This window comes from Choloepus didactylus, chromosome 11 (assembly GCF_015220235.1).
Source record: "Choloepus didactylus isolate mChoDid1 chromosome 11, mChoDid1.pri, whole genome shotgun sequence".
Taxonomy (NCBI): domain Eukaryota; kingdom Metazoa; phylum Chordata; class Mammalia; order Pilosa; family Megalonychidae; genus Choloepus; species Choloepus didactylus.
Window position 1 is genome coordinate 68,487,799 of NC_051317.1, and position 66,794 is coordinate 68,554,592.

A 66,794-nucleotide genomic window follows, 5' to 3' on the forward strand; every position below is an offset into this window, starting at 1 on the left:
GCATGAGAGTTCCCGTTGTTCTGCATCTTTTTCAATAATTTTTGTCAGTCTTTTTAGTTTCAGCCATTCTAATACGTGTGAGGTAGTGATTTTTGGAATTTGCATTTCTCTAATGAATGATCAGGAGTATAAGATGCCAGCAATATTTAATGTGCTAAGAAAGAAAAAATGCTTCCTATTAAATAGACACAATGCTTTCTTATCACTTAGAATTTTATTGTATAGTTATTTTCGAAGAGCTGTCTTAGACTTCTTTAATCATAGATTTTTTAGCAGATATCCTCACCTATGAATAAAAAGCAAAATTAATTGGCAAAGAAATCCCCAAAACTTCTCAAATTTGAAGCCCAATGCTTCTAAATAATCTTTTGGCTCAAATTTAGGGTTTTCCACATAACACTGATTTCTATGCCAATAATGGTACTGAAAATGCAGCTTTTTTTTTAAAGCATGCACCACTGTTGCTTCAGAGATTTTTTCCACCACTGACAACATTCTGCAAACTTTGATGCTGACAATTATTTGATCTTACCCAAAAGTATTGAGTTCCTTAGAAAAGATTCATATTCCTTCTTCAGTTGGCTTATAGATCAAAATGATGAAAGGTTTCAGTTGTCCAGTCATGCAAGCAGGAATGACAACCGAGACTGAACATACATTGACTACTCCTAATTACAGCTAAATCATGAGAGCTAAAGCATGACAGCTGCTGAAAGTAAATTATCCTCAATTGTAAGATTCATCCCAATTCCAAAGTGGTAAAAATCTGAAAACTTGCATCTTAGAAACATGATATATAGTAAAAAAAGTAAACATTATTTTAAAATTCTCTTCTTTGTCTTATATCTGTGTATTTCAATACAGAAAAACAAACTGATAAAAGCATTCTTAAACTGCATCATATAGTTTAGCAACTAATGAATCACAATCTTAAAATACACCCCAATGGTTTGTAAGTTAATTCCCTCTGCAAGTAGTTTACAAATTCCTTCTGTTCAGGAACTTTCTTTTGACTCCACTCATATCACTTACCACATTGTTTTTCAAATTTTGTGTAATTAACCTTTTGAGATTCATGAAATCAACTTAGTGGGTTATGAACAGCACTTTTTTTTTAAAATAAAATAGAATATAGTAAAAATATAAGTGCAATATATATTAGGTGCCACTTAATAATACTTTTGCTTTTATTAATTATACATCTTTACATATATTTGTACTGGTCACGATATAAAATGCGGTTCCTACAGTGTGTGTTCTGGTTTGCTAGTGCTGCCATTTTGCAAAATGCCAGAAATGGATTGGCTTTTATAAAGGGGGTTTATTTGGTTACAAAGTTACAGTTCTAAGACCATTAAAGTGTCCAAACTAAGGCATCAACAATAGGGTACCTTCACTAAAGAAATGTCGATGACAACCGGAAAACCTCTGTTAGCTGGGAAGGCACATGGCTGGCGCCTACTGATCCTTTACTCCGGGGTTCTGGTTTCAAAACGGCTGCCTCCAAAATGTCTCTGGGCTAGCATCTCCAAATGCCTCCAAGCATCTCTAAGTGTCAGCAAGCATCTTTCCCAAAGTCTCCTTCAGCTGCTCTTGGTGCAAAATCTGGGCTACCATCTCAAAGCGTCAGCCAGCATCTGGGTCTCCTGGCTTAGCATATCCCAGGGTGTCTTCATCTCTCTGCTCTCTGTGTGAGCTCCCTTTAAAGGACTCCAGTAAACTAATCCAGACCTACCCTGAATGGGTGGGATCAAACCTTCACAGAAACATTCAATCAAGAGGTCACACCTGAATCAAAAAAGATTGGTAACTCTGCCCCACAAGAGTGCATTAAAGAACATGGCTTTTGGGGAGACATAATATATCCAAACCGGCACGGCGTGTCATAGTAAAAAGTGTTTGGAAAAAGGGTTAAATGATTTTTTCAGATTGATGCCAATTTTAGATTTTTTTAAGTGGTCCAAAATTTTGGTCCAATTTTTAAAAATTTATTATCAAGCTGGTATTACAGCTTTCACCTTCTTGTGAGGATAATATTGGGAAAACCCTTGCAATCTCTCACTTCATCTATATGATTACAACATCAAAATCGAACATAATTCTGTTATTTTACATCATGGTTTCTAAAGACTGGAGTCTCAACTCCTGACTCTCAAATGAGAATATCAGGTTCCATAATCTGGACTGGACCAAGACTTTTGAGTCCTGGGGAGGCTAATTATTTAGCACCCTTTCAAACTGAGGTTCTGAAAACACTTATCCAACCTTTATTTGAAAGAAAGCCCTCTCATCAGCTTTTCAAACAATATGTCTGGCCCTAAATCTGCATACCCTACTCAGTGACACAGAGACCCTGGAGGTAGCCAGAGCAGCCCTCCTTTGAAAGCAGTTTCCGGTCTATGCAGTTTCTCAAGTATACTTTTGGAGGAGACCTCACCTCTCATGCACAATTTATCAAAATATTTCTTCAAGCCAAATTTGCTAGTCTTGCAGGGACTGGTACATATGATTTCTTCCATCTCTGTTTCTTTTTCAGTAATAGTCAGTTGCCTCAAACTGGCTGCCTCCAGAGCTGCTTGGCTAACCTACCCCTTAAGTGTGGCCTTTATCCAGCTCTGCCTATAGTAGGAAAACCTGCCCCAGAGCAGGGATAGTTGAAGGCCTGTCCTGGGCATATCACATACACTCACTGTTCCATTTTCTTCATCTATAAACAAAATGATCTCTGCCTTTTTGTGCTCAAACATTTTTTCTAGCTCTATGAATCTATATCCTTGATGAAAAGTTTTCGTGTCTTCTCCAAGGGAGGTTCTGAGAGGTTCGGAAAGGTTATGAGAGGTGGGGAAATGGGCCTCAAGACCATGGCCCACCTTTTAGCAATAGAAGTTCTGCCAAGATCAGTTCTGTTAGATCTAAGTGTACTTTCATTCATTTGAATAAAGGATTCTTTGGGAGAAAGAAAGGTTGGGGGATGGAGGGAGGAAGGAAAAGAGAGAAAGAAAGAAAGAGAGAGAGGAAAAAAGAGAGAGAGAGAGAAATTGTAGGTCATTTATTCATTTCAAATATTTGTTGAGTCCACCCCTTGTGCCAAACATGGTTCTAGGTCCTGGGGTTTCTCTGGGGAACAAGACAGAGAAGACCCCTGCTCTGGTGGATACTCAAGTGAATAATAATGTGAAAGGACTTTGTAAACTTGAAAGCATTTTCCAAGGTAGTATGTGTACTTACATTAAGTGGGTAAGATTTTTTTTGTAAAGCAAAACTTTTATTTTACTATTAAAATATTTCTATCAGATCTATTGTTAGAGTTCATAAGACGAATATAGCTGAAAACATCTATATAATCAACTAAAAAGTAAAACATTTTATAAAGAGAGCTAAGTTTCTGTAAAATATTTCTCACTGGCTGAGGTTAACAAAGACATTACAGCATTTCCTTTCAAATAAGGAAGTGCTGATAATCTGTCAGATTAAACTCATGGGAGCAGAGAAAAATAAATAAAAACATACCAATATGAATCTAAATCTTAGTAATAGCCATCTCTTTCAAAACACTGTAAACTCCTAGAGGCCAGGAGACCAAAGTCTACTGTGTATCTATTTCTCTGACAGCATCTACAATAGGATTTTATTACATATTTGCTTGGTGAATAAAATGTGCTAAGCACTCAACTTAGAGATAAGATCCCACTGCCACCACGATTGTAAGTAACAATATGGCCCTGGGTTATCAAGGACAGTCCCTGCTTAAGCCTGTTGTGCTGTATTAAAAGCAAACCCTTCCACATGCAGAAGTGTCAAGTTTTGAAAGATAAATCATATACTTGCCCTAATCATAAACCTCAGTCACATCCATCTTGCTTTTCAGTTGCTTAAAGGAATTCTAGAACATTCTGGCTTAGCTTCTTAATTTTATTGTACTCCATGAGCAAGAAGAGTAAGTGTAGGGCTGGGAACTCTAATCCTTTTCTACTCTCATTCCAGGCCCTACTGAGAAGGACAATCCCAGAGGGGTAAAGATGTCTTCATGAAACAGCTAAACCACAAGCACACCGTGACCCACAAAGACAAGGCCCCCCAGAACTTGATTGAAAGACAAGCGGTCTCAAGTTTCCACCACAGGTAAAGATATGACCCAGAGGGAACCTTCCACCTGGATCCTGGTGATTCTAAATTGCTACTGGGCAGATAACCCTGTTGCTAGCTACATCCAGGGATGTCGGAAAGATAATTGTATCACATCTGTTAATCACTTTGAGTTCCATGGAAATGGATGCCAGAGAATTTCCTGGCATTGTTAGAGGAATGTTACAAGAGCCAAATTCTAAGAGAATGTCTCATTCATTAAAGCACCAGGGAAATTATCCCATACTAGACTCCTGCCTCCATCAGACATGAGCAATAATAATAAAAGTTCAGTGCACCCATTGGACTCCTACCCATCTGCTCTCTCACAACAACCCTGTGAAAATGGATGGGGAGTGACACCTCGGGAAATAGAGGCACACTACTTTTATGTGAGGGAAATGCCAGCATGAGATGGCCAAATGTTGAACATAGAGAATAACCTTGAAGAGAAATAAAGCAAAAGCACCCCACATCTTGGGATGTATACTAATGCCGTTCGGATCCAAGGCACCGAGCCACGGACTTCGATTTCTAATCCTCCCTCTGTTCTGAGTCTGGCAGTGATACAGACAGTCATGCGGCAGCACCAACAAGGTACCTACAAATGCACTGAGGAGAAGGTTCCAGAAAAGGATATTCCACCTCCCTTCCTCCCAAGCTGGAATAAATTCCTGCCCAGTACTAGAAGTCCGAAATTAGATAAAAGGGTTCTGGAGGAATTAGCTTGTCCCTAGGAAAAGCGTGAAACTCTATGTCCACTCAGGCACTCTCAGGGATAGGTCTATGTCACCTAGGACCGTTTAAGATAGGACAAATATTCCCAATTTAATTCTGGTAACAGGTTTTCATACTTACCTTTCTTTCTTCCTTAACTACCTAATTTTCTTCCCCAAAAGTGACACAAAGAAGATAAGGAACATAGCTCATGGTTTGCAACCACCATCTTCTGATTTCCCTGAAATAACATAGTGGTTTGTGTCCCAACTCTTCCACTAATAAACTGTGTAGCTTCAGGCAACATTTTAACCTGTTTCTTAATTTCTTCGTTGGAAAAATTTGTAGGGCAGTGGGGAGAAGGAATAAGGACAATATTTAGGTAACACCTGCCCCCGAGTTTCAGAGAAGCCCCATATTTTTTCATGAACTATAGGCATAGCTACCGTCTCCCCACTCCAAACATTCTGTCAAGGTCCGAGGACCAGAAGTAAAAAGAACCTAAGCCGCCAATATCAAAGGCAAGCTGATTCTGTTGCTACAACAAAGGATGTTTGTGGTATAATCAGAGCCATAGAAAGTTCCATAAAATACTTCAATTACCCACAATCCTCATTGCAGTATTTCTCTGACAGCATCTACAACAGGACTTTATTACATATTTGTTTGGTGAATAAAATGTGCTAAGCACTCAACTTAGAGATAAGATCCCACTGCCACCACGATTGTAAGTAACAATATGGCCCTGGGTTATCAAGGACAGTCCCTGCTTAAGCCTGTTGTGCTGTATTAAAAGCAAACCCTTCCACATGCAGAAGTGTCAAGTTTTGAAAGATAAATCATATACTTGCCCTAATCATAAACCTCAGTCACATCCATCTTGCTTTTCAGTTGCTTAAAGGAATTCTAGAACATTCTGGCTTAGCTTCTTAATTTTATTGTACTCCATAAGCAAGAAGAATAAGTGTAGGGCTGGGAACTCTAATCCTGTTCTACTCTCATTCCAGGCCCTACTGAGAAGGACAATCCCAGAGGGGTAAAGATGTCTTCATGAAACAGCTAAACCACAAGCACACCTTGTCCCACAAAGACAAGGCCCTCCTTCTAGCTTCTTTCCCTCCATCTTCAACTCTGGGCTGTGGAGGTTGAAGAGACTTGCCCACTCATATACCCCAAATAACTTGCCCCCATCTGTCCTGCTTATTATCTTGCATAGTACAGCAGAAAATGCACAGACCAGAAGTTGGGAGTCTGAGATGTAGCCAACTAGCAAATAATAACAAAATATGTGACCTGTGACCTTAGCACAGTCAGTCATTTGACCACTCTGAACTAATTTTCTTCAGCTGCGCAATGAAGGGTTTGTTCTCCATTAACTTTAAAATCCTTTCCACTGAAACATCTCCAATTTCCTAAAACTCATCACTTTCTTTTGCATTACCTCCCTTCTGTCTCCTTACAGTTGTGCTTGTCCTCCCAAGCTCCTACGTATTTAATCATCTAACAGAGGCAGAAAAGCCCAGAGGTTTAAAAGCATGGTATTTAGCATCTGAGAAACTTGAAGTCAGGGTCCAGTTCTGCTACATACCAGCTGTGTAATTTCAGCTAAGTTATCATGACTTATCTGTAAGATGAGATTAATAATACCATCTCCTTCATATTATTGTTGTCAAGAATAAATAAGATAACTGCATGCAAAATACTTGACACATATTCATCCTGTTATCCAAGCACCTACTAGGTAACTGGCATAGTGCTGGACCCTGGGAGCATAGCACTAAGCAAAACAGTCAACATGGAGTTTACCATCTGGTGGGACAAAGAGCTTTTGAACAAATCATTGTTAAGCTGCAAGAGTGAAATGTGCTCTAAAGGAACCATCCAGGGACAGGATGCTAGGCAATGTAACAGGGAAGCAAACTTGGGGATGGGGTGGTGGCAAGGCATCGCCAGAAAATCTTTCTTAAGAAAACCTTAAGTCTAAGTTAGGATGGGGTCAAGGAAAGAGTAGGGACAAGGCCCCAAGTAAGGTTGGGGAAGAACGTGTGCAAATTCCCTAGAAGCTAGAAAGAACATCTGTGGCAAGAGACTCTAGGTGCAGAAGGGGCTGGAGAAGTAGGCAGGGGTTCCCTCATGTAGGCTGAATAGGCACACAAATGTTAGCTGTTGTCAGTATTACTGTCCACACAAATTTAACATTTCCAAAATGAAACCTATCTTTTCCCCTAAAGCAACTCCTCCCTCTTGCCTTTCTGCATTTCTTGTCATGGTAATATTATTTTGCTGACCCTCATATTTTGAAGTCCGCTATATCACATTTCTCCTCTTATCCCCTTCCATGCATTCATTCCATAAGCATCAAGTGCCTACGGTGCTCAAGACACAAACTCTGGCATTTCAACTTTTGAAGAGATTTCTTGACAAGGCCTGTGTCCTTGTTTCTAACCCACAGCTCCTACCCAAGACCTTATGATCACATGCCTGAGTTATTACAGTAGCCTCTTAATAGATGACCTTATCTCCATTCTCTGTCAACTCTAACAAATGCTGCCCACAGACTAAATGCCAAAAAAATTTCATGTTCATTGCTGCTCAAAATAAAACCAGTGCCTCCCATCAGCCTTCAGATAAGCACAGAGTTTCAAGAGTTCTGCAAGACCTTCCTGGCCTATTCATGAGCTGCTCTACAGGGAGCCACCTTCACTCTTTCCAAACTGATCTCTTCCTGTCCTCCAAACACATATGGCTCATTCCAGACTCTAAGCCAGTGATTCCCAACTCACAGCATCCACTGTAATCACATACTGCCCCTCACCCCACTCCACCCCAGAGAGTCTGGTGGGGAGCTCAGTCATCAGTATTTCATGAAAGCAGAACAAGTGATGCAAATGTGCAGTCAGGATTGAGAACCACTGCTGTGTGCATTCTGCCCTGATGCTTCCCTGTCTAGGACACTCACTCTACCCTATCTTCTCTGTTCTTGCAGGTTCAGCAGTTCTGACTATCCTGTCTACTCCTCACCACTCAGATTCCACCTTTCTCAAGACTCTTAGAGTATTAGCAGTATGAATTACTTGTTCTGAAAACTCCATCTTAGGAAAAAATTGTTTTCCAAAAGTTTCTGTTAAGTAGAAGTTCTAGAACTTAGGACCACGGGTATATTATAAAATTAAAAGATTGTATCTATGAAAAAGCAATTCTGCTCTTATTAAAGAACCTAATGACCTTTAGGAAAACATGCAGATTTCTGTTTTGGCCCACCAGGAACACATCTCCACCTGTTCTTACTGCCCAAGAAATTCCATTCCCTCAAAATCTCACATGTGGTGGACAAAGGACAAAGTTTCAAGGCTATGCGGTTGGTTCCCATATCCTAGGACACCTACTAGAGTGCCTACCACTTTGCTAAGTATATAGTACATGTGCCACACAAATATGCTGATTTTCTCTCTTTGTCTTAGAATGAAGTATTTATTATAAATGGATTTTCCAAATAACCTGAGTTTACCTCCTTGAATACACACATTTTTTGTCTTAACCATTTTGACAAACATCTAGTTGAACATTAAATGCTTTTTTGCTCTACTGAACAGAGTAAATGGATTGAAATCATTTCTTGACCACTCAGAACCATTATTATGAGCCAGCAGGAAAAGTATGTAACATCAGAGATCCCTGAGAGGGTTTTTAAAGTATCTAAGCCTCCCATATATATTTAATTATCCCATACATAAAGATTTGACATGAATTATTGGGGGAGGGAGGGTTTGAAGACTGACAAAATAGTGGCCATCTGCCTTATGTCTGAAACTTGCTGTCCATGCTCCCTTTGACCATGTGCCTCAACCTTATGGTACACATTCCTCATGTTATGGATGAAGGTGCCTCCTCTTCTGACCTCCAATAACATACTCAGATTCAACAATAGATATTTTTCTCACTGTTTACAGAAAATAAAGTGAATGTGCAGTAGGGACTCATTTGTAGGGTAACAGTTATTTGGTGTTGATTATGCTTGTGATTCTGGTCTTTTGGTGTGAAGAATGCAATCAACAATGACCTATAAGTGAGTATGGAAGCTTACATCTACATTCCCACATCATCAGCCACAAAGCATAAAACTCTTATGAGCCTTTATATCACACTAAATATCTGTTTGGAATTACAGAGAGTCCCAGGCTTTGACTATTTCCTAAAAATATGCTTGGGGCCAAAATTCATAGCTAAGTCATTAAATGTACCCCTTCCATGACCTCCAGGCAATAAAGGTTCACAATTCCCTGGGCATTACCTTCTATATAAGCTCTTGGAGCCTTTTCAAAATATACGCCATGTCTCAAAATGAGACATGTTTTAGATTTAGGCCAAAATATGCAAACTTATCTAACAGGTTATCAGCAGCAACAGTCATAAGATTTATTTGCCCAGTTTGATAATTTTTCTGATTGTGGAGCCTGTGGAATTTTTAATATTTTCTTCCTACTTGGAGCTATTGTTCTTTCTCAAAGAAAAGTAAAAACAAAAGCCAATTCTGTGTCTACAACATTGTCACAGCATCATTACATCTACAAGTAAAACCTCACTTGTGTGTTTGGCTGGTGGTTTTCATGGCTCGCTCTCTCCTTTTTAATTGTCGGTAATTTGAAATGAAAGTGAATCAGCAACAATGACTGTTGCACTTAAGGAAATGTATGATCTAGTTTATAATTTATGCATTGGGTTCTGGAGAAGCTTAAGTACTTAACTCCCAATTATGACGAATGTATGAGTAATGGCATCTCTCAATTTGTATTTGATTTGACCTGCTCATTTTATCCAAATATAATGTCAAGATTTATCTCTCATTCAACTTTTATTTCACCAGCATATTAATCCCTAAGTGTGGAGCTGCGATAAAATATTTGTATTTATTCTAAAGGCCTTATTTCTAGTCTTAAGACAACATATAGTATCATTGATGGTCTAAGAAATAGTACTGCCCTACCTGATAGGAAACAGCATTAGCCAAAGGATTTATTTTTCAGGGAGCTACAGGGGGAAAGGAAGGAAAAGGAGAAGAAGAAGGCCATCATGCAAGAGAAGAATTTTTTAATCTAACTAGTCATTTATTGTATAAATATTTGCAAAACTTTTCCAGGATCATTTTATTCAAGTCTCTCCCATCACATATCAAATTCAAACTTCTTGGTCTTTCCAGATTTGGCACTATCCTTCCCATTTAACTATGTCCTTCACTTCTCCCCAACAAAAAGTACTAGCTGCCCTAGGCCCCACACACATTCTGCTCACTACACCTCTGTGACCATGTGACTTGACACCGGCTAAGAGGTGCATGCATATTGGAAAGCACGTTAGACAAGGAGATGGGAAGCCTGCGCTTTCTTCTCTTCTTCCTAATGAACTGGGTGACTTGGCTATGTTACTTAACTCCTCTGAGCCTCAGCTTCCTCATTTATAAATAAAATGTGGTATATACACACGATGGAATACTACGCGGCAGTAAGAAGGAACGATCTCGTGAAACATATGACAACATGGATGAACCTTGAAGACATAATGCTGAGCGAAATAAGCCAGGCACAAAAAGAGAAATATTATATGCTACCACTAATGTGAACTTTGAAAAATGTAAAACAAATGGTTTATAATGTAGAATGTAGGGGAACTAGCAATAGAGAGCAATTAAGGAAGGGGGAACAATAATCCAAGAAGAACAGATTAGCTATCATGGGTAAATTTAACGTTCTGGGAATGCCCAGGAATGACTATGGTCTGTTAATTTCTGATGGGTATAGTAGGAACAAGTTCACAGAAGTGTTGCTGTATTAGGTAACTTTCTTGGGGTAGAGTAGGATCATGTTGGAAGTAAAGTAGTTAGGTTAGTTGTCTTTTTCTTACTCCCTTGTTATGGTCTCTTTGAAATGTTCTTTTACTGTATTTTCTTAATTATTATTTTTTATTTTTTATTTTTCATACAGTTGATTTTTAAAAAAAGTTAAAAAAAAATACGTAGAGCCCCCTTGAGGAGACTGTGGAGAATGCAGGGGTATTCGCCTACCCCACCTCCATGGTTGCTAACATGACCACAGACATAGGGGACTGGTGGTTTGATGGGTTGGGCCCTCTACCACAGGTTTTACCCTTGGGAAGACTGTTGCTGCAAAGGAGAGGCTAGGCCTCCCTATAATTGTGCCTAAGAGCCTCCTCCCGAATGCCCTCTCTCTCTACCTAAGCCAACTTGAAAGATGAAATCACTGCCCTCCTCCTACGTGGGATCAGACACCCAAGGGAGTGAATCTCCCTGGCAATGTGGAATATGACTCCCGGGGAGGAATGTAGACCCAGCATCGTGGGACGGAGAACATCTTCTTGACCAAAAGGGGGTTGTGAAAGGAAATGAAATAAGCTTCAGTGGCAGAGAGATTCCAAAAGGAGCTGAGAGGTCACTCTGGTGGGCACTCTTACACACAATTTAGACAACCCTTTTTAGGTTCTAAAGAATTGGGGTATCTGGTGGTAGATACCTGAAACTATCAAACTACAACCCAGAACCCATGAATCTCGAAGACAATTGTATAAAAATGTAGCTTATGAGGGGTGACAATGGGATTGGGAAAGCCATAAGGACCACACTCCCCTTTGTCTAGTTTATGGATGGATGAGTAGAAAAATAGGGGAAGGAAACAAACAAACAAACAGACAAAGGTACCCAGTGTTCTTTTTTACTTTAATTGCTCTTTTTCACTTTAATTATTATTCTTGGTATTTTTGTGTGTGTACTAATGAAGGTGTCAGGGATTGAGTTAGGTGATGAATGTACAACTATGTAATGGTACTGTGAACAATCAAATGTACGATTTGTTTTGTATGACTGCATGGTGTGTGAATATATCTCAATAAAATGAAGAGTTAAAAAAAGGGGAAAAAAAAGAGGGAAGGGGTTGAACTTGATGCCATCTGATTATATCATTTCTTAGAGCACTCCCTATGCCTACATCACTAATTTAAATATTCTTGTCATTCCCTAGTTCTTATCACCATTTGATGTAACTGTATGGTTTAATTTTTTTTTATTACTCCCTCCATTAGAATGCAAACTCTATTTGGGCAAAGATTTCTTCCTGTTTTTTCATTGCTGTTTTCCCAGCCCTTAGAAAAGTTCAGTCCATCATAGCCAGAAAATAAATATCTTTGAATGGATTAATGAATTAAAGAATTATAAATATAATTCTTCCTTGAAGATGCTCTGCAGGTCAAATCTCCTCCTTCAAACTCTGCTCACTACTCCAAACCCAAACTTCTCCCTTCTCTGCACTTCTAATGCAATTACAATTAGTCCCATGCAGATTGGCATTTAAGAAATATCTGAATATTTCAGATATACCAGCACTTACTTCCTTTGTTAGAGAATATATTTCATAAGGCCAAGTTCTATGCATTATCCCCAATCTGCCATTTATTTGTCAGGTATTTGGTAAATTAAATTTATGGAAATTTTCAGCTGTGTGTTAGGCAACTAACTGAGGTTTCAGTCTTCTGCACATCTTATCATCTAACCTCTATGTGTGTTCTCTGCCAGGGATCAGTGTGATGAAACCACCAGTTCAGTTCTCCCCAAGCAGCACAAGAGACAGGGAGTCAGTATTTCCTTTGCAGGTATGAAAGCATATGCACAAACTATAACACATAGTCCTTTCCTTTGCTAATCACTATATATGAAAGCAGTTCAGAGAATATCGTTCATGGGGCAGAACTGCTAAAGATCTTTTAAATAAGAGAAAGAGGAAGTGGATGGCTTGGCTTTAAATAGAATTTTATAGAGAAAAAAACTATCTTAGACATTGCCTCTTCTCCTATCCTGTATTTGTCTGAGGGAATTAAAGGATTAGAGAAGTGAAGTGACTTTTCTAAAGGCACACAGATTATTCGTGAGAGTACAATGAAAGATGCTTCATCAAACTCTTCTGGTAAATTGAATTCTCCCATTAAAGTTTTACAGGAAATCCATTTGATTTGTAGCCATTATCAAAAAGCTTTCCAAAATACATCAATAAAAGCATAAAATATGTTGGGACATTTTACTTCTAAGTATAGACTAGTTAAAGTAATTTAATCTATCTTTGATATTTTAGCCACATTTTACTGAACATCAATTAATATCCTAGCACAGGAAAGATGTGAAAATTATAGGAGATAGAACTGAAATTGTACTAGGCCATGAAAGTGGATTTGGGGGTATTTTCAAAATAATAATTTGTTTTCTTTGGATTTGCTTTTCTGCTAAAATTCAAATGCTAAAATAACCCATCAGATTGTAAGTCCAAATTAGCTGATTTGTGGTTCTTATTTTTTAATCACAAAACAGGTTTTTTTTGCAGAAACTCTGACTTCACTTTCATGAAAAAATGTTAGGATGTCAATCAAATACATCTTTATTGATTATGCTTCCATTTCCATTGCAGAATCATAGACTTTTAGAGTTGGAAGAGAGTTTAAAGAACACCTTGCCCTCTCTCCTCACTTACCCATGAAGGAACTGAGGTCCAAAGAGGTTAAGTGACAAGCACAAAGTCACACAGCCAGCTGATGTTAGGACTTTTACTAAAATCCCAATGGTTAACTTCAGGACTATAACCGAAGATAAACTTGTTACTAAGTGAGGCAACCTTCCACAGCTACCATGCCTCTCTGTTGCTGTAAAGCGAGACCCACATACACAGCTTCTTTGGAGTTCCATAGACCTGTCTGTGGAGAATATAATTCTTCATTGCTGGACATTGCCTCCTTGACCCCAAAAGGGCTGCCAGGTGACTGCCTGTGATGTCCTACAGTCCAAGTTCAGTACTTTCCATTAAGTAACTCACAGCACCAAACCCCTAACTGTGGAGTTCTAAGAAAAGCTTATTCTGTGCTAATCAGATTTTCTGAAAGGATTCTTTTCTAGGGAACTAAGAATAATCCCTGTCTGGACTTCACTTTAATGGGCTCATTTTTGAGCATTTATTAACTCATATTACTCACCATAAAAGATCTGAAGAAGCCACAATCTCGGAAGGATGTCGTGGTTGCTCAGCCAGTAAAGTCTCTCAGATTTGGCCTGGGAGCCAAATCCTCATTTCCTAGGTCAAAACTTAACTTTGTGGAGTGCCATTTATCAATGAAGTCGTTTTGTTGTTTTTGTTAATTTGTTTGAGTAACATTACAAGTGAAGAAGACAGATAAATTAGCGGGGTCTGGGGTGGGAGGGGGTCTACACCTATTTCATGGACTGACATGAACACCTGAAGAAGCAGACACTTATAGCATTCATGATCTTCCCATTTTATAGATGGGAAAACTGAACCACAGCTAGATGATGTAATTTGCTGAGTGTCACATAGCTAGCAAGTGTTGAGGCTAGGATTTTAAACCCAAGTGGTTAATGTTCTTGCCACCATGCTATACCTATCACAGGTAATTTGAGAACTGGAACTTTTAAGAAAACTTTTAGCCTCCGTTTTCTAAACATTTCAGGTTCAAATATTTGGAGGTCTGAGATAATTATTTGGACACTGACCCAATAGCTAGACACACTCATGCAATCAGCTGACAATTTTCATCATCATTCTATATATGAAGTCACAGTTTTACAAAATAGAGTGAAAGATATGAGAAAATGTCTACCCTATTTGACCTTGATAAGTACAATATTTCACTAGCTACCTACTACGTGCCAGGCTCTGGGGCAATCACCATGAACTAGACATGGCCCTGCTCTTCAAGATGCTCAGTATCTGGTTGATAGATAGAGACACGATCTGAATACAGAAAGTATATACTAGTTTAGGCGATGCATGGCATGTTTCAAACTGGTAGGCTGACAGTAGGTGTAAGAAAAATTTCTTCTAGAAATAATTTGAACATTCAGTATTCCAAATACTAAAGAATATAAAAACCTCTTGGAATAACTCAAAGTTAAAACATAGTGAAGGTTTTGGATTTTCAATTATAATTATGATACTAATACTTATCAAATCTTGGTATAATCAAATAAACATTTTACTAAATATTTACTCTAATTAAAACACTTTGATTACTCCTTCAAAAGGATTTTAAATCAGATACCAGGTTAATAGTTCCCTTCTTACTGAATAATAACATCTATTAAAGCTTCTGTGTGTTTAATATTATTATTTTCCTTCTGTGTCTGCTTTTCTTTAAAAAATTATAAAGGAAGTAGGGTAAGTCATTTGACTATCATAGTAGCAAGATTTCAAAATAAGCCACACTAACATCAGATATGCAAGCATTTTTAACTAATTTCCCTCCACTGTAGATATGCAATTTTTAATTATTCCTCATGCATTAAATGGGTGGCATAAATTTTCTCACATTTCAAGCTCATTTACATTATTCTGCACAATATGTTAGTGATTATCTGCTATTCTTCAGTACAATGTAATTCATAATTCTTTTCATTCTCAACACATTCTCACTGAAATCTTTAAGCATAATAAAAAGCTCTATAAGAATTTCCCCTATGGAGAGGCTTGCTTTCTTCTCCCACAAAACTAACTCCTTAGAGGTGGTGATTCAGGAATTCTGGTTTATCTATGTTATCTCATTTTCTGCCTTCCACTCCATGTCATATTTCTTTTCCTCTTCTCTACATGCCTACAATACAAGCCATAGTCTAGTAAGAGCATCATTTCTGAAACAGTGGTAGAAATTCTGACAACTTTTGTTCATTTTAGTGAGGACACTAACTTAGGGTAAGAGTTCCTCTCCAAAACTGAAAGCATTTGAAAGCCTCTGAATTTTTTCTTTATCATATTTATGACAAATGTAATATATCAATTATTTTTAATAAATCAAATAATACAGGCGTGCATAAAACAAAAATGGAAGATCTCCCTACTTCCCCAGCACCCACCAAATCCTTCTCCCAAGAAATAGCCAATGTTGGTTTTGGTGTGTAAAATCCTTGCTTTAAATGTAAAACCTCTTTTTAAATATATTTGCATTCATCTGTAGGCTGTCTCCAAACTCTGTAAGCTCTCCTCTGGCAAATGACTCACTTCCTGGGAGAAAAGATACCTCCTTCCTCTCTGGAGCTGGAGACCCAGACACAGCTCCCTAACTTGGGAATCTGCCAGCCAGAACCTAATGTCAGCCTTTGCAGACAGTCTTCCAAAAAGTCCTAATAAAGAAACTCAGAACTGCTTAAACATTAGATGACTGACTGTTCAGATTTATTTGTCCCTGACACAATATGCCAGCCTTTGCAATTGAAAATTAAATGATAATATACTTCCCCCTCTGCTCCACAAAGCAATAACCTGTTCCCCTGGTGGATAATCAGAGGCCAAAGGGTGGGTAATTTATCACAGAGGACAAATGGGAGGATTGCCAAGAGTAACAAAGGGGCAATGATAGGCTTGCTCCTGTTGTATGGCACTGGTTTAATTAAGGCAAAGCTAATAAAACTCACTCTTGATTCCCAGCACTGTAAGGTCAAGTTCAGTCTTTTCCTTTAAGCCAGCCAGATCACAGAAAATATCTGGAAGTGATAGACACCATGTTAATCACCTTTTTATGACCAAGAGCTATATTCCTAGGAATCAAAAGACTGCTGTTATAAATCTAGTTGGTTTCTTTAAGGAACTCTGATCATATGTTATTTGGTCATGCAAATTAATATAGACCATTCTACCAGGAACTAAAAGAAATCATGACAGACCTCAGGGAAAACAAACAAAAGCATTAAAATAATTAAGTTCTGTCTTTTTAAAAAAAAATTAGAGGTTATTTTTCATGAAAATTGTGTGTGTGTGCACGTCTTAAGCCTCTGCAGTCATCCTCATAATCATGTAATATAATGAGCCTATTTAACAAATTGCTGGAAATGACAGTGAGGAAATAGAATGTAGTACTAACAAACAGACGAGCGGTTAATGCAAATTTTGTGGACTGCTGAAAATTTTTGCAAGTTCAAATCTATTTACTTGGGAAGGGTGACTGTAGCTATAGACACAAAGTGAAAGAGAATTCAGAGTCAGTGCTTGGATAATTGAAGTCAAAAATCTATGTGATGATACATACATAAAGTAGCTATCAAGTTAATTACATGTCTCATGGAAAGTAGAGAGGGCACACCATTTTTAAAGAAAAGAGAACCAAGCACAAATACTCATTGAGTGTTTACCGTTTGCCAGGCATTACTGAGCACTTTACACGTATTAAATCATTTAACACCCCCACAACTCTGTGAGGTAGGTTCTATTATTGTCCCCATTTTGCAGATGAGAAAGCCGAGGTCCAGAAATGTCCCAAATTGCATCATTAATTGATGTTAGTGCAGTTTGGTGGAGTTGGCTACCTGGTCCCAATGCCTACGTTTATCCTGCCTCAAGGCATTTTCATGTAGGGATTTTCAGTCTTAGCAGTTTATGTGTGTTTATATATAGACACATATCTGATAATTCAGACTAAAATAATCACTTTGGGTCATAGAATCCCCAAATTGGAAAACATCTTAAAGGTAAGGTCACCTATTACAATACCCCACCAATCACTTGATGGGGAAGTCCTCCAGCCTCCCCCTGGATATATCTTCAGAGAAAGAACACTCACCAAAAAAAGCCTCTTTGGTTACCAGAAACCTCTTCCTTCTAAATTAAGTTAAACACATTTTCTCCATAACTTTCACTTATGCATAACTTTCACTTACGCACACATAGTCGGAGCCTAGCTAATCCCTCCATTCATGTGATAGTCTTTGAATGCTTGCGGAAGATTTTTACATCACCTCCAAAACTTCTCTTTACTATATAATCAGTGATTTTCCCCTATGAACAAACCAGATCACATCACATCCCTATTTGAAACCTCTGTTGACTCCTCTTTTTCTGTAAGATATTGCCAAATTCCTTTGCACGGCATGCATTTGCCATGGCTCAAACCCAATAGAAGTTTATTCCTTGCTTATGTTAAATTCAAAATTGTGGTTCCTCATCAGTGGGCACCCATGCTCCAAATGGTGATACAAGAACCCAGACTTTGTCCATCTTGTGGCTTCCCCATCTTCAATAAGTGGCTTCTAAGGTTGCCCTGCATATCTGTGTCAAGCTGGCACAGAGATGGAGATTAGCATGGGGGAGATTTTTATGGGCGAGACCCTAGACTGGTGCAGATCACTTCCAAACACACGGCCTCAACCAACTGCAAGGAAGGCTGAGAAATTGGTGTTCCAGGGAAGAGGAGGAAACAGCTTTGGAAGCAGTTACTCTCAAGTCAGACCTTACCTTCTGTTTTCTGCCTCATGCTCTATTACTTTCCCTTAAGCAACTATACTCAAGTCTGACCAAATTCCCATTACTCCAAACCATGTCGAATCCTCACTTTCATTTATACATCCTGTTTGCTATACTAAATGTAGAGCTGAATGTCCTTTAGTTCCCTTCTTTATTATGTGAACTCCTATTCATGCTTCAAGTCCCACCCTCAAATGTCATTTCCACCCTACTCCACCTTCACCTCTTGCTGTCTTTTTTTTGTGTGTGTGTCATTAGGGTTTGTGTATTTTATATCATGTAGGAAGTAAATAGAGGAGTTACAAATCAAAAAATATTGACTGCTATTTGTATTCCATTGTGGTCAGAGAATGTGCTTTGAATATATTCAATTGTTTATTTGTTTTTGTTTTTTAATTTATTGAGGCTTGTTTTATGTCCCAGCATATGGTCTATTCTGGAGAAAGATCTGTGCTCACTAGAGAAAAATGTATGTCCTGGTGATTTGGGATGTAAGGTGCTATATATGTCCATTAAAATTCTCTGTATCTCTCTCTCCTTTCTTTGTTTCTCTGTCAGTAGGGCTCTCTTTAGTATCTGAAGTAGGGCGGGTCTTTTATTGGCAAAATCTCTCAGCATTTGTTTGTATGTGAAAAATTTAAGGTCTCCCTCAAATTTGAAGGAGAGTTTTGCTGGATAAAGTATTCTTGGTTGGAAATTTTTCTCTCTCAGAATTTTAAATATGCCATGCCACTGCCTTCTCGCATCCATGGTGGCCGCTGAGTAGTCACTACTTAGTCTTATGTTGTTTCCTTTGTATATGGTGAATTGCTTTTCTCTTGCTGCTTTCAGAACTTGCTCCTTCTCTTCAGTATTTGACAATCTGATCAGAATATGTCTTGGAGTGGGTTTATTTGGATTTATTCTATTTGGAGTTTGCTGGGCATTTATGCTTTGTGTATTTATATTGTGTAGAAGGTTTGGGAAGTTTTCCCCAACAATTTCTTTGAATACTCTTTCTAGACCTTTACCCTCCCCTTCTGGGACACCAATGAGTCTTAAATTTGGATGTTTTATTTTATCTATCATATCCCTGAGATCCATTTTGACTTTTTTTGGTTTTTTTCTCCATTCTTTCTTTTGTTCTTTCATTTTCTGTTCTGTGGTCCTCTAGGACACTGAGTCATTGTTCAACTTCCTCTAATCTTGTATTATGAGTATCCAGAGTCTTTTTAATTTGGCGAACAGTTTCTTTTATTTCCATAAGATCTTCTATTTTTCTATTTACTCTTGAAATTTCTTCTTTATGCTCTTCTAGGGTCTTCTTTATGTCCTTTATATCCTGTGCCATGCTCTCGTTCTTTGATTGTAGTCCTTTGATTAATTGCACCAAGTACTGTGTCTCTTCTGATATTTTGATTTGGGTTTTTGGGATTGGGTTCTCCATATTGTCTGGTTTTACCATATGCTTTAAGATTTTCTGTTGTTTTTGGCCTCTTGGCATTTGCTTTGCTTGATAGGGTTCTTTCAAGTTGTAAAAAATACCAATCTAATTTTTCAGATCTACAACTTGGTGGCGTACACTTTCTCTAACTAACCAGCAGATGGCGTCTGCGAGTCACCTATTCCCCTCAAGTCAGTTCTCCTCAACTTCGTCTTTGTGGTGTGTGGGGAAATGATTCTTGTGGGGTTCAATTGGTGCACTAAGTTTAAGTTTGGATGTGTTGTTGGTGCTGTCCACCCTGAATGTGGGGCATGTGTCTGGGTGGTTAGGGAGGCAGGGCAGCTTTAATAATCAAACCTCCCAGGTGTTACCGGAGATTCAAGGCTGTTGCAAGAGTCCAAGCCTTCATGTCAGTTTTGCCCTAGATTTTCTCTGCCACTGACCCACAAGTTGCTGGCTTTGACGTAGCATCCCTGGGTTTTCCGAGTGGGCCCCCCTTCTCAGCTGTGATCTTCTGGGACCTCTGCTGAGGGAAGGCTGTGCTACATCACAAGTGCATGCCATCCCTCAAGGGAAGCCCCGGGCCGCCAGGTCATGCAGGGGCACTCCCAGCCTGATGCAAAGATGGTTGAATGGGGCGTCTCAACCCCCCCCCACCCTTTTCGCACAGCTCCGCCTTCCCAGCTCCAGGACAACTAGCTGTGTATGCACCCAAGGCCACTGTCCATGGCTGATACTGTGGCGTGTGCATGGTGCTGTGGGATACACTCCCCATCACACTGGGTTTCCTGGTGTGGCTCTGGGCTGTGGGTATGGCCCCAGGCAGGAGTGTCTCCAGCCTGCCAGAGAGCTGGCTGCAAGCAGCGTGGTTTCTTTCTCCTTTTGGCTCTCCCCTCTGCCCCCCTGACCCTGAGGGAATCAGCAGCGGGCTATCCTCCACCCCAGATACTGAGAGGTTGGCACAGCCCGCTCCTGCCATGCTTCACTGCACGGTTCTCACCGTCATAACTACAGCTGCTCCTGGGTTTTGTTTTGTTTTTCTTTTAAAAGAACTAGTCTGTCTCCAAATGCCACAGGACTTTCAGCTGGCTTACTCACTCATTTCAGAATGCAGACTCCTGGTTTCACCAAGTGCACAGTCCCTGTGGTTTTAGCAGACCTTGTCCAGCTGGTGCATCGCTGAAACTGGTGTTCTGGGTCACTTTCTGGTTTTTATCTAGTATTTTTCACAGAGGTGTTTTTTTGCCCTGTCTCACCTAGCCACCATCTTAGGTTCTCCCACCTCTTGCTTTCTTGACTGCTGGTGTTATGTTTTCCCTCTACTGTGTTCCCACAAAGCCTTTACACATTTGTGCACTGTAGATTTTACATATTTATAAGATATACAAATACATAAAAACTACATTGTACCATAAATATTTTGTTTATGCTTTTTATTATCTTCATAACTCTTCAATTTTCTTTCTCTCTTTACCTCCACAAACCTTCATATATCTTACCCAGACCATAGCAAAAGCCTCCATATGGATGTCCCTTTCTGTCCATCTTGCCACCCTCCAGAGTAGTTTATATAAAATGCAAATCTTCCTGTGGTACCCATATCCTACTGAAAATCTGCTAAGACCCCTGACCTAGGGAAGCTGATCTTAAAACATAGGGATCCTGAGTACTTCCTCTGGAGAGTCTCATTTAGTAGGTCTAGAATAGGGCCCAGGAAGCTGCAATTCTACTAAGTACCCAAATGTGGGAGGTTGGTCAACCATATTTTGAAAAATATTGAGTTACAGGATAAAATCCAAAAGTCTTGGCTTGCCATATCACATCTTTTATCAGGTAGCCCCTGCTTATCTTACTGTCCTCATCTCCTATGTCTTCCTGGAAATATGTCACTTGTATATTTTATTCTTTGAGTTCTTTCTACCTTCGTACATGCTATGCCCTCTGCTTAGATTGCTCTTTTCTATGCAGTCTTTCTGCTAGATTTCTATTCACTCTTAAAAATGTCACTTAGACATCATCTTTTAATCACATTGGAGTTTTCTCAGAAACTTCTCCCTTGCCAACAGAAGAATTAATCTCCTCCTTCATATAATTTCTATATAAAGTAATTTTTATAAATACTTCCATTTTTACATATATCACATTGGCAGAAACACCACCAGCTTGGACTGAGAGGGAAAGAGAAAGTAAAAAATGAAAAAAGGGCTTTGGAACCCCAAATTTCTCCAAGCAGGAAAATAGCTGAGAAACTACTCAACTGCAAACATATGCTATCTTTCATGAAAAAAGAGAAAATAGTTCAGAGGGCATAAGAAGGGCAGAATGTGGAGTCAAGAACCATGGAGAATTATTCCCAGGCCATGATTCCTAATCAAAATATGCTCAACTGGATTTTAGAATTGCTGTGGACCAGTGACTTCTCTATATCTCCCATTTTCTCTCTTTGTGAATATAAGTGTTTATAGTGGTTACGTTAGGCCCATCTCACCATTGTAGTTTGGATGTGCGTGTGTTGGCATGGGGTGGGGGGCAAGATAACTAATGTGATGGTTTGGAGCTGTATGTACCCCAGAAAAACATATTCTTAAACTTAATTCATTCATGTGAGTGTGAACCCATTGTAAGTAGGACCTTTTGACGAGGTTGCTTCAGTCAATGTATGGCCTACCTCAATCAGGACAGGTCTTAATCAAATTACTGGAGTCCTTTATAAGAGAATGAAATTCAGACAGAGAGGGAGAAAAGCTCTGGAAAACAAGAAACTGAAGGTCAGCAGAATCCAGAAGAGAATGAAGAGGCCAGGAGAGGCCATGATGTGCATTGCTATGTGACGGCAGAGACCAGGACCGAGGACCACCAGCAGCCAGCCCCAGAACGCCAATTGTCAGGATGACTGAAGATGATGCCTTGATGATGCTTTGATTGGGACATTCTTTAGCTTCAAAACTGCGAGCTAATAAAGTCCTATTGTTTAAGCTGATCCATTGCATGGTGTTTGCTTGAGCAGCCCAGGAAACTAAAACAACTATAGTCTTCAGTTCATAGGTCTTTAAATTGTGAGGAATGATATTAAAGGAACTGTACTTAAGGGTCTATAGTGAGGTGTCTCATCCTACTTGAACCTGGTTTTTATGCTTACATCCTAGATTTTGAGCTGATCATGTAAAGGGATGAGACTTGGGGGTTAGAGGACTTGTGGGGAAAAGGTTAGTGTATTTTGCATATATAGGCAATGTAAATAATTGGGGGCAAGAGGAAGAATTGTGCTGGTTTTAGAAAATGTCCACAAATTGTTTGATTCTTCTCCCTTCAAAATGTGGAGGCTATATTATCTCCCTAAAAATATGGTTATTTGCTTCTAACAAATAGGGTATGGTAAAACTGACAATGTGTAATATTCAAAATAAGGGCCTAAAAGACTTTGTCCTCCTTGCTCTCTCTCTCTTTCATGGATCACTTGCTCTGGGGGAAGCCAGCTGCCATGTCATGAAGTCACTCAAGCAACCCTGTGGGGCCCATGTGGCTCAGAACTCAGTCCTCCTGCTAGCAGCTATGTGAGTGAGCCATCTTGGAAACAGATCCCATTCAAGTCCTCATATGACTACAACCCTGGCTGAACATCTAGACTGCAACCTCATGGGAGATCCTGAACCAGAACCAGTTAGACAAGCCACTCCCAAATTCTTGACCCACCAAAACTGTGAGATAAAAATATTTGTTGTCTCAAGCAAATATTTTAAGTAAATATCTAAGTTTGCATTAATTTGTTACACAGTTGCAGATAACTAATACATGGTATGATTACAAGTCTCTATTTTACTTGATTCAGTACCAACAAATCTTCATTTTAATTCATTCCGTGCTGTGCTAGACATTGGAGTTAGAGTGATGAACAGAGTAGCTATAATCTTTTCTCTCAAAATAGACTGACAGGAAAGGCAGACCTTAAATGAACAAACACATAAATCTATGTTTACAGATTGTGACAAGTGCTAAAAGAAAATAATATTTCATGAAAAAAAAAAACAGGATAGACACAATTTAGATTTGAAAGACCTCTCTAAGGATGTGACATTTGAGTATAGGTCTAAAAGAGGGACACAATTTAGACAGGTGATATTGTGGAAAGAGAATTCCAAGCAGAAGGAGCAGCCTTTGCAATGGCCCTGAAATATGGAAGGGTTTGAATGGGTTCAAGAACCAAAGCAGGACCAGTGTTAACTTGAGCATAATGAGAAAGAGGGAGATGGAGTAGAGTTGAGGTTGGAAGGGGAGGACAGAGCAGATGGTGCAGGAATTTGTGGGCTATGTTGAGGACATTTTAGCTGAAGAATGGGAAGCCTCTGAAGGACTTAAAGCAGAAGAATGACATGATTCAATTCATTTTATTAAAAAGATCACTCTGAGAGTCATATGGAGGACTTAGAGGGGGCAAGAGTAGAAGAGGGGAAATTAGTTAGGAGTCTCTGGCTATAGACCAGGAGCTAGAAGAAAGTGAATTAGACCAAGGTGATGGTGGAGATGGAGAGAGCTATATGGATTCAAGCAACACTGAAGGAGTAAAATCAATAAGACTTTAATCTTTCAAGCCTAACAGAAAAAGTTAAACCTCTAATTACAATAATTCAAAGCTAAAGCCAGACCCCATAAAAAAACAACTATGGGTTATTAACTAACATTTGACTGTTTAGTCAAACACTGCTTTTTCTAAAATGGCACTCCAAAAGCATATGAAATTGAGTGTTACCAATGTCTAGACAAAGTAAACAAAGGGATATGTTTTTGAACTTTTCTTTTGGCTATAAATGTGAATTAACCCTTTAAAAATTATCCCAGCACCAAAGAGATGGACCCAGGTTAAATGGAATGCTATTTGGGGAGGAGGAAAGCAGTTGTTGCTGGTTTCCATTTTATTGCTACTTCATAGAAATGTAAAATCATAAGTGATAGTGTTTTACCTGGCTACCACAATAATACAGATAACATACCCCTAAGATTGCCAAGATAAATAAGCTAAGGGTGATTCTTTGAAAGGCTAGAACATTTGTACCGATCAGTTTCAAAGATGATGCAATCAAGGGGTGTATTTTGAACTAGACATTTCCTGTTCAGGTTATACGAACTATACCGCCCCAATGTTAAATACCATGTGTCCAGGTCTAAGTAGTAAAGCCTAGAAAGGAATAAAGGAGCAAAATGTATACTCTTTGAGTGCATATTTCTAAAATTGAGGTCATGCCATGTGGATGGGTTTTCTTAGGTAACTGCTTCAATTACCAACTTTTTTAGAATGCCTTTCTTTGAGAAGACATTTGTCCTCTGGTGCAGCATCCTTTTAAATGTGGTCCACAGATCTTTTGCAAGCATCAGCATCACTCAAGGTGCTTACTAAAATGCAAATAATGACTCATAGGTCTTACCTGGGACCCTTGAATCTGTGTTTCAAATAAGCATCTGCATAATCTCTATTGCTGTTCAGTGAATTTAAGTATCTGTACACAGAAATGTACTATTATCACTTGCATGAAAACTATGATTAAACGTAAAGTTGTCTGACTGGATAGTCAGATAACATCAAATTATTTTGAAAGATTTTTTACCTGGTTTATAAATTCACTAGTTTACATTGTAAGGAGAATAACAGCCTTAAGCATATGTAAACCTTTCCAAGTCTTCCATCCTTTATAGTAAGAAAACTTGTTGCTAGCTGTCAAAATTAAATTGGCCAAGTAAAGTCAATTATTTCCTTTCTTCAGATATTTTACATAAAATTAAAGACAGTCTTTAAACTGGAAGGAAACGCAAGGACAGCTTCTGGAGTGCAGATCTGTTTCCTTATCTAGGTATTAGTTGGAAATTCTCTTTGTGAGAATTCATTAAGCCAAACACTTATGACGTGTGAGCATTTCTGTATGTAGAGTAGCCTTCTAATTCTTAAATGGTCTTTTAAAAATTTCAACCTCATAAGGAGTTATATTAATACATTTTAACATATATCTTGCCTTTCAAGTTAATAACACTCAGTGTTGGTGACAATTGAACTGAAATAGGCATTCTCATATTCATGACTTTTTGAAAATATAAACTGATATCAGCCTTTTGGAAAGCAATTTGACAATTGGTATTTGTCCAAAGCTTTTAAAACAGCCACACATTTGGCCTAGCAATTTCACTTCTCAGAATCTAGTCCAAGGAAAGAATCTTCAATATGAAAAAAGTTCTATTCCAAAGATATTTGTTGCATTTTTCCTTTAAACAACAAAAAATATAAACCCACTTAAATGAGAACCATAGGGAAATTATTAAGTAAATTATGTTAGGTAAAACAAACAACATACTTATACATATCTATTAATCCAAATCATCCAAGAGACAGAATTATCTAAAAGGTCAGTTTCAATTACGGATCTGGCTGAAACAAACCTTTCTCCCTTAGGATTTATACACCTGTGGTAAAACTAAAAAGAAAATCAAGGATATGATTGATACAAAATTCAGGATGCAACTGAAGAAGAGCACAAGATACTCATAAGCATCTACTAATCTTCCATTTAAAATGAATGGTGCGTACATGGGTATTCCTATTATTATCGTTATTTAAACTACACACATGTATTTAATATATGTATATGTTTGTATTGTAATATTCTATAATATACAGTTTTAAATATGCAATACAGAGCAAATAATGCCTTAAAAAAGATTATTAACATGAAAAATGCTGATGTCATAATGGTGAGTTAAGAAAAGGATAGAAAATTATTTATAAATTTTGGTATATTGATCATATATACCACATGTTTGGAATATGGGAGGTTGGAATAGTCAGTACAAAGACACAGACACTCAGTATCTCAACTACTATTTGACATTATGCTGAAGACCTCAGTCAAGAATTCCTCTCACAAAAAAAAGGAACAAAGGAAGGAAGGATGGATGGAAGGAAGGAAGGAAGGAAGGAAAAGAGGGAGGGAGGGATCTGAGAGTGAGAAAGAGGAAAAGAAAGTACTTAAACTAAACTGATATTCTTTTTATCGTATGATATGATTGTTTATTCAGAGATTTCAAGACAATTAACTGAAAAAAAAGAGCCAACACTAACAAGAGTTCAGTATTGTGACCAATAATTGTCCTAGACACCATCAGAAATATCAGCTATCTGTTTTTGACAGCTTACAATGTACCAGGTACTGTGCTAAGTAATTAAGTCTTAACTTGTTTAATGCTGATGGAGGTTACTACTATTACCCTAATTTTAAAGAGGAAAAAACTAAGGTACATAAAATTAAAGTAACTTGTGTAAGGTCACACATCTAGTAAGTGACAGAGCCTGGCCGAGTTTGTACACATAACCATTATTTTATATTGTCCCTGACAATAAGCTATTAGGTCACAGGATCCCATTCACAATATTACCAAAAACCATTTCTAAAAAAACCTAGGTTTAAATCTAACAAGAAAAAAGTCAAAATTTTAAACAGTTCAAATCAAGAACAGATTGGAAGATTCAATATGATGTTGATGTCAATTCTCCATTTGTAGATTCAATGCAGTCCCAATCAAAAGTAAAACAGGAAATTTACAGAACATAAAAGATTATTCTAAAGTTTGTATGGAAGAGAAACCATGTAAGAATAGCTCTCCTCCCTACCCACAAAAAAAAAAAAAAAAAAAAAAAAAAAAAAAAAAAACTTTTGGGGGCAGAGATGGATAAGTATTGCTCTCCAAATAGCTACTACACTCTAAAACTGACAATTAAAATAGTATGGCAGTCAATTATCAATTGATTCCCATTGTTTAACTGAATATGAAGTATTTTTGCTTGCACCAAATACATTATGCCAACAATCTAAGATTTTAAAAAAATTAATGTGGGACTGGGTGGCCCCAGAAGAGAGGATCAAAATAGAGGCCAGAAACAGAACCAGATATATATAGGAATTTAGTTAATGCAAAAGATTTCATTTCAAACCAGGGTGTAAAAGAAGAATCATTTAGGCAATGCTGATGGCACTAGTGATTAGCCCTAAAAGAAAAGAAAAAAGTAAACCCCCATATCATGCCGTACTACCTGGTCATGCAAGAAGCACATCTTTGTGGACCCAGGTACCTGCTTGAAGAAGAATTGAAGAAAGTAATACAATCTCAAAGACTGAGAATTTATCCAAATCATCCAAGTAGAGATGGGACTACATAAAGATGCTATTTGGATTGTGAATCTGGCTAAAATAAATCTTTCTTTCTTCCTAGGAAGATTGGAGCAATTGTACAAACTAAAGAAACTGCATTTTCTTTGCATTTCTGAGTACAGTGAGAGATATTTGGAATGCCATTATATAAAGAAAGAAAACAAAAAGGAAAGAGAGCGAGGAGAGGGCAAAGTAAAACTGGGTCCTGGAGCAGCTGCCTCTATGTGAGGGAAAGCTGCTCTGGGTCCACTTGGAGCTTTTCCTTGGTTTCAAGATTAGTACCAAACTGATTCTTCTGTCTAAATAGTCCTCTGGCCTCACTTCATGGAATTACCTGGAAGTAGAACTGTCACTTGGTTCTCCAGTCATGTAAAGGTATCTCAAATCCAAGAATCTGTTTCAGGCACTGTGAGAGAAAAGCTAAGAGAGAGAACGTTTTTCCAGAACCCCAAAGAATAGCTATGCCATGGAATTAAAGATTCTGCCCCAGCCTCTGTCCAATAACTAATGCATGAGCACTGCAGCTTTGATTAATACTCACTAAGGTGAGGTCAGCATGGCATTGGGCTAACGACACCAAAATAAAAGACCTTCCCTGTGTTCCAGAGTCCCTGATGGGGGTAAGCAGATGAGACCACCATGGTACCCTTTTGTTCATATCTGAGCTTTTTATCTGAAGTCAGCTACAGATATTCTAGAATCCAACTCTATTTATAGATAAGAAAACTGAGATCTAAGAACAGGTTTCTCCAAGATCACAAGATCTACCTATTTTCAGGTAGAACCAAAGAGCTAACCACATGCCACCTCCAAATTTCTTGACTACCAGTATGAATATATACATGCAAAACAGTGCAACTTGCTTGAATACTCTGAGTTCCATTTCTACCTTTGTAGAAGAGACCAGCGTTTCCCAGCCTTCAGACAGCCGCTTACCACCTTCATGATTTTGCCACATCTATATCTTTACCATTATTCACATATATTTTCTTTAAATCTGCTCATTCTTTTACATAAATTAATTTAGCTTCACCCTAAGCAATAAGACTCATAAAATCATGAATGAGTTGTATATTTTTCCTAACAAAACTTTGTTAACAAAGTTAAACAAGTTTGTGATTTTTTTTGTTAGACATCTTGGAACCATTCATGACAATGTGGATTGAGATTTTCTAACAGAGGAATATAGTAGTGAACTTCTTCTAGGCAGGTTCAGAAATGAAAATGTTCTAAGCTCACTAATTTTTAAAAGGTTGCAATTTTTCTTTTTTAACCTGTAAAGTATAAGAATAGGTACTGTATACAATAATTTTTATGGTGGGGAAGTGGCAAACATAGGGAAAAATTATATTCCCTCTTTTCATTTTGAAAGGGTCAATCTCTTAGGGAAGGATGACCCACCTTGTTCAGAATGAAACACCTGAAATGAACTTAGCAATTCTAAAAGAATACAAAGTAACTGCTAGTAAGTCATCCAAATCTCCTACATTATTAATAGCAGTTAATGACACATAGACTTTCTGTTCTGGTTTGTTTCAGTTACCTTGGGGACATCTAAATGGAACTTCAAAAGTAACATGCCCATAATATCACATTTGATCTGTGGGTTGGACTGTGAGAAAATGTATAACTGATACCAACCAGTCACGTGCTTCTTTCTTACCTTCCTCCTTTCTCTTCCTTCCTTCCTTCCTTCCTTCCTTCTTTCTTTCTTTCTCTCTTTCTCTTTCTTATTCTCCTCTCTCCCCCTCCCTTCTTTCCTCCTTCCTTTCTCTTTCTCTTTTTCCCTCCCTCCATCTATCCATTCTTCCTCCTTCTCTCCCTGCTTCTTTCCCACTTCTTTCACTGTCTTCAAATCATTCAATATAAAAAAACTGAATAGCATACAGGCATTTTTATCTTTAAGTATTTATGTTATTATAGGAAAAACACCCCATATTTCCTAAACTAATGTTTAAAGCCAAAGTACATGAATATTGCATTCTGTTGCATTTTCAAATAAAATTAAGAACGAAGCTTCAAGGCAGAGAAAGTGCAATAATATTCTTTCTTCTGTATTCGTATTAGTGAAGTTATTACATTAATAAGGAAGGAAGAAAGCTGATGTGTTAAGAACAAGGTATTCCTTCATTCAACCACACACTAATTCACAGACCATCTTGAGTATGATACTCTTAAATACTCAATATTTTCCAGCAGCCAAAGTTTCAATATCTTCTTCTTCAGGCCCACAGAGGTTATCAAATTAAAGAGTAAATTTTTCTTCAAAAGAATGCAGTTCACAAATATTTGCTAACTAGAAGGTTGTGTTCTTCTGAAAGACCCTTACAAATCCCTGGAGATCAGGAAGACATTTAGGGAAATAATTCAGCTCTTGCAGGTACCCACGTTTTTTAACATCTAATACAGCAACAGAATCATCCTGAATAAGCTCAATTCCCTGAAATAGTCAAGGCAGAGTAAAAGTTGAATTTTCTCCTCCCCCTGGTTCTAGAGTTAATTATTGTTTACTGCAGTCATAATGAGGAAATCAAATAGCATTTTATCCTTTTGGTATGGAAAATAAACAAGATTTCAACTTGCATAGATATAATTTTTTAAATGTATTCTACTTTATGCAAATGAGAGGAATTAAAGTACACATTCATTAAAGCAAAAGGTAAAATAGATATAATTAGTAAATGTTTGATCCTTTAGGAAAATATTCTCCAGAGGGCTCCATTATGTCAGAAATTTCTGTGCCACAGGTTTTAAATGATTCAATTTTCCAAATATTCATTTTTGTGTACAGCATGAAGTATCAACTGAGTAAAGTTAGGCTTTAATGATCACAATTCACCCTTTTTCAATCATTTACTCTCTACTTGGCTCCCCAAATTCTATTTAAGGTGTTAGCAGATTTAGCTAGCTTGTAACAACAGAAAACTTTCAGAGTAAATGTCACAGTTTGACCCGAGTGTAATCGGTGCCTCACTTCCTCATTACGTGTTCTACTGCCCCCCGAATGGCAAATGGCAGGTACTTTGCATGAGGATATCATTATGTTGTTGGATTGCATTCCAGACAGTCTCGAAGTCTCTTTTTCATAGCTGAGTATGCCTTTCAGGACCCTCTCTTTTTGATGAGATTTTTTTCCCAGTCACCTATTTAATGATCATGGTTTGTTTCCACTTTCATATTCTCTTGGCACAAAGCCTGAGAAAACCCTGATTAAAGATCTCCATAGCCTTTCCACAACTGCCTAGGCAAAGAGGAGCTCACACACATAACTTCCTAGAAGCATCACCTTTTAGGGTCTCAGAATCAACTCTAGGCACATCGTGTGCTAGATAATCACAGCAAAGAAGTTTCACTTCTTGTGCTGTCGCTAATGTATTGGTGGTGGGGCCCTGAAGGAAGGAGTGATGTCAATGATTAGCAACGTCTGGAATGGGTACAGAAAGAGGAGAGGGATAGAGGATACATTGTTGGTATCTGTTGTCCCTGAGTTAGTGCTAATTCTTCTCTGCCTGTGCCTGTTCCCATCTCAATGCCCATAAAAGAGACACACCAAAATGAATGCAGATTTTCTTAGTGGCTTTATATTCTGGTAGAGCAACAGATCCAAAGAAACCTCATATTGTGTGCACTGCTGTCTGATGGACGTGAGGCCATGAATAAGCATGGGCAAGGCATTGAGTGATGAAAGAGAGGAGAGATTGTCGAGCCTTATTAGAGGGTGATCATGGCAATGACATCTGCTGACAGGGCTGGAAAGCTAGATAGCCCCAATAAGAAATAATAGCATGAAGAAAGTGAACTTCTGGAAGTTAATTTGCCCCAAATCACACAGCTAATGACGACGAAGGCCTGATTTCCCACTTAGCATGCTAAACTATCTCTCTATAACTGAATGTTTAAGGAATCACTCTCTTACCTTTCTTCCACTGCCATACTTAAGGACAGCTTTCTAAGGCTTAGTTCACTCCTTTGTAAAATGGGGCAATAATGCTATCTGCATTGTAGGTTTACAAGAGGCTTAACTAGAATAAATATAATATAAAGTGCCTAGTATAATCCCTGGCACACAGCTTGCCCTCGTTCAATGTTTTTTCATCTTATTGACACAATGCTCCACTTTATCTTCATGCATAGGCTCAACTTAAGTAGGAAAGTTGATTTGGCCCATATGTTTGTGAACCAAATAAACCAGAGTTTGAAAAGGAACTATTCAATCATTTAAACATCATCAAACTTGATACCAATCTCCTTGGCAGTTGCAGAAGTGGTAGATTACCCCCACGTAAGGTAGGAAGTTCAAATAAGTGGCTGTAAGTCCAAGTGAGAAATATGGTGAAGAATTTTCTGCTTCCTGCTTCCAACACCTGCTTCCTGGGGTAGGTGATACGTGGCTAAACTGAATATACCATCATTATTAGACTTTCGCCTGTGTTGTTACTGAAATGTGGTTGCTTTTTGTTCTCTTGTGTTTTAAAGAACAGGGTGCAGTATTTAAGAGTGGACCTCCTTACTAGGGTTGGAGAAAGGGAAAGTGACAGTATAATTCTGTGGTCATGAACACAGACTCCCTGCCGTAGCACTCATAAGCTCTGTAACCTTGAACAAATTACTTAACTTCTCTTAGGATCGCTGTCCTCATTTGTAGAATGTAAGAAAAATAATTCACTGAAAGCACTTTGCATCTTGCCTGGTACCTGGCAAATGCTTAATAAATCTTAGTTATTGAGGTTGTTGATAAAGAGTGAGAGAAGGGGAGGAAAATGGGAAGGAAAGAAGGAGAGGTAAAAGAAAGGAAAGGAGGAGTGAAGCTCTACGTGGCTCAGTTCTACAAATCATTTGGGACGAGAGTGCAGGATCCTTGTTGTCCAGGTTCCTGGGTTTGTGGATTCAGGGCTCAACAGCTGTCTGCTGTTCTAGGGAGGAGGGTGGGGTCACTATTTTTATAGGGCAGTTTCTTCTGAGGAGGGGTTGTATAAAAGGGAACCTCCCAATAGTGACCCTCAATTCAAATTACAGGAAAGATTTTATCATGACTATGGATGGAAGAGGAAAATGAAATGTTAGCATCTGCCCTAAGTTTAAATGCTACCACAATTAGCATATTCACTGGGGGGTCTTAGGGTTGATACTGACTCTGCAAAGGAAATGATTTCCCCAAGTCCCTAAAAACAAACAAGTGCTCCACCAACCTCCACATAGCCATCTGGGAATTATCTGGACAGAACTGAATACTTTCTGATAAATGTAGGTTTCATAAAGCTACAGAAATCTCAGGTGTTTCTCTCTATAAGTGAATATGTTTGTGCAAATCTGTCAAACAATGGACCATATTCTCTGCCCTTTTGCACAAATCTCATCTCACAAAAACACAGGGGAAAAAGTCAGATGCAAAAATAAGTCTTAAGAAAGTAACCTAACCCTTAAAAAACACCAAGAGAAAGCCTTTAAAAAGTAGAAATTATTAAATTAATATATGTATTTTTTTTTAATCATTCCTCTTTTAATACCAGTCTTTGGCAAGAGCTAAAAGATTTAATTTGAGGTTAAAAGCTGAATGGTCTGTCATCTAGGCCAAAAAGAGTAACCCTTGAACTTTCTCTGACAATATAGGATTTATGGACACTACATAAAATGGGCATTTCTAGTGCCACGCCTTGAAATTAAGGTGACTGTGCAACAGGTACAGACCTAGAGAAGTCTGTAAAAACATTCTCCAAAGTTATGTGAGCCAGATAAGACTTCAACTAGAGTGTATCTTCCTCAAGAGGAAAATATATTTTATTTCTTTTCTTTTAGGAGTATTTTTTTAATGCCTAGTTTGGGAAACAAGATATATCAAAATGAGATCCATGCCAAGAAAAAAAAAACAAAACCAAATAACCGTTTTTCTTTTTATGATTTATTTGTTTCGATCCATAGGTGGGATACTTATGCCAGAACTGATTGTTATCAGAATTCAAACTGAGCAGGTTTAGTTTCAAAGTGGACACCATGTTAAACAATGCCCTGCCAACATATTTTTTAAAGCCCCTATAGTAGTGGCAGAATATAATCAGAGATGAAGACAAATCATTAAGACAGCGAGACAATTTTATGAAATGTATATTTTTGTTTCAGCTACCAAACTCTCACAAGATTTTCATTCCTTAACAACTGACAATTTTACATTCATTCAAGAATGACGGAAAAAATCTATATTTGACTTAGCCCTCAAATTAGGTATCTCCTAAATGTACCAGCTTTTCTTTTAAGATTAAACAAATGAATCTTTCTCTCTGAAGATCTGCTTTAGGCAAATGTTATAGCTCTTTTAATATAATCAATTATTTTATAGGAAAATAGATATTCAAAATAATTTGGACTCAAAAAGTTTGCTCTTTATATGGCCAATCAAATCCTGTTTCTTGTTAGAACAAGCACTGTTGCTATCTTTTATAATGTAGAATAAGTTTTCCTATTTAAAAAAAATAGCTTGTCTAACTCATTTACTTAGAAGGAAATGACCTTCCTCAGTCTTTCATACCTACAGATTTTCTTAAACTACAGCAGAATTCTAACCCATTACCTTGGTTCCCTTTATGATCAATATGATCAGTATCCATTAACCTGGAAGGTCAGGCCTGAGGCTAATTCTTGGATTGAATTTCAACAGATGGTGAATTTGGTGTTATCCTCGGAAAAGAATCCTAGTTTATTTCAAATCCTACCACCACCACCAATTAAGAGCTTTGAACTTCTGTTGCAGGTGTTCACTAAGTGTCCACATGACTGAGTTGATCAAGCCATAGGCTCCAAGCCATAGGCTCCTTTGTTCAAACTTTGATATTTTCCTTTATTCCAATGCTCTGGGCTCAGGTTTATCCAGTTCCTAGTTTCCTCAAGATTCATTCTCTGAATTCTCAGAGACCTCTTCTGCTCCAGTTCACACAGCCTGTAGGATCCCAACCTGTCTTCTCCCAGGCTTTAGATACAGCAGATAAGGAGCACTGAGTCTTTTCTTTCATAGCACTGATCACAGATTATAAATGTATGTATCACATTCACTCCCTGCTTCCAGGCAGATTTGTACTTCATTTCTCCCAAATAAGTGTGTCCCAATTTTTCTTAAAGATATCTCAAAATCAAAAATCAGAAACTTATTCTGGGGCATAATATCACTTACCACACACACACACACAGAATTGATTTTATATCTTTTTGCTTTGAACATGGTGTAGTAATGGGTTATCTCCTGTAACCTTCTACTACTTTACTGCTCCGATGATACAGAGCAATGAAGTGAAAGAGGAGTTACGACTGTAATGTTGGATGAAAAAAGAAATAGGTGCTTAGGGCCTAAGGTGCCTAAAGTTGCCCCGAAATAGCTCTGGACAGAGTCAAAAAGAAGAAAATAGTCACTACCACTTCTTTTGGTTTATGACGACAAATGTCTGCTTCACATTGTCTCCCACCTCTAAAGGGTTCATGACATTGCCATTTCCCAAATCCTTTCATCTAATTATGCATTCTTTTCCCATTACCATCATACTTCAGCAAAGGTTTTTAACTCGCTACCCTGCCATTGTACAAAATGTTTATCCACGGTAGTAATAGATTGAATTATGTGCAACAATTTACACAAGTACGTAATATTAACTGCATTCCTGTGGGTATGAACCCATTGTAAACAGGACATCCAGAGAATGTTATTATTGGTTAAAGTGTGGCCCAATTGAATAAGGGCAGGCCTTAAACTGGATTACTGGAGGTTTTATACAGAGAACCCAGAAGTCACAGGAGCCAGAAGGAGAGGACATCACCATATGATGAGGGGCAGATGTACAAGCCAAGTTGCCCCAAGGATTACCAGCAGCCAGCCCCAGCATGTACAGACTCTGGGAGAAAACAAGTCCTGTCAATATCTTGATTTTATACTTCTTCTAGCCTCAAAACTGTGAGACAATAAATTCCCACTGTTTAAGCTAGCCCATTTTGTGGTAATGTCACAGCAGCCTGGCAAATGAAGACCTCTAATTATTGGACTTTGGTCAAACTCTTTCTCCTTCCTTCTCTATGTTTATGTTATGTCCACCAATTCATCACCTAAACAAGCTTGAAAGTCAGTTGGTCAAACCAACCTGAAAGGAAAGAAGGGTATCCCAAATTTGAGATTTTTCATTCGTTCTATATACTTTGCTGTGAAGAAAGGTTGGACGATAGGAAAATGTATATGTACCTTCTGTCATAATTTTGTGTATGTTTTTATTCAATTAGTATTCTGATGACCTCCCACCTTATCAGGGGAGCCCTGGACCAGAATGTGGTCATGTTAGATCTCCATGCCTAAAGTATGATCTATAGATATGATGATAAATAAAACACAAACAGTTCCTTCCTTTATGGAAACTACAGTCCATGGCCTTAAGTCTTGCATTCAAAATAGATAATTTCAAAGTCTACCAGGAGAGAACTAGGAGAGTTCTGTACCTGGGGTAAAATTCCCTAATTTTGCTCTGTAGCAACTATGCTGTGATTACATAGTCAATATTAAATACTATGGCCTTGAATACAGAGTTTCTTTATCCCAAAGTCAATGACATTGAGGGAGAAAAAAAGGCACCAAGAGTCATACGGCTGGTGTTCCAGTTTGGGCTGGGTAATATAGAGGTATTGAGTTTAGATTTTAGGGTCAAACAGACATAGATTAAAACCTTTGCTGTATCACACCAGTGCCAGGTGTTAATAATAGGGCAGCATAAGGGAATCCTGTATTTTATGCATGGTTTCTCTGCAAACCCACAACTTCTCTAATAAAGAAAAAAAATTTTGGCTCTGTCATTTATCATCACAGATAATTTACTCAATCTCTCTGTACTAACCAGAGTTATTCTTTGCAAACAATAGAAACAGATTATGTACAATTTAAGCTGAAAAGTGATTTAATGGAAAGGTATGTGGTTGCTCAAAGAGTCAACAAGACAGGAAATGCAGCCAAGCTCACACCTTCATAGCTGAGTAGCTAGGATACCTCTACCAGCAGCCACTGCCACCACAGGACCTTCAGGGCCGGCATCACCAGACTCTCAGTATCACTGTGAATGACTCCTAAAATCGTTCTTGTGTCTTTGTGCCACTCCCTCAAGATTATAGAGTCCTGGGCAGTGGCACCTGATTGGTCAAGCCAAGGTCACATGCTCAAGTGGTGGCAGGGTATGGAAAGAGGGCGGGCCTAGCCCAGTTAGCTTCTATAATGGGAGAACCTTGCTTTCAACAACATCACACAGTGGAAAATTCCTATAAACAGGCAAGGTGTTCAGATGCTGGGTAGTCTTTAAAAAATGGTAATGTCCCCACATTTCTTAATCAAACTTTAGTTTGCTCATCTTGAAAATGGTCATAATGCTACCTAGTCCCTTCCTCATAGGTTTGTTTCAGGGTTAGATGACATGTACATAATGTATTTCACACAGTGCCTCATACAAAGCATGCACTGGATAAATTTCAACTCTTCCTACTAATTCTAGTGACTTTGAGCAAGTCACATAGCTTTTCTGTGCCCACGCTCTCATCCATTGAAGAGAGATGACACCAGTCCCACTGGGTTAGTCAGGATAGGCTCACTGCTGAAAGCCGCAGCCTTCCCAAAATCTCGTGGATTATTTCTCATTGTCCAATGAGGGTCACTGGGATTGGAATGAGGTCCCACACTCCACTGCAGGGATTCAGGGACCTAGTCACTCCAATGGATGCTAAACACATGCAGGCATTCAGGAACCTACTCACTTTCTACCTAGTAGCTCTGCCACACACAAGGTCCTTGCATGTGTTTAGCAGAAGAGGGAAGATAGAGAGCACGGAGGATCAGGGGATACAGATCAGGCCTGGAAGTGGCACATATCACTTCTACCTATGCTCCACGGGCTGGAATTCAGTTACATGGGCTGCACCTAACCACAAGGAAGTCTGGGAAATAGCATCTAGCTGTGTGTTCAGGAGGAAATGGAAACAGTTTCATGAAACATGGCAGTCTCAGTCACACCTACGTAACACCCTCATGGGGTTGCTGAGAAGATCCCACATGTGAATGCAAATGTGATAGTGCTACAAAGAGTGACTAACACAATCAACAGATGATGGTAGTCTTGAGATTAAACCAGGGAGTTTCTGTGTACCTTAAGAAGTGCTAAAATATACAGCAGTTTTGGTGTGAAAAGAAGCCAAAATACAACCAAAAGTTCCTCCTTTCTGTAGATCAGATTTCTGAAGGTAACTAAATAAAGCTTTCTCTCTCTACCAGTGTCTTCAAAAATGGGCAACAATAGGTAAATGATCCCCCTTCCTTTTCCCATCAGCGCAGTCCATAATGGGAGAGCAGTGGAGATACTTTTTGGGAGAAAAAGAGGAGAAAAATAAATGGACAGAAAGCCATCAATTTGAGAAGTATAATTGTCAGTGCAGGAAGCAGCCTGTAACCATCACTTGGTGGTAACCAGCCTCCAGAGAAGTAATTTATTGCCAAAAGAAGATTAAAGGAGTTAATCATTATATTAACATGCATAATAACTCCAAGCACTAGTCTCAGCTTAAAATTCATTCTTAGAAAATGAAAATAATTAGGAGACCACACATTTGAAATGCACCATTTAAAAGAGAGGACAGTTATGAGGACCACAACTACAATCATGGGCCTCCTCCCATGCCAAAGATTAATACTATTCTAGTAACCCACTGAACTAACTAGATGAGAATATGGAAGGCAAATGTGTCCAAGGGCACTTTGTTATTTGCACCAGATAGATGCATTTTACACTCTGTTTTGAGTATCCACATGGCCTGTCATGAAAGACAAGGGGCCAACTATTTGCACAGGTTTCGCTACTTGAATGTTAGTGCTTTAGAAATGCTCTAAGACCTCATCAGCTTTGACTGGTAAGGAGTCCAGGCCAATTCTGATTTATCCTGCTGCCTTCCTCCCAGGAATCATCCCCTTTAGTACTCCATCCCTGCTGGCATAACTCAGGTTCTGTCTGTCCCACATTGCCTTTAATCTGAGGAGGACTTACTGTTGTCAAAATGAATGGTAGCTCCCAAGTCAAATAATCAGTTAGAACAGAGTAATCAAATTAATCAGTCAGTCAGTCGTGGGTGAGTTCAAACCATCAGAAAGTATTTAATGATAGCTCTAAAGAACTGAACTTGGGTCCTCTATTCAGAGGAGTAGGGATTGAGGCAGAAACTGCAAGGGAGAATAGAAAATCCATTCAGCTTGCTGCTTCTCCTCACTTAACAGACAGCTGCATCTTTTTTGCAGTACCAGCTGTGTCCCTGGGACACAATGATGAAGGTTGGAATAAACAGATTTGGCTGTTTTGGGCAGCTGGTCACCAGAATTATTGTAAACTCCAGCTGTGCCTGTTTGTATATATTATGTCCCCCAGAAAAAGCCATATGCTTTGATGCAATCTTGTGGGGGACAGATGTATTAGAGTTGATTAGGTTGGAACCTATTGGTTCAGTGTTTCCATGGAGATGTGACTCAATCAACTGTGGTGAGACCTTTCACTGGATTATTTCCATGGAGTTGTTGCCCCACCCATTCAGCGTGGGTCTTTATTGGGTCACTGGAGTACTTTAAAAAGAGCCACACACCCTCTCTCTCTAGCTAAGCCATCTCGGCAGGTGATCTCACTGCCCTCCCCCCTACATGGGACCTGACTCCCAGGGGTGTAAATCTCCCTGGCAATGACTCCCGGGAATGAATCTTGACCTGGCATAGTGGGATTGAGAACATCTTCTTGACCAAAAGGGGGATGTGAAATGAAATGAAATAAAGTTTCAGTGGCTGACAGAATTCAAATGGAGTCAAGAGGTCACTCTGGTGGACATTCTTATGCACTATATAGATAACGTTTTTTTAGGTTTTGGTATATTGGAATGGCTAGAAGCAAATGCCTGAAGCTGTCAAATTCCAACCCAGTAGCCTTGACTCTTGAATAAGATTGTATAACAGTGTAGCTTGGAAGGGGTAACAGTGTGATTGTGAAAACCTTGTGGATCGCAATCCCTTTATCCAGTGTATGGATGGATGAGTGGAAAAATGGGGAGAAAAACTAAATGAAAAATAGGGTGGGATGAGGGGGATAATTTGGGTGTTCTTTTTTTACTTTTATTTTTTATTCTCACTCTGATTCTTTCCAGTGTAAGGAAAATGTTCAAAACTGGATTGGAGTGATGAATGCATAACTATATGATGGTACTGTGAATAGTTGATTGGATGATTGTATGGTATGTGAATATATCTCAATAAAACTGAATTTAAAAAAAAAAAAAAGAGCCACACAGGCCCAGATGAAGAGCTGCTGCAGCTAAGACAGACATTTTGAAGACAGCTGTTGAAAGAGACACTGACATTTTGGAAAACGCCATTTTGAAACACAACCTTGGAGCAAGCAGATGCCAGCCACATGCCTTCCCAGCTAACAGAGGTTTTACGGATGCCATTGGCCATCCTTCAGCGAAGGTACCCTATTGTTGATGATTTAGCTTGGACACTATTATGGCCTTAAGACTGTAACTTTGTAACCAAATAAATCTCCTTTAAAAAAGCCAATCCATTTCTGGTGTTTTGCAAAATGGCAGCATTAGCAAACTGGAACACCAGCAAAGTGCAGGTTGTTGCCATCAATGACCCCTTCATTGACCTCAATTACATGATCTTTATGTTTCAGTATGATTCCACCCATGGCAAGTTCAATGGCACCATCAAGTCTGAGAATGGGAAGATTATCATTAATGGGAATCCCATTACTATCTTCCAGGAGCAAGACTCCACGTACAACAAATGGGGTGATACTGGTGCTGAAAATGTTGTGGAGTCCAAAAGAGTCATCCTCTCTGCCCCTTCGGCTGATGCCCTCATGTTTGTGATGGGTGTGAATCATGAAAAGTATGACAACTACTTCAAGACTGTCAGCAACGCTTCTTGCACCACCAACTGGCTGGCCCTCCTGGCCCAGGTGACCAACGACAACTTTGTTATCGTGGAGGGACTCAGGACCACCATCCACACTATCACGGCTACCCAGAAGACAGTAGAGGCAAGCTGGTCATGGGGCTGCCTAGAACATCATCCCTGCATCTACGGGTGCTGCCAAGGCTGTAGGCAAGGTCTTCCCATAGCTGAATGGGAAGCTCACTGGCATGACCTTTCATGTCCCCACCCCAATGTGTCTGTCATGGATCTGACCCGCCACCTGGAGAAAGTGGCCAAATACAATGACATCAAGAAGGTAGTGAAGCAGGCATCAGCAGCCCCCCTAAAGGGCAACCTGGGCTACGCTAAGGACCAGGTTGTCTCTTGCGACTTTAACAATGACATCTGTTCTTCCACCTTTGATACTGGGGCTGGCATTGTCCTCAATGACCACTTCATCAAGCCCATTTCCTAGTATGACAATGAATTTGACTACAGCAACAGGGTGGTAGACCTCATAGCCTACATGGCCTCCAAGGAGTAAGAGGCCCCTGGACCAGCAACCCCAGCAAGAACATGAGAGGAAGAGAGAAGGCAGTCAGCTGCTGAAGAGTCCTACCACCAACTGGACCCACCAACACTGAGAACTGCCTCTTCTCCACAGCTTCTACCCCAGAACCCTGAGGAAAGGAAGGGGCTCAGAAGAGCCCTATCTTCTCATATATCATCAGTAAAGTACACTGTACCCAGCCAAAAAAATCCATTCAACTGAAATATACAATGACAAGACTTGTTCACATAATAATAACAACTCTTTACTTCCTTTTGCAGTGTAGATTCCAGGCAGAGTGTAAAGAAAGTCGAATTCCACTGTCTCAGGTTTTCAAATTAAGAAAATAAAATAACTACTTCCCAAACCTTCATCTTCTACTTCTACTTCATCTTCTACTTCATCTTCTACTTCTTAAATTATAAGTGTTAAGAATCACACACTCTTTCAAAAGAGGGTACAAATAAACCTCATTACATATTTTTCGACTTGCGTTCTGGATTCTTCTTACTTTTCTCTCTCCCAAAAGCTACTGTAGAAAGAAAATGTAAAGGACTAGTGAGAAAAACAGCTCAGTTGGTAGCAAGTAAACCCAGTTTATTCATGACATGCTGAAACCTGTAATACTTGTCTCAGCAGTTTGCCTCAGGTTTTATATTTAACATATTCTTCATTGTGGGCAATTAATGCATATCAGTCCTAATTGTTTCCCATTTTAAGAACTTCAAATGGAAAGAAAACTGGAAAAAAAATTTTCTATGAGCAGAAAGTGAGTAGAAGTGGAACTTCCCACCTTCCCTTCATACATTTACTGACAACCACCTGACATAAGTGATAGTGATGCAATGTGGTTAGCGTGCAGTGGGGAGACAACGTGCAGTTTCATTTTTATAGTGTTGATTTGTTTGAAATGCTGACACAATCCTAGAAGTTACTACTCAAAGAAGCATAGACAACAGAGTGGTTATAGCGGTAATGAAGAGAAGACTGTGAGAAACAGACCAGTCATCATCCATTCTTTTCATATTAGCTAAAATTGGGTGTTTTCCCTTCCTGATCCCTAACATCAATGAGGAAATAGTATAAATGATAGAATGTATCCATTTGATGCTTTCTAGATATTTTATGTTCTGTAATTAGTTGATACTAATACTGGCTTGTTACTATGTCATCTGAGAGTAATGGAGAATCAAATAAATTCTTAGGAGGTTTGTTCATTCATGATATAGTGTTTAAGGTATGAGTGGCTGCTTATCATATCAAAGAATCGATTTATTCACTTACCATATGACGCGATGCAAGATGTTAAAAAGCATGTACACTGCATGTGGAAAACGACTTTTCTAGGCAATGAAATTGTGTGAATGCCACACAGTCTCACTTTATATTAAAAACAAACAAACTGGTGAAACACTTATAATTACACCATGAGGTTTTACAATCATTTTTTCAGTTTTCAGTTCTGATTTTAGGAAGTAGAGCAGAAAAAAAGAGTACACAGAGAAACTGTTCCACACCAGACAAGAAAGTCAAACGCACTGAAATTCAAAGAAAAGGATCGGCTTTTCCAAGAGTTAACCATGGAGGTGATGACTGAAAAATCCCTTTAGTCTCAATGCCTTCAAACCGCCTTTTCTCTCTCCACCAGCCTGTCAGAGGATTCTGTGGAAAGTGTCTTAACTCGAATGTACCAGAGCCAAGGCCGTGAAGCCCAGCGTACCCGTGTGTTCAGCGCGGAGACGTTCCGGAAGCGGGAGAAAGGTCTCCGCGACTATACAGCCTTCCCACCCTCACCAACTCTCCCTTGTCGTACGATAGGGCCACCTCTCTCCACGGCCGCAGGCTCTGCCACCTGCGCCCGGAGAGGCTGTGGTTCCCAGGCTCCTCTCATTTTTTTTTCTTGCCTGGGGCTGCCCTAACGAGCACAGCCCGGGCACTGCCAGCTAACTCCTTTTATGGTGAGAGAATGGATTATTCGTTATTTCCCCGCCCAGGCCTGGTACCCACCCATCCAGCCAGCCACCACGACCGCTGCGCGCACCCTAGTCTGACCCAGAGGCCCGCACGCGCGCACACACACACACACCCACACACACCCACACACACACACACACACACACCTTCTCTCTCCTCAATCCTATCTGTCCCCAGCCGATACAAGGCAAAGTTCTAAAGCAGTTGCTCTCCCTTCCCAGACCCCAGAAGTTGCGACCCTCAGGTAGCAGGTGCGAGAAATAGCACAGGAGATGAGACCCTGGTTTCAGCACCGCCCCGCCGGATGCGAGTTGAGGAGCGGACGAGAGGATGCCGGGGAGAGCATGGGGACTTCCTGCGGGTGACGGCGCCTCTGTATTATCAGCGGGAGTCGCAAGTGCTGCGGCTCCGGGACGCGGCGCCCCAGCGAAGGCGGGAAAGCCGCGGGAAGCCACCCCGCTCCGCCGCTGGGAGACGGGACTCCTGAGACCTGGGGCCCCGCCCCCTACCCCTCCCGCCGTCGTCCCCGCCCCCGTCCCCGCCCCCGCCGCGCTTCCCGCCCCAGCTGCCGGCACCGAGCGCCGCGCGGCTGGGGAAAAAGGGCGCGCCCCGCCTCCTCCCAGTCCGGCCAATGGGCGCCCGGGCCGCGCGCTGTCTGTCTCCGCCCCCTTCAGGGAAACTTGAATCCGGAGAAAAGTTTTTACAGAGGATGGAAGTGCAAGAGCGGAGCTCGCAACCCTGCAGCCGGAGAGGAGGAAGATGAACGGACCCAGGTCAGCGTCCCAGTCCGAGCGGACCCCGAACCGCCCCCAGGGGGCCAGGAGCGGCCGCAGAGGCAGCCACCAGTTCCAGTAGCCACCCGTGCTGCCCGTGGCTGGGGAGGAGGGCGGCCAGGGAGGAGGCTCGACGCCACCTGCGCGCGAGAACGCACACCTGAGCGCTGCCCGCCCGCGACAGGGACCTGCGGGCTCTGCAAACCTGCGATTCGTTTTTGAAGGAAGAAAAATAAACAAGAAACCCAAGGCCAGCCTTCACTGACCCACACCACTGCCCCCTCTGGTTCTCCACGTTTTTGAAAGCTGGCCGCTCTGATCCCAGTTCCGGAAAATTGGCAGCCACTGAGTCTCGGCTCTAAGAAGGCAAAGGCTTGTCAAACTGCTGACTGAGCGGGGCAAGACCGAGGGGCAGGTTGAAGGCTTGTTCAGGGCACCCGAGGGATTACCCTGGGGACCTACGGGGCTGCCACCGCCGTCACAGGTGAGAGATGGGGCTGGGGGCACTGGACAGAGAACGCGGGGGGGGGGGGGCGGGGAGACAGCGCACCTTCCAACTGGTCTTCCATTACTTGTTTTCAATGAAGAATTTAATTGACTCAGGTTCTGTCGGGAATAACAATAGTGAGCTACTTTTCCCTGGAGAAGGGTCATGTTCATCTTGGCAGTGGAGTGAGTTGGGTTGGGGGGAGGAAGAGGAGGAGGAGGCAAAAACAGCATCATCTTATAAATATTAATAGAGGTAGAGTGGTGATGCTGGAAGGACGTATCAGGAGCTTGGAGATTTGGGTCACCCCAATTGGTAAGTGGCGTCAATCTACAATGTAGACTCCAGTGGCTTCCCACGTCTCATTGGCATTTTGTTTCTTGGACGCAGATCTAACACCTTGCAAGTGCTCACGCGGCCTTCGTCTCTCTTCTACCACCCCCAGACCCGACCTGGAGCCTGAAGGCTTTGCACGGCCGGCTGCTACCACCATGTCCAGCCCCGGAGCCAATGCGTCTGCCTCCTTATTCCCCGAACGGCTGAACAGCCCGGTGACCATCCCGGCGGTGATGTTCATCTTCGGGGTGGTGGGCAACCTGGTGGCCATCGTGGTGCTGTGCAAATCGCGCAAAGAGCAGAAGGAGACGACCTTCTACACGCTGGTATGCGGGCTGGCCGTCACCGACCTGTTGGGCACTTTGCTGGTGAGCCCGGTGACCATCGCCACGTACATGAAGGGCCAGTGGCCCGGGGGTGAGGCGCTATGTGAGTACAGCACCTTCATCCTGCTCTTCTTCGGCCTGTCGGGCCTCAGCATCATCTGCGCCATGAGCATCGAGCGCTACCTGGCCATCAACCACGCCTACTTCTACAGCCACTACGTGGACAAGCGGCTGGCCGGCCTCACCCTCTTCGCCGTCTATGCGTCCAACGTGCTCTTCTGCGCGCTGCCCAACATGGGCCTCGGCAGCTCGCGGCTGCAGTACCCGGACACATGGTGCTTCATCGACTGGACCACCAACGTGACGGCGCACGCCGCCTTCTCCTACATGTACGCGGGCTTCAGCTCCTTCCTCATCCTCGCCACGGTACTCTGCAACGTGCTCGTGTGCGGCGCTCTGCTCCGCATGCACCGCCAGTTCATGCGCCGCACGTCGCTGGGCACGGAGCAGAACCACGCGGCCGCCGCCGCCGCAGCCGTGGCCTCCTCAGCCTGGCGGGGCAACCCCGCCTCAGTCTCCCCCGCCCTACCGCGCCTCAGCGACTTTCGCCGCCGCCGGAGCTTCCGCCGCATCGCGGGAGCAGAGATCCAGATGGTCATCTTACTCATCGCCACCTCCCTGGTGGTGCTCATCTGCTCCATCCCCCTGGTGGTGAGTGACGGGGGCTGGGACCCTACTCGACCCTTTACGCGCATCCACATCCCTCCCCGGGATCCAGCTCGCTCCTTCAGCCTTCTGATGCCTTGGTGGTGAACTTGTCTCCTCCCGGTCGGGGCTGGGATCCCCACACCCGGCCTCTCAGAGCGTTCCCAACCCCCTTTCCCCCCTGTCCGTACCGAGATTTAGCAGGTGCTTTCCCCCACATCCCAGAGGTTCTTTCTCCGGAAGCCAGGTTTCCTTTCTCAACCCGGCCAGCCCCAGCCCCTGCCTCTTGCTGCCTGACATGAGTCTTGAACCTTCTGGGAAACATCCCACCCCTCCTTCTTTCGGATATGGAGGGGAAACCGTTGTAGTGTCACAGACCCGTCCTCCCCGCTGTGAACGAGAAAGCCTGAAATGTCAGAGGTAGCGATCTCTTTGTTGTGCACCGTTCCTCACGAGAGTGGGATTTTGGGTGTTTTGACTTATGTAGAGTGTTAGAATTTTAGAGCTAGAAGAGCTTTTAGATGCCTTTTAGTCGAGTCTAACTCCCTGACTTTACAGAGGGAATTGAGAGAGGTCCGGAAAAAGATAAGGGACTGGTTTAAATTAATGCAGCAGAAGCTACAGTGTAAAGCTAGGTTCCCTGCTCTTTACTTCTCCGTGCACATGTGGGTCCCAGTTCCTACACAGGGTACACCCAGACTCAGACTCTTCCATTCTCTCTGGGAGACAGAAACACAAGGTTTCTCAGGGGGCTTTTATGAACAGGTTGGTGGACTCTTGGATATTGAATTTGAATTCTCAAATACTCTAAGGGGTTCAGTGCCATTATGGAGAAACTGAGGTTTAGACTCGATCTGGTTTATTGCCAGTCATACAGCTTGTGAGTGATACCTTAGGTCCCTCTGACTTCCAAACCTGCCCATGTGATGTTACATCATGAATCTGTCCTACAGCTCTTCCAGTTTTGGCCTTTGTTTGATTTGAAGTGCACTTCATTTTTAGGACACCACCTTCTTGAAAGTTGCCTTTGGATTTTTTTTTTAATTATCAGCAAAAAGATTCAAAACCTACCTGGTTCTCTACTTTGCCTGTCTTTAGAATCGAATGCCCCAGAAGCAGATCAGCAGACAAACATAATCCTTTACCCAGAGTTTCTCCTGAAAGCAGCTAGTTCTGAGTTTTCCATCTCTCAAAATACTGCATTCCTGGAAATTCAACTCAGAGCAAGATGACTGCTCTTCTTTGTGCTGGTTGGGAGCCAAAAGGAAGGAAATTTAATGAGCTTTTAGTCCTTCCTTTCCTTTATTAATACTGGCCAGGGATCTTTATTATTTAAAAAAGAAAAAAAAAAAAAAAAAAAAAAAAAAAAAAAAAAAAAACAAGCCACTTTATCTCTGATAAAAGTGACTGTAAATGGAAGGAACTTAGAGGTGGCTGAGAGCCGGCATACAGTAGCTTCTTGCCAATTTGTATAAACAGAAGTAAATACAATTGAACAGAAGAGCCTTTAAAACCATTCCAGGACCCAGGGTAATTTACGGAGTTAGTTACACTTGAGTCACATAGATATATTTTACTGTCTGAAATGGCAACTCAGAATAAAGTAAGATTTTGGAAGAAATACCACAGCTCCTGATGGGGCCCCAGTTCTCCAGGCTCTGCCTTATGTTTTACAGAACAGTAAATGACAATGTGAATGGTTGTTATTTACAGAACATCCACTTTAAGGAACTGAGGAATTAAAGCCAAAAGGGTAGCAACATGCACATACTTAAATGTGTTTTGGTTGGAGGTGAGCAAGTGGAGCTATTGATCACTGGTCAGTCACAGATGAAGTGTTTTCTTCCAGCATCTGGAGAGGTGTAAGAACTTTTAACTCATCTTATGGGCTGAAATGGTACACCTGGCCCTAATTTATAAGGCCATTTATCACAAAGCCTTTGAAATTATTTGGGGGGCTAGAAGCAAGAAATTATAGAAGCTATATTTATGGCTTGCAAATTAACCACATTCTAACTAACAAAAAAAATACCATCCACTCTGTATAAACACATGTAATGGGTACTAAGGAATTCCATCCTGAAAATTGAAACTGCCTCAGCTAAGAAGTAATCTCATTAGTCAAGCAATCTCATTCCTTTGTAAGAAATAAGTAGCTATACAAGTGATAGTGGCTTCAGTTTTTAGCCTTTAGTTGGAGTTACTAATAATCTAATTTCAAAGTCAGTTTAATTGTAATTAGTGATAAATGTGGGGGTCATTATACTATCAACCTAGTCACAATTCAGCAATCAAAGAATCAAAAGGAAAACTTACAACCATAGTCTTCCTTGGCTTAGTCTTATAGTTTTCATGTTGTTTTCCATGTTTCTCATATTCACATTGTAATTTAAGATTAACGCTCTGAACCCTCTGGCATTTAAGCAGTTGGACCTATCTTCAGTTTCAAGGAAACTAATGAAGCATGTAATTTAACTTTTATCAAATCAAGTTGGTGGTTAATTCCATTAGAGGAAAATCGAACCCTTTAAATTATTTAAAATGCTTTAGAAAGCCTAATAGAGCAAATATAGTTTACTTGGATTTCCAGATAGCTTGACACAGTATGTAAGGAAAAATGGAAAAAACAAGCAGCTACTGAAAAGAAGCCAGTTTTGGTTTAAAGTCCTTGGGCACCAGGAAAGAAAAAGCTACTGTGGCCTTTGGAGGAAGGTTGATATTGAGTTTAGTATCAAAAGTAAATTTTAATTTGCTATCCAAAATATACATGTCTCATAAATAGAACTAATCTCAGAATGTGAATTTTAGAAATGTTGGGAAATTAGCTGTGGATATAAGGAACTGTGCTGACCCTGCAAAATTCTCTGAAGAGGGTCATAATCAATAAACAAAGGAGGTGTAAGTAGATTCTGCAAGGAACATCGCATGACAGGATTTATGTGGAGGTGGTTCTTGCCATTTTGCCCATTCTTCTGTTTATAACCAGTCTTGAGTTTTTTTAAATCCTGGAGAAGCTGAAGAAATGAAAGTCTACACTTAATATAAATAAAAGGGATTGCGTGCTTTAGAAAGATGTAAGCAAGACAGCTTTACAGCCTGTGTTAAAAAGATGTAACTAGATCAATTTCTGGTGCCTAATTTTGCAGTTGCGAATGTTAAGATAACAATTATAATCAAATCTTTTGCCTCAGAGCTAAACAGTTGCACTGTAGAAGTTGGAATGGCGTTTTCTCCTATGCCTCAGGGCTAAACAGTGACAATGTAGAATTTGGAAAGGCATTTTCTCTCATGCACAGGATGTAATTGTTGAGTGTTCTTTTCTTTCTTCTTACTCTAAAGTAACAAATATTCTTCTGTAAGGGGCAGAATGGCCAATTTGATTCATCTGCCTTGGTCAGGTAAAACATATCCTTAGGAAAATAACTTCCTGTGAGTGTTTATTTGGTTGCTTACTATAAACTAGTTGTTGCTATAAAGCTTTCACCACCATTTAATCAGCAGAAGTTTATAAGCACAGATGAAAACTGTGTAAATAAATACTCTCTTGTTTATAGTGGGCAGACTGAAAGTAGAGTCATTAAAACACGATTGATGGGAATTCAGATGAGCAAAAATCAGACTGATGGGTACAAGAGAGATGCCACAAGTCTGGATACTATTACAACAGAACCTGAGTACCTGAGTATTTGATTTTTGCTAAAATTCAAAATTAGCAATTCCTAAAAGCAATTTTTTAGTCATAGCATGAAATTGCAGACCTAGTAGTAGTACCTTGAAGACTGCAGAGTAACACATGAAAGTAAGGCATTTCCACATCGAGCCTCCCATTTGATTTTTAAAGAAGCCCTAGTAAGAAAGTAGGGTTAGCTGGTTTTTAACTCTCTCTGCACCTCAATTTCCTCAGCTGCAGATGACGAATTTATATCATTCTGTGATTACTGAGTGACTGTGGACAAGTCAGTCTGATGCTCTTTTCACACTGCTTTGCTGACCTGTCAAGCCTTGGTTTTATTGAATATCTACTAACAAGACTTTTTTTCCAGACCTGAAGTGATTTTTTTTAGTTGCCTATCAGAATGTTGAGAATTAGAGCTAAAAAAACATACTTCAGAAATAAATTTCCAGTGTTGGTGACTCTATAGAGATATACATAAGTTGCCTGCAATAAATGACCAATTAGTGATCCAGAGGGAAAAAGAGCCAAGCTCTCTTACACTGCCACTCAATCAAGATCTATTTCCATTAATAAATCTTTTACTTAAAGATTTTTTTGTCATTAAAAAAGTAGTAAGAACTTTTAGTAACAGCTGTGTCAGTTTTGGACTTTTCACAAGGCGGTTAGATAACTGAGCACACACAGCTCATTCCTTTTATGTGCTTGGAACAGAACAAGTAGCACGCACAAATCCAGTTCCAGGATCTCGTTGTTTATTGGAAAGCATTACTACTTTGACAGTCAATTACTAAATTGGTCTAATCAGGATTTCAACATTCTTTTACAATTGGACATTCTCTGCCAGTAGGTTTTTCTTAAGCAGGAAGTGCTTGTTTTTGATACCAGGTCATTAACCATACCCCCAAAGCTGCCTCTGAACTATGTTTTTCAAATTGTTGATATATTCCAAAGACGACAAGCTTTCATGTATGGGTTACAAAAATGTTAATGACAGCCAGCATGTATGTTATATACGGGGCACTGTATGAAATGGTTTCATAATTAGACATAAATTATAAGGAGCAGAGCCATGATTTTAACAGAGGTTTGTTTGATTCCAAAGCTTGGGTGCTTACCTCTGCAATATATTACCTTCCCTTAAATCTTTCCTGTCACCAAGCCTTTTTAATTTATCATATTTTCTCCAAGTTATCATCCAGTGCTGTGCCTTTTATGCTCCTGAACACTAATCTCTTCTCAACCTCGAGATTTTAAAAATACTATAATGTATATTAATATTAATGATAAGCCAAATGCACAAATCTGCAGCTCCTAAGAAATAGTCTAGCTTTTAAAAATGGAAAAGAGTATTTATGTTGTTTTATTTGGTGAATTCTTTGAAGGTATTCATTTCCATCTGACTCAGAGACTCTATTTTTTCAACAGCACACCCTTCCAACATGAAAACTGCCTGAACATGTTTATTCTTTGTAACATACAGAGTCTGTTGAACAAATATTCCAGAAAAATACTTTCACCTACCCAGATGACGTTCAAATACTGCTGTGGATATTCCATCCTAATCTGGGTTTTCTCCTTTTGGGAAGAGCAAATCAAGTAGCCTTTAAAGTGAAGCAGAAGTTATTTTTTTGTTAAACATTATGAAGTGCATAGAGTTTGGGGAAGTTTTGTTTTGTTCTGTTTTGTTTGCCTTTTTTTCTTTTTCTACATGAAGTAAATCTCCATTGAAAATATGCTGCAAAGGAAAACTCATTAATATTGATTCTTTTCAAATAATTTGACCAGCTTTTGAGAATGTTTTTACCTGAATTTGGAATTTTGCTTTGTATATTTATCCTTTTGCTACCCTGTGAACTCTCCTTTACTAAAACAGCATTAAATGAGATTCAGTGGATTGTACTAGTTGTAACATTTCCACCCTTGAAACTCTCAAATAGAGCGTACTTTAAATACAGCTTCGGTTTGTACCCGTCTATAATCAACAAGTCAAGATAAATTCCTGCTATGGATAAAGTGAAGCATAGGAATGATTCTTTCTTTGCCTCTCACCACCTTTGACATGAAAACCCCAATATTAATGTTTTTACAAACACTCCAACTTTCCTAAAAGGGCACAGAAATTTAAAAATAAAAATGCTAACTCCTAATACATTCCTTTAAATAGCTACAAATTTTCATTCCTTTTATATCCATTTAAACCATTCAGGTTTTTCCTCCTTTCAGTAGTAATCATGTTTCCTATGAGGTTGTAGTGGAAGAACCAACCAGCAACAAAACAATTCAATGTTAAAGTCTCAGGAATGCAAAATTCAGACTTAACCAAGATTCTGCCCTGAAAGATTGTCTTGGAGATGGCTGTGCAAAACGCTCCTTGGGGAGGGTCTGTGGTACCAAAAACTCCCAAGTGGAGCAACACTGCCACCTTCAGGCTTGAAGTCGCAAGTTTGAACCCAGACAAACCCTGCCATAGGTTTCTTCTGAAGACTGCTTTGTGCACAGGACCTGATACTAATCGAGTTAAATGCATTATTTCTTTTATCCGTAGGAGCACAATATATAAGGCAAATAAAATATAGATGTCATGCTTTTTATCAACAATCCAATTGCCGAGAAATAACTCTTAAACAGTAAGCCAACCTGATAGAATAGAAAATGCAATGTGGGGGTCGTTCGGATGATTTGCTCAAAACCGCTGGCGTCCTCTGAGAAAAGACCCATAGATAAGCGGTAACCGCTCAGTGCCCACACCCAGTTAGTTGAGGGATGCAACGTTAAGATTATGGTAGGGAGACATTTTGTTTAACCGGTTTTTGTAAAAGTAAAAAATCAGTCTTGCTTTGTCTTGATATTATACTTATCCCAGCATATTTTCTAAAGTTATTATAAGAGAAGACATGCTATGCTGCATATAATATATATGCTGATCATTCTAGTTCATTCTTTAACCGTCTTCCAGAGATCAAAGTTTTAATTTCATGTTAGTTATACCCATCTGACCATTTTTTTCTATACCATTTAGAGGTCCATAATCTCCTACCCAAAACATTTAGAGCCAAATGTGTTTTGGAATTCAGAATTTCTTGGGTTTTAGAAAAATAATTTAGAAATATACTGTATGAGATGTAATATCCTCATTAGGATTGGGACCATATCCTTTGAGAAAAATATAGGAATACTCAACTAAGTAGAATAAAGAAAGACTCTAAATAGCCTCGCTCTCTGTCCACTTCAGGTTTTGCTCCCAAAATAAGTTTAGGTCAGGTTTTACAGCCAAAGGCATTCTAAAAATAAAACAAAATAAATGAATAACAAATGAGCAACAACAACCAAAATTTGCTAATAAAAGATTGTGGAACCTGTAGGTCTAAATTAAATTCTGAATTCCAATTAGGGAAGAACTAGAAATACAGATTTCTATCTCATTGGTCCATCATCATCCAGGAATAAGTTTCACAGAAGTTAAACTTTGCAGATTAGTGAAATGTATTTCTTTAAACACTCTAAACTTTCTTCTTTTATCTAAATTATTGTAAATATTTATAAAATATCCATTACACATCACTGAATTTTAAAAGACAGAATACAAAATAAAATTTAACCCCTTCCTGGTGATTCCTGCACCATGAATATTGTTATGCTGTGTGCCGAGTCAGTCAGGTCCCACATGTTATTAAAGTTGGGGGCATTTGCTTTGAGTTAGATGACTCCAGCTATACTTTTGTGAGTTCTTCTTTCTTCTTTTTATGTTTCTTTATATATATGTGTGTGTTTGTGTGTGTGTGTGTGTGTGTGTGTGTATCTCCCTTGGCTATGAGACTTTCCTCTTACTTCTTCCTAACATAAAATAATTAATAATGGAACAAAGATACATGGCAAGTATCTTAAAATCACTACTTTTTATAGGAATTACAGTTGAGGTTTTAATATAAGCTATCCTGCTGGAATTAGAAGTAAGAGCTAGGAAAAACAATCTTTGAGTAAATATGAGAGTGCATCTCCAACAAGTGCTTTTTCAATAGTAATAAAATGAGTCTCCTCTGGTTTACACAAATTCATGCTCATTTCACTGAATCATTTTAAGTTCCCAGAAGTTGGCATATCTTTTAATTTTTTCATGGCTTTGCACATGGGGTTACCTCTATCTGAAATGTTTTTGTCCTTCCTTCTAAATTTAGCAAACTCCCACTCATCTGTCAAAACTCAATGCAAGCTTCATTCCCTCCAGGAAGCATCTCCTGACTCCCTCCTACAGGAATGGCTGATCTACTTACTGGCCTTCCAGGCTATATGTTACTCTGTTACTTCAAGGAGTTTTACGATATCCTATGCAACTTTTTGTCCCCATAATCTATCACAACACCTAACATATAGTAAGTGCTTATTGTTAAATAATTAAATGCATGAAAGAATGTGAGTAAATAGATGATTATATTAAGAGCAAATTTTTTAATTTCCCAAATAAGACTTCAAAATAGCAAATAGGTTGGGGTTTTTTTATTGTTTTTGGTGGGGTTTTTGTTTTGTTTTTGTTTTGTTTGTTTCTTGTTGTTGTTTGCATTTGCTTCATTTGTTCTTGCATTTGCTTCATTTTTGTGGGCCTGGCATGTGGTAGGCTCTAAAACATGGTTTTTTCCCTAAATAGCTCATATACTGCACTGGAATGTGTCCTCACTACTGCTCTGTCCAGAGGGCTCTTTTAGCTCTTGACTATTGGCTCAAATACTACACAAGCCCAAAGGAAGGAATGATTCTGATTGCAGTTTCAGGATGGATTTACTGAGTGGCATTTGAGCTCAGACTTTAAAAATGAGCAAAAGCATCAGGGAGCCATTGAAGAATTAGCTGCTGAGTAGCATAATCAGATCTGTGTTTTAGAAATAACCTGATAGCCATTTGGAGGATGGATTGGATTATTGCCTGATACAGTAGTCCAAGTGAAAATGCAGTGAGAGGGAATGGATTGGAAAAGGCTTTTGGTTGAAGGAAGAATTGGTTACACTAGATGATTATAATAACTGGGAAAAGACACTTGCATTTTAGAGAAAATAAAAAATTATTTTCTGGTCATTTTCAATGATAGGAGATTTAGATGTTGTTTTAAAAGTTTCCAATATATTCTTTCTGGACTCCTGGGGAAAAAAAAAAGAAATCTCTGGTCTTTTCTTTGATGATTAGATGGTTAGCTGACTTCAAAGGGGTGTTTCATTTAAAACTTACACAGTGGCAGATGGAATAAGGGGAAACAATGGCTATTGGGAAAAAGATACTTCATCCAAATTACAAAACCTTTTAAGTACTTATGAAGTTGAATGACTGCTTCTCAAAGGGACTTTATGCATATGTTACCTATACTCACATTGCTTTTTTTGGGATGCCACCTTTGATCTAGAGAAGATATTCCTAAGATAGTTACAAAAACATTTAAAGTTATGCTAAGTGGAAATGTTAATCTTATTACAAATCACTGGATTTCTGAGGCTTATTGTGTAGGCTACTCTTTCCTTGGTACTTATTATCATAAAAGAGGGCAGCTACCTCATGTTGCTAAGTTAGACATTCCATGTTAAGTGTTTTCCCATTTGGTTAATGCAAAAATCTAAATGTGGGCATCTCATTCTTGCAGGTGCGAGTGTTTGTCAACCAATTATATCAGCCAAGTTTGGAACGTGTTATCAGCAAAAACCCAGATCTGCAGGCCATCCGAATTGCTGCTGTGAATCCCATTCTGGATCCCTGGATCTACATCCTCCTGCGCAAGACAGTGCTCAGCAAGGCGATAGAAAAGATCAAATGCCTCTTCTGCCGCATCGGTGGGGCGCGCAGGGACCGTTCCGGACAGCATTGTTCTGACAGTCGAAGAACGTCTTCCCCTATGTCCAGCCACTCTCACTCCTTCCTCTCCCGGGAGCTGAAGGAGATCAGCAGCACATCTCAGACCCTCCTTTACCTGCCAGAACTCAGCGAAAATAGCCTGGGAGGCAGGAATTTGCTTCCAGGTGTGCCTGGCATGGGCCTGAGCCAAGGAGACACCACCTCACTGAGGACTTTGCGAATATCAGAGACCTCAGACTCTTCCCAGGGGCAGGACTCGGAGAGTGTCTTGCTGGTGGATGAGGTTGGTGGGAGCAGCAGGGCTGAGTCGGCCCCAAAGGGGAGCACCCTGCAAGTAACATTTCCCAACGAATCACTGAACTTAACAGAAAAATGTATATAGTAGGTAAGAAAAGAAATACAGCACTGTTTCTGGACCCTTATAAAATCCCGTGCAATAGACACATAAACGAAGCATTTAGTTGTGCTCAGAAGGGCTACTTTCATCCTAGGACTTGCTTTAGAGGACATCCTAGCTTTTGAGCACTTTTCAAACAAGTTGATTCACATGTGTCCCAAGGACTGAAGCACAAAGGTTGCCAACCTCTATGACAAAGGATAGCTGTCACAATATGACTGTTGGGAAGATGTACCCTCAGTTTCCCTACTGGACAGGAGGATGGCAGAGGTTTTGCTCTTTCATAACATCAAGAGCTTTATATCTGGCATTCTGCAACAGCAAAGGGTCAAGTACTAGAAGGGCTCTATCCCAATAAACCATGGGGACTACCTAATGAACATTTTAAGTGTCTCACTAAAGCATGAAAATGTGAATTTGTATTGTTGTAAATATGATTTAAGGTATTTAAAGTATTTTCTTCTCCATGAGAAGGTTTCTTGTTAATACAAAGTATGATAAAATTAAAATAACCCTCTCCTCCCAGTATAACCAGATGAAGTTACAGATGTTAGCTCTTTTCCACAAGCAAGTTCAGGCCATGTTAAAAATTTACAGTGATACCATTATCTATAAAATAGATATGAGTTTTTAAAGAGTTTAGTACTATCAAAGGATTAAAGATTATAGTCCAAAATATTAAAGTTTTTTCCAAGCTATGTATTATACATAGTGAGAAATTTTTAGTGTTGCTACATTTATTTATCCAGAAAACTGTGATTTCAAAAATGAACATGCTGGTAAATATTTTCTACTTCTGTTCCCTAACTGGTACATTTAAAAAATGTAACATAAATCAGAAAGTCTCCAATAAATAACCTGTAATTTAAGTGTAAAAATATAAAAATTAACATTCTAAGCAGCTTGTTTTCCCCTTGAAAGTGTGCATAGTTTAACTTTCCTAAAAAGTGACTTAGAATATCCTTTAAAATTTAAGTGGAAGGCAAGTTGCACCATTAAGAACTTTATTTTGAGATATGGAAGAATTGGTTAAATTAGCTTTTCATGTATGTCATAAAAGTTTAGCAACAAACAGAGTGCATAATTTGGGCACTTAAGTGTCACCTTATAACAGTTTTCTGTAATATCCAGGAATGCTATATTTGAAGGATCCTTCTCAAAGAAATACTGAGCATGTTTTTTTGCTTAAAGTGTTTTTGTGAATTGCTTGGTTGTAATTAAATTCTGAGCCTGATACTGATATGGTTTTAAGAAGCAGTTGTACCAACTGAAATTATTTTGGAGATTACAATAAATAAATACAGTCAATCTGAGTTCCATAGCCTAAGTTTTGGGAAACTTGTGTGATTTTTGTTTGTTTTGGGTAGTCTTCTGTATCCTTTTAAATTGGAATTTTTAAAAACTTTATTTTGAAATTTCAAATTTTAAGTTACAAGAATAGTACAAAGCCCTGGAGCCACAGAGTAGAAAATAATACTTAAAAATCACCATCTGGGTGCTAGGTGTGCTCATTATTACCGGAGTTGTCACCCAGATTCTGCAGTTGTAACATTTTATCACATTTGCCTTAACATTCTCTCTTTTTCATTATTATTTTTCTGAACTTTGTGAGAATAAGTTACAGATATGTTGCCCTATTACCCCCAAAGATATATATATATATAATATATGTATGTGTGTATATATATATATATATGTATATGTATACATATATATATAACAAAAACACTCTCTGCCTAACCACAGCACACCCATCAAAATCAATAAATTAACATTGATTGCATGCTACTATGGAATCCACAGTAGCCATTATTTCACCAGTTTTTCCAATAATGTATTTTATAGCAATACAAACAAAACCGAAACACACACATACAAACAAAACCTTCTGTTTTCCCCCCCTTTCCTTTCTGGGTTAGGTTCTCATCGAGAATCACAGGTTGCATTTGTTGTCACATCTTTTTAGTCTCCTTCAATCTGGAACAGGTCTTCAGTTTTTCCCTGTCTTCATGATCTTGATATTTTTGAAAAGTGCAAGGACATTATTCTGTGGAATGTTCTTCAATTTAGATATCCAGTGTTTCCTCCAGATTAGATTCAGGTTGTGCATTTTGGGCAAGGATACCACAGAAGCGACATTGTGTAGTTCTCAGAGCATCGTATCAGGAGGCATATGTTGCCAGTTTGGTGTGGGGCATTATTACTGGCGTGTCTGTTTTTAGGAACTATTAGTGGGCAGACCTAGGAAACACACACACACACATCTGGATCTGAATGGGTGTATGTGTATGCATGTGTGTGTATTGCATCACGATGAGTTCACACCAGTACCTACAATTACAATCTATTACTCTGGAATTTTTCTAGCCCTCTCACTCTTCCAATACAAGAAGTGGAGCTCTGATTATCCTCAATGTATTTATTTGATCAATTCCCTGAATGTAACCAATTTCCCAACCCAATGGGCCATCTTCTTAGGTTGCTGGCTCCAACCACATATATACTGTATCAGTCCACCCAGTGCTGCTACACTCAGTGGGAAGCATCAGATGGGTTCCCTTTGGCCTCAGGCCTCACAGTCTTGTGTGATTTTCCAATCAATTAGGTAGTACTGGGGTTCAGAACTCAGCTCCAAGTCACAACTTCCAAAGTCATTTCCTTTACTTACTGACCCAGCAAAGGGCAGTTTGCATAGCTTTCAAAGTCACCAATTTGCTTGGCTATTGAGGGAGGCAGAGTTATGCTTAACTTGCTACACGTGAAGCACCCAATAATTATTACCAAAATTAGCATAAATGTGTTGCCATTCCTGTTTGTATGTTCTCTCGATCAGTGCTTCTCAAAGTTTAGCATGCATCAGAGTCATCTGGAGAGCTTGTGAAAACATAGATTCCTGAGTCCCATCAAAGTTTCTGATTCAGTAGGTCTGGGGTATGTGCTGACATAAATGCTGATGTGATACTGCTGCCATAAATGCTGCCAGGATGAGGACACACTTCGAGTCGCCATATCCCCCAGGAGTGTTGAGCTTGTGATTTGCTATTCACAGGTTTTTAAAGATATTTTTTGTATGATGACAGAAACGCAGGACTGGCATCTTCAAAGACCTAATGGCATAGTGGTTCTCAGCTGGAAGAGGGGTGACTCAGAAAAAAGCATCTGACTCAAACATCTAAGATGGTGTAACCAATGTCTAGGAAAAAATGCTTTCAAACAATATTATACGTGTGTGTGTGCATGCACATGTGTGTTTTATGGTCACCCATGTTCATGGGGGAGAAACAAAAGTCTCATTCACAAGTTGGCACCACTAATATATAAGGCGTAATCTCATTCATTCCTTAGTTCAGTGTCACCAACCAGAACACTGATTCTGCCTTATTCTTTTTTTAATTGAAATATAATTCTGATGCCATAAAATTCAACCTTTAAAGTATACAATTCAACAGTTTTTAGTACATTCACAAAGTTCTGTAACCAATACTACTAATTCAGACATTTTCATCACTTCAAAAAGTAACCCAAAATTCCCATTAGCAGTCAATCATTATCCTGTCCCTTTTCCCATGGTAAACACTAATCTACTTTTTGTCTCTATGGATTTGCCTATTCTGGACATTTAGTATAAATGGAATCAAACAACATGTGGCCCTTTGTGTTTGGCTTCTTTCACTTAGCATAATGTTCTCAAGGTTCATCATTATTGCAGCATGAATCAGTCCTTCATTCCTTTTATGACTGAATAATACTCCATTGTGTAGATAAACCACATTTGGTTTGTCCATTCTTCAGTTGATGGACATTTAGGTGGTTTCCACCTCCTGGCTGTCATGAATAACGCTGCTATGAACATTTGTGTACAAGTTTTTGTTTGAAATATGTTTTCAATTCTCTTGGGTATAAAACTGCTGTCATATAGTAACTATGTGTTTAGTAATTCTGAGGGATTGCCAGACTGTTTTCCCAACTGGCTGCACCATTTGATATTCCCACCATCAAGGCATGAGGGTTCTGATTATCCACACCCTTGTCAACACTTGTTATTGTCCATGTTTTTTATTATAGCCATCCTAGTAGGTGTAAAATGGTTATCTCATCATAGTTTGGATTTGTATTTCTCTAATAACTAATGATGTTGAGCATCTCTTCATGTACTTATTGTCCATTTTTATACAGTCTTTGGAAAAATGTCTATTCAAATCCCTTCCCCATTTTTTGATCAAGTCTTTTTAGTTAATTACTTAATTGTGTCTTTATTTTGAGCCTGGCTTGTTCTTAAAAGAACAGCCAAAGACAAAAATTTCAGCACTGTTCAGTCATCTATTCCACGTTTACTGATAAGAGTTAACACAGATTTAGTGCAAAGATTTTGTTTTGTTTTGTCTTGATTTTTGATGTGGGAAACTTCTTCCAGGACACTGAGGGAGCTTAAATTTTCTGTGATTGTTTAACTGGCTGATATTAAATCCTGCCTGGTCCCCATAAGATAGAATAGACAGGAAGGTAATTTAATACTAACTCATAATCCTAAAGAAAACCTAACAAGCCAGATCAAGTGTGTTAGAAAAGACAGTGATATTGGAGGTGTTAGGAAGGTAGTACTTTGACCAGAGAACCATAAAGAAAAGAGTCCTTTTCCAAATCATAGCCATCACTCTCCACAAGGTTCCTGATAGAACCACAAACACAAAGGGCTATGGAAAAATAAAGGCATAGTAATTTTTATGGTTATCTATGACTTTTGGCCTCAAATATTAATGCAGAAAAACTGCATTACATGAAACATCCATCTTTCCTAATCTTGTTGTTTCAGAAGGAGTCATGAAGTCTTCCACCACTGCCCTTACCCATGCCTTCTCCCTCCACATCCAAACCTGAGTTTAAGATGTTCCATCTATAATCTAATGATCACCTCCCGGATACTCCAGGAATGAAACCAAAGAAAAAGAGACTCATAGCAAGAGAGACCATTTGACTCAATTGCTTAGTGTGGAGCTGCCCTAGGCCACAACTGGGGCTTTAGCCTCAGACCACAAGCAATGTGGGGGAAAGGAAGAGAAAGAGAGCTGGGCCTCTCCAGGCTCAAGCCCTTGTTCTTATATCAGTAAGATTACCATTACCTTACCTTTACGTTTCCAGGTAATCCACCCCATTCTCCAACATTGGAAGAGAAGAACATAAGAGAATACTACATATGCTTACGTCCTGAGAAATTTTAACACATAGCAATTCCAAGCACTAAAATCTGAACTAGATAAGCATCTTGCTTTCTTGAGAATGAATGACACATAGATTCAATACAAGAGTGAAGCAAAGGGGATTCCAAAAACAATGATGAGAGTCCAAGGCAATGACTTCAAGGCAACAGCATTGCAGCAGGCCGAGAGTACAGTGAATCCAGACTGAGTTAGGAGAGGGGTCACTAGGAAGGGTATCTGTAAGGTTAAAAAAAAAAGAACTGACAGATTGTCTATGTGTTTGGCAATATTGAGGGTAGTATAACAGTTCCATTAGACAGTCAGGAGAAAAAGTAGTAATATCTATATGGAAAACTAAAGGGAAAAACAAGGCAATGATTGACTCTATAAAACAAAAAAAATACACAAGAAAGCTAAACAACATTCTAGGTGGGCTCAACTTTGAGTAATAATTACTGTGATGGTTAAGTTCATATGTGAACTTGGCCAGGTTTTGGTGTCCAGTTGTCTGGTCAAGCAAGCACTGGCCTGATTGTTACTGTGAGGACATTTTGTGGACTTAAATCATCAGTAAATTGATGGCATCTGTGGCTGGTTACATTTACAATCAACTGAGGAGATTGCCATCAACAATGAGAGAGAAGTCTCATCCAATCACTCGAAGGCTTTAAAAGGAAAAGTGATAATTTTAGTAGTCAGAAGAGAGAATTTCCATCTCTACTTCAGCCAACCAGCTTCTCCTGGGGAATTCAACAAAAACCTTCATCAGAATTCTCAGCTTGCAGCTTGCCCTTCAGAATTTGGACTTATGCATCCCCACAGTCACATGAAACAATTCTTATTAAAATCCCATACTGTTTACAAATTTCCCGTCAGTTCCATTTCCCTTAGAGAACTCTGACTAATACAATTACATAGTCATTAAATAATTAAAGTCATAATTCTAATATAATTGTATTGGAAATGGAAGCAGAAGTAGTAAATATTTTGGGGGAATGTAAGAGAACTAAATCATATCCAATATCATCCTAAATTTTTTTAAATGAAGAAATAGCAGTGAAACCACAATGATGTGCCTTATACACCAATTATATTTGCAGAAATTTTTCTATGAAAATACCCAAGTATGCATATGCTGATCACACACTGCTAATGTGAGTATAAAATTATTACAACCGCTTTAAAAAGGAACTTGGCAGGATAACCTGCTGGATATATACACCATTGATAAGAATAAAACTGCATGGATTGAAACATATCAAATATGTCTCAATGTATGACTCCATATGATACAAAAAAATACAAATACCTCATTGATCACTGTTTTAGTTTCCAAGACTGCTCAAAGCAGATACCATGACATGTGTTAAACAATGAAAATCTATTAGCTTACAGTTTGAGGACAGAAAAATGTCCAAATCAAAGTATCATCAAGGTGATGCTTTCTTCCCGAAAACCAGCTGCCAGTGATCCTTGGCTTCTCTGCCACATGGCAAGACACATAGCAGTGTCTGCTGGTCTCTCCCTCTTTTCTGGGTTTTGTTGCTTTCAGCTTATTGCTTCTGTGACCTCCCTCCCTTCCTCTTCCAACTTCTGTTGGCTATCACCATTCCTTGGCTTCCTTGGCTTGTGGCCACATCACTTCAACCACTACCTCTGGCTTCAGTGTGAAGCCTTTATAGAGTGTCTTTTCCTCTTCTGTCTTCTATAAGGAACTTTATCACTGGTTAGGACCCACCCAGGTAATCCAAAATGATCTCATTTCATGCTCCTTAACTTTTATTTGCAAAGAAACTTTTTCCAAATATGGAAACATCCACTGGCTCCAGGGAGTTGGATGCAGACATATCTTTGTGAGAGCTACCATTCAACCCACTACATAAAGGAATGTCAGCAGCCACCAAAAACTGGAAAAGGCAAGGAAGGATTCTCTAGAGAGAGTGCACCTCTGTCTACACATTGGTTTCAGACTCGAGCCTCCAGAATTGTGAGAAAACAAACTTTTGTTGTTTTAAGTCACTATGTTTGTGGTAATTTGTTACAACAGCCCTGGGAAACTAAATAAGATGCCAAGGTATTTCAATAAGAAAAGGATAACCTTTTCAACAAATAGTGCTTGTATAATGTATATTTTTTTAAAATGAACTTTCCTCATATCTATGGTCAATCAGTTTTTGAAGGGGGCCTAAACAATTGAATAATTAAATAATAATCCCTTCAACAAATAGTGCTGGGACAACTGTATTACCCACATGCAAAAGAATTAAACCGTGCCCTTATGTTACCCCATATAGAAAAATTAACTCTAAAAAGATCAAAGACTAAATTTAGAACCTAAAACTATAAAGCTTTTAGAAGAAAATACAGGGGAACAGTTTCTTAAGTAGGACACCAAAAGCCCAGGCAACACTCTAGAGCAGCTAGTAAATAGCCAGGAACAACTAGTAAATAGCATGGAAGAACTGTTTGGGGGACATCTGTGACTGGATACACATTGTACACCAGTCTGGAATAGGGGAAAGGCCTGAGACCACAGCATAGAACTGTAAGTAGAGTCCCCCAAACTGTGGAGCTGGTGCCCCTCCCCCACTGGCATGACAGGCTGAGCTAGAACACTCTCCTATGGGAAAAAGAAGTGGTCTCTGCTAGGAGCATGGGAAGGGAACTCAACCAGTCTCAAATTGTGGTTTTAATTAACAAATTTATAAGCTACAAACACAGCTAAACCTGGAGGAAGCAGAAAAGGAACCCTGAGGTGTCTCTTGACAGAGAGTAGGTGGGGCTGAGGGAAACAAATTAAAATAAAATAAATAAAAACAGAGGATTTGGAGTCAGCTGAACCCTGGAAAAGGGCTGTATGACCAAAAAAGGAACACATAGACATGGTACTGACACTGGCTCTTCACTGGCAAAACTGGGGGGCTGGGGACTGGCTTTGAAAAGGGGATATTTTTTTCTTCCCTCTTTTTTTTAAACCATTCTAAGTAGCTTATTAGAGACTGCTTCAGACATTTTCAATTATCAGTGCTGATCCAAGCAAAGGTGGAGTTGACATAGGTATGAGAGACAAAATAAGGAGTCAAGTGAAGGAGACAATTCCTTAAAGGGCTTATCTTCCCCCAAGAAAAAGGGGATAGGACCCAGTTCAAGTGGTGGCCCTCCTTCAGAGAATTCAGACCCTAGGGGCTGTGAAAAAAAGCAGAACAGTTTAAGTTTGCCTTAACCATACTCCTGGCAGGGACAGGGTATGCTGAGAATTAAAGGCACCATTATCTTTATACTTGTGGTTAACAGCAGGCTGACAAATGCCACCTGCTGGGCAGTATAGGAAAAGCACAGAGTCTAGAGACCTCACAGGAAAGTCTGACAACCTACTGGGTCTCATCCTCAGGGAAACTTGATACTGACTACCCCCTCCTCCTGAGACCTAGGACTGTCTGGTCATCAAAAATCTGTTTGGGGTTGATCATATCTGGGTAGAACTTCCTCAAAAAAAAAAAAAAAAGAATAAGGATCCATATAGGCAAGGCAAAAACCAGAATAATGAGAGCTGAAAAATTCTGATCAGAAAAACAGAAGCTGTGCTAGAGGTCTAGAATAAGTTGAACTCAATGCCAAAGAACAGATAGAGAGCAAAGGCAATCAACAAGAAAACCCTAGGTAAAAGAGTGAAAACTAACCAAGGATTAGTTAGAATTAAGTTTAATTAGAAAAAACTAATCAAGGAAACCAGATGCCTAAACACCAACAAAAAATTACAGGTCACACAAAGAAAAACAAAGATATGGCCCAGTCAAAGGAACAAATTAACACTTCAAACAAGATACAGGAGTTGCAACAACTGATTAAAGATGCTCAAACTTACATGCTAAATCAATTCAAAAATCAAATCAACAAGTTCAGGGAAGATATAGCAAAAGTGATGAGGGATATAAAGAAGCAACTGGGCAAACATAAGGAAGAACTCAAAGGTTTGAAAAAAACAAATGGCAGAACTTATGAGAATGAAAGGCACAACAGAAGAGATGAAAAACACAGTGGAGACTTACAACAGCAGATTTGAAGAGGCAGAAGAAAGGATTGGTGAACTAGAGGACAGGACATCTGAAATCATACACACAAAAGAATGGACAGGGAAATGAATGGAAAAATATGAGCAGGAACACAGGGAGTTGAGTGACTACATGAAGTGCATGAATATACATGTCACGGGTGTCCCACAAGGAGAAGAGAAGGGAAAAGGGGCAGAAAGAATAATGGAGGATAAAATTACTGAAAATTTCCCATCTCTTATGAGAGACATAAAATTACAGATCCAAGAAATACAGCATACACCAAACAAAATAGACCCAAAAAACTTACTCCAAGACACTTACTAATCAGATTGTCAAATGTCAAAAACAGAATTCTGAAAGCAGCAAGAGCAAAGAAATCCATCATATAAAAGGCAAGCTCAATAAGATTATGAGTGGATTTCTCAGTAGAAACCATGGAGGTGAGAAAGCAGTGGTATGATGTATTTAAGGCACTGAAAGAGAAAAACAGCTATCCAAGAATTCTATGTCCAGCAAAACTGTCCTTCAAAAATGATGGAGAGTTTAAAATATTTTAAGATAAACAGACATTGACAGTTTATGAAAAAGAGACCTAGTCTACAAGAAATATTAAAGGAAGCACTACAAGTAGAGAGGAAATGACAGGAGTGAGAGTCTGGAGAAAAGAATATAAATAAAAACTACCAGTAAGAGTATAAAGAGAGAGGGGGGAAATAAGATAGGACATATAAAATCCAAAAGAAAAAATGGTAGATGGTGTCACAATATTTTAAGTACACTGAACAAAGTTGAGAATGAGTAGGGTTGGGAGAGGAAGGCTAGGGGCATGTATGACACCAGAAGGAAAGATAGAAGATAAGGATTCAGGCTGTAAAACATAGTGAAACCTAGAGAGGACAATGGTAATGACTAAATGTACAAATATGAGAATGTTTTCACATGAAAGAAAACAAATGAATGTCAACATTGCAAGGTTTTGAAAATGGGATGGTACATGGAAAAATACAATCAATGCAAATTAGAGTCTATAGTTAACAATAAACTTGTAGTATACTTCCATGAAATGTAACAAAGCCAATATACAAAACCTAAATGTCAATAAGAGGGGGATATAAGGGAGGGGTGTGGGATTCTTGGTGTTATTGTTGTTTCTATTTTTATTTTATTCTTTTTTATTTTTTATTGTTCATTTTTTCCCTCTTCTACTATCTTTGAAGAAAAAATGGAAATGTCCTCATATAGACTGTGGTGTTGAATGCATAAGTATGAGATTATATCAGGAACTATTGATTTTTTACTTAAGAAGGATTGTATGGTGCATGAATAAAACTCTTTAAATGATAAACAGAAAGATACAGGTGATGGAGAAAATGTGGAGAGCGAGATGTGCCTATTCACTGTTGGTAGGGAAGTAAAATGGTACAGCCCATCTGGAGGGCAGAGTGGTGGTTACAAAGGAGGCCAAGTATAAGGTTGCCATATGATCCTGCAACCACATTACTAGGTGTTTATTGGAAGGGCTGAAAACAGGGACACAAATGGATATTTGCACTCTGGTAATTATGACGGTAGTATTCATGATTACTTGAAGGTAGTAGTAGAGTGAAATAAGCCAGAAACTTGAAGATTAATATTATAATGCCTCACTAATATGGACTTGCTACAATGTGCAAACTCTGAGAATTGAATTTGAGAGCATAGGTTATCAGGGAAAGACTTATTGAAAAGGTTTCTAGATTGTAAGCTCCTACAGCAGTCACATATATTCCTGAGTTGTTATGGTTATT

At 39.4% G+C, this 66,794-nt stretch overlaps 1 protein-coding gene across 2 annotated transcripts; it reads left to right on the forward strand.

Annotated features, from left to right (window-relative positions):
- Positions 1 to 43,896: 43,896 nt before the first annotated feature.
- PTGER4 (prostaglandin E receptor 4) lies at positions 43,897 to 57,081 on the forward strand. Of its 2 annotated transcripts, none has more exons than XM_037799308.1 (3): positions 43,897 to 44,479; positions 44,873 to 45,855; positions 55,149 to 57,081. In XM_037799308.1, exons 2-3 carry the CDS (start codon positions 44,974 to 44,976, stop codon positions 55,737 to 55,739), a joined length of 1,473 nt encoding a protein of 490 aa, XP_037655236.1. In that variant the 5' UTR covers positions 43,897 to 44,479; positions 44,873 to 44,973; the 3' UTR covers positions 55,740 to 57,081. The 2 variants fall into 2 exon arrangements, with proteins under 2 accessions (XP_037655236.1, XP_037655237.1); XM_037799309.1 differs by having other exon boundaries at positions 44,928 to 45,855.
- Positions 57,082 to 66,794: the final 9,713 nt, after the last annotated feature.

Bases quoted from the DNA above. Each gene is read 5' to 3' on its own strand.
- PTGER4 (XM_037799308.1), top strand. From the start codon at position 44,974: ATGTCCAGCCCCGGAGCCAATGCGTCTGCCTCCTTATTCCCCGAACGG. The intron at 45,856-55,148 runs GTGAGTGACGGG...TCATTCTTGCAG, and splicing joins TCTGCTCCATCCCCCTGGTG to GTGCGAGTGTTTGTCAACCA.